Source organism: Grampus griseus, assembly GCF_964374135.1.
Source record: "Grampus griseus genome assembly, chromosome: 8".
Classification (NCBI taxonomy): domain Eukaryota; kingdom Metazoa; phylum Chordata; class Mammalia; order Artiodactyla; family Delphinidae; genus Grampus; species Grampus griseus.
The window spans coordinates 98,601,379-98,669,836 of NC_139002.1; the positions used below are offsets into that span (position 1 = coordinate 98,601,379).

Here is a 68,458-nt window from a genome sequence, read left to right on the forward strand (position 1 = left end):
TCATTACCTCATGCCTAGAATATAGAAGAAAATAGCAATAACCTCCTCTCTGGTTTTCCTCCATTCACTCTCTCTCTCCCTCCCACTCACGGGCCCCCGTTGGCCAGATTCAGCTGACCAGCATTTGCATTATGTCATTCTGTTACTCAGGAACTTACAATGGCTCCCTGTTGCCTACAGGTTAAAGATAAAACACCTTAGCAAAGCATCAAAGATCCTTTAGAGTCTGGTCCCAACTGCCTTTCTAGCTTTCTCTCTCGTGGCCTCCTCCCAAACCTTCACTCCAGCTAGGAAGATTGTATCATGCTGGCCATCAGTTACCATGTACTTGAAACCCACAAACCTACTTTGAACCCTCCCCCAAATTCCTCAATCTCCCCCAGACTAGGAGCCCTCTCCGCCTGTCCTCAGATGACAGACTCCAGAGCCCTTTCCCAAGGCCAAAACTGCATCTCCGGGACCTTATCCATGGGGTTCTTTTCCTGTCCTTCAAAGCTTCGGTAGAGGCTCAGGCTAGGGCTCCCTCATAGGAGATAGCTGCCCTCCACTGGCCACCTCGGGTATCACAGCCAGGCTGAGTTACCCTAAACTGAGAGTGAGTATCTGTCTGCCTGGGGAGAGGAAGAGAAGGACGCCAGATGACAAGGTTTATAAGCCCTGAAACCTCTAAGGTTCTTACACTCAGAGTGGGGGGAGGGTTCTCAGCCCTGCTTTCTCAGCTGCTGGCTTCTGACTTTAGCTCCCTAATCCATGAGAGAAGCCCCCTCCTGTGAAATACGGACTCGGGGGCTCCCAGGACACTGCTGAAGGGAAATTTGCCCACCAGGATCTGAGAGGCCACCAGGCCAGGGACAGTCCAGGTGGCAGACCCAAGGTCCAACTGGGGTCAGGTTTCTAAATGAATTTTTAATGCTTCCAGCCAGACTTGTCAGATGTTCCGAAACCCGAGCATCTCCTTTCATCTCTGTACATGATGCCCTTCCCCACCCCCACTGCCCCGGGGGGGGGGGTAGGGCAGGGAGGGGAGGCCTGGGTCAGCTACCCAGCAGCCTCTTGAGAAATGATTTGGGGGAAATAGAAGGGTGAATGACCTATCTATTTTCCCACTTACTGTGTGACCTTGAGCAAGTCACTTAACCTCTCTGAACATCCCTTTTTTGTTTTGCATGTATAACCTGGGGGCAATAGCGCCTGCCTAAATTGAGCTGTTGTGGGGAGTAAGTGCAATAGCCCGTGGAAAGGTGGCCTATATGTTTGCTGTCACCCTTATCTTTCCTCAAGCCCTGCCTCCCTCCTGTTTTCTTCCTACCCCAGAGATAGGTGCTTTGCCTCTTTCTTTTGGAGGTGGGGACTTTGGCTCTCCCCTTACTCCCTAAGATCCAAACTGCCTACCCCAAGATTCTTTGGCCTTAGAAACTTCAGATGAGGTGGGGGAAGGGAAGTGAGAGAGGAAGATGGAAAGAGCAGCTGAGGCAGACGGGAGGGAAGAAGGTAGCAGAGAGAGGAAGGGTAAGACCCTGCTCAGAGAGAGGACAGCCAGGTGAGCCTCACTCTTTCTTTCTCTTTCTTTCTCCTTCCTCCGACCCCCCTTCCTCCCTTCCTTCCCTCCTTTCTGGCACCTTCTCCATCCCCTGGTACTCTCACACCGGAAGCAGAGATGGCCATACAGAGCAGAGGTGAGGTCAGGAGCATGGAGGAGGGGTGGGGGGGCCGTTGATGAAGACTTGTCCAGTCTTTCCAGCCCACCAATTTCCTGCACAATGTTTCTGAAAATGAAGGTCTTTTACATCCGATTTAGGTGGGAAACTGCTAAGATGCAGATTCCTGAGCCCCTGAAGCAGATCTCTAAGGGAGCCCTGGAATCTGCATTTTAACACGTAGGGGTGGGTTATGAAGCTCTCTAAAGGCTGAGAGACACCACCTCAAAGGTGGGGTGGTCCTTGGGGGGCAGAGGGGAGAAAGCAAAGGAAGAAAAGTTAGATTCCCTCCCCTCCCCCACTCACTTGGTGGAAGTTACAGACAATACTCTTGCAAGGAGAGAGTGATGCCAGGGATGGGGAAAAAGGATGGAGACAGATGGGGGCGGGGGGATGCAGTGAATGTGACACCCAGGGTAAGCAGCCACAAGCGGAAACAGCCACTTGCACGTTGCCCCCACCTTCGTGGCGATCTGAGACCCTGAACTTCTGGTCCCGGGATGTGGAGACTCTGGAAGAGTCCCCTGTTTCTGGGGCGTAGGGTCAAGGAGGAGCCCTCATCTTCGGAGACCAGTGGCCCTCCCCGGAGGTCCCACGCAGCGATAAACAGATACACATCTACCCATCACTCCCCCGGCCGGAGCCCTCCTGCCCTCCCCTCGGGTCCAGCGTCCGTCAGACCTTCTTCTCCCTCCATCGGCCCTCCCCAGCCCGCGTCCCAGCTCATCTGCATAAAGTTCCAATTAACACGTTTTCCCTCAGCTATTTACGATCCCTGAACTCGCTCCCGGCTCGGGAGCCCGCTTCCCGCCGCCCCCTCGCCCCTCGGAGTGTGGCCCCATTAATCCTTGCGACCCGGGCTGCTCCCTGCGGTCTGGACCCCGCCGGCTTGGTCCGCGCCGGGAGTCTAGGGGGTGAGGGGCGCGACCCAGGGGGACAGCGAGGTCTGCCGCAGGCCAGAGGCCGGGGCTCTCTGGGAAAAAAGGCAGGCGCTTGCCCGCCCCTCTTTCTGGGAAGAGATGGGGAGGGGGGCTTCTCCTGGGAGACTCGGGGCGTCGAAATTCCTCGTTCCTCATCCTGCGGCCCCCGCACCCCTCCTCCTCCCCGCCACGTACCCTCTCCCCTCCCCAGCCATCTGTTCCACTCGGCAGCGCCGCGGCAAACACGGCTGCAGCTCGCTTCCGCCCCTGCCCAGCCCCCTCCCCAAGCTCCCCACCCCGGGAACGGGGAGGGAGGAGACACCCCTCCCCCAGGAGGCCGAGATCTCTGCCTGCATCTCCCACCCGGTCCCACGCCCCAGCTGGGCAGGGGCAGAGTCGAGACCCCCTCCTTCAGCCTCGAGGGTCAGTGGGGCAGGGGATAACGCTTGAAAGGATGTTCGGCGAAGGAGGGCAGAGCAAGCCAGGGTAGGGGTCTGGAGATCGAGACCCAGGAAAGGGCAGACTAGTGGGTAAGGGGTGTATGTGGAGGGGTGTCGAGGTTCCCTTCCTGGCTCGCCGCCGGCTCCCACCCTCCCACCCCGTCCCAGCCGCAGCCACGCAGCGCCGCCTGCTGGGCACATCGAGCACCCGGCGCACACGCCTTGCTTCCTCCGCCCGCCCCACTTCTGTTCATCGCTTCTGATCAACTTCCAACAGACTGTAGGGAAACTCAAGGTCTGGGACAGAGAGTGTAGTGAGACCAGGGTAAGGCCTCTGGGAGCCCGTCCAACCCGTTGGTGGCTGCTGTCCAGTTCTGGTTTCTATTTTGCGAAAAGGGCACAGTGTTGCAAGCCAGGAGTCTGGGCTCAGAGCAGCCATGTATCTGCTGTGCAACTTTTGTCAAGTGTCCAGACCCCTCTGGTCATCTATAAAATGGGTGGGTCAGTCTGTTTTATCAACTCCTAAAGACAGTTTAAGACAAAGGGAGGGCTTATTTGTAATACTGTCTTCCAGGGCTAAAATTTGGGGGTTCTCCAAGGGTTTTTTTGGTGTGTGTGTGGCGGGGGGGGGGGGGAAGATAAGGCTTTTGTGGTTACTCTCAGCCCTGAGAGGGCAGCAGAAAGTTGAGCTCAGAATCTTGGGACCTCCTTTCTGCCGCTGATTGCCTTGGCAGACCTGTGGTTAGGACTCAGCGGTTAGAATGCCCAGGTTCCAAGCTCAGCTCCACCACCTACCTACTAGCTGTGTGCCCTTGGGTCTCGCGCCTTAATCTGTCTGAGCTTTCCTCAATCTATGAAACAACCCGAAGACACCGACTTCTACAGTTAGGATGAAATGAGATACCTGTGTAGCTAGGACAGGCAGATCCTCAACAAATCTTAGTGGTCCCTCCCTGCCCCATCCCTCCATTCTGTGACTTTAAGGTTTATGTCCCAGGACAGAAAGAGATGTAGGAGTGGGATAAATAAGGTACAGCTTCCTGGAAGGTCCCTTGTCCTCAAAGACAGTGTCTTCCCTTGATGCAGGTAATTTTAAAGCCTCATTTATTGCTAAAAGTAAATATGAAAATAGCATAAAATGAAGCTCAAAATTTGCGTGAAGTTTTATGATAAAACACTATAAAGAATGTTACTTGTGACAGACCTCCCTCCAGGGATCCCTGGATAGGAAAGTTTGAGAGGCATTCCTTAGCATTCTCTCCAAAGCATCCTGCCCTTATCCCCTGTAAGGAGAAAGGCCAACCTCCCGGATGTACCCCAAACCCTGAGAAGTGGCGGGCAGGAGCAGAGGGCAGGATCTGGACTCCCTCCAGACACTAAGGGCAGGGTATGGTTGAGAACAGGGAGGTGAGCCAGACAGCCACAGGTGGACAGGCCGGCACTTCCGGTGTCCTACTTAACGCCCAGCTGAGCCTGGCTGAGGACGAGGGATGGGGTGTGGGAAGACACCCCCTTCCCCCAAGACACAGGCAGGTACACACCAGCCAGCCTCTCACTTCCCTTTTTATTTCCTCTAAGATCTGCAAGCAGCAGCAGCAGCAGGGAGGGAACCCACCCTCCAGCCTCGGGAAGGGGCTTACCGCCCACGCGGCAGCATTCAGGACACAGCCAGCACCTCAGGCCCCTCTCCTCTGAGGGGCAGGGATTTTCATACCCACATGCACACACACATGCCTGCACACTCTGGACACTGCACGGCTGAGATCTTAGGGGTCACCTGTTCACTGATCCTACAAGCCCCCAGGAGGCAGCAGCAGGCAGACCCCTAGGCCCAGAGAAAGGGCAGGGCTGCACCCTGGTCTCCTCCAATCCCAGGAGCAAGAAGGTCTGATCCTAGCACGGGGGACATCTTCAGTCAACGGAGCACTGCTCTGGGGATTTTTTTTTCCTTTTTATCAAGTCTCTACAAAAATAGAACTTCTCCTGGTATTTATAGGTCCCCGGCGCCTGGCTCTGTGCGGAGGTTACAAGTAGAAAAGCCACGAGGCATTCCCTTTGGCTGCTCAGGCCTTGACTGCCTGTCACCCAGGCCCCTCAGAGGCCTAGGCAGTCACCTCAGGGCTGCCAAGCACCTTCAGGGGGCCCTCCCAGTGGGTGACGTACTCCCGCTGGAGCCGGGTGCGATAGTAGAAGAGGTAGCAAGGTAGCAGGAATCCCAGCAGTGAGAACAGCAGGAGGCCCAGATTCACCTTTAGGGCAAAGAGAGAGAGAGAGAGAAAAGCGGGTCAAGTGGGTACCTGTTCACCCTCATGACCCTCAGGGATCCTCCTTAGCCTCCCACAGGGAGGAGAAGGCAGCCATTTTTAGTCCAGGTCCTGGGCCAGAATGACAGACAGAGCCAGTACTTGCTGCGTGCACTCACTCTCCACCAGCATCTCACTGAATGTTTGGCGGCCTTATAAAGGGTCAGAGCCTGGTTTGAACCCCAGCTAATGCTGGTGCCCAAATGATCTGGTGCCGTCTGGGCAGCCTGGGCTGGGAACCTCGACCTTTGAGGGCGTTGGCAATGGGATCCCATTGGGAGTGGTGCTCCCAGGCGGTTAACAGCACTGGGGTGCATCCTGGGATAGAAGGCCTGGGTCCGAGCCCACCTCCTGTGGGCCCGGATGCAGCGCACATCCCACCCTGCATTACTCACGGTGTGGCAAGTCACCCTAATTCGATGCACCTCCTTCTCTGGGCCATTGTGGCAACGTGCAGTACAAAACACACGGTGCGCTTGGCACCAGGTGAGCCCTTGGGAGGTGGCAGCTGTCATTTCGTCATCATTGTGGCGGGATCATTGCGGGGAGTGGGTGGGCCCTCGAGGCAGATATCAGCTTTAGGGAGGTGAGGTCAGTTCGATGTAAGGAAAAGCCTTTCCAACCAGACCCACAGCTGCCTCCTTGTACAGGACCGGCACCCCATCGCCGCGGGCGTTTGACTAAGAGGGTCTGGAGGAACCCCTTTCTAGGGGCTCTGGAGAGAAGATCCCTGCATCGGGTGGAACTGGACTGGATCAGGACTGGGTCACTGTACAAATCACCTGGGAGCTGCCTGGGCCCAGGCCGAGAGATGCTGATTCAGTAGGCTGGGGAATCTGTGGGCGGGTGTGATGGACAGCCAGCTTGGGGGCCCCCTGATTAGAGACCTCCAAGGTGCCTCCTGGCTGAGATAAGAGCGAGGGATCCCATCACATACAAGAGCCCCCATCCTCAACTCCTTGGGTGTACCCAGGAAGGGGGATCCTGTTGCCCCCATGCCACCCCCCCACCCCGACTTCTCACCCAGAAGGGCTCTCCTTTCAAGGGTCCCACCATGGCCATGAAAAGCGGCTGCTGGAGCAGGGCAAACACAGCACTGATGAGGGACTGCAGGCCCGTCAGTGTCCCGAAGTGGTTGGACGGGTACCTGTCAATGAGAGGAGGGAGGGCGCATCGTGAGGGTCGTGGTCCTCTCCAGCCCCACCCTTTGTCCCGTCCCTCCCTAGATATCACTCTTTGTTAGCCAGGCAGGGCAGAGCTTAAGAGTTCAGGTTCTCTGCACGTGCCCTGGCCTCGAGGGTGTAGGCTGTGACTTCACGGCTACTGAGCTGGGTTCTGACACCTACTGTCTGTGTGATAACAGCAAGTTACTCAACCTCTCTGAGCCTTACTTTCTTCCCTAAAAACAGGGACAGCACTAACCTCACTGGGCTGTTTGTTTATTCTTTTAACACATATTTATTGAGCTCCTGTGACGCCAGGTACTGTTCTAGGTGGATGGAGATACGGCAATGAACCTAACAGATACGGAGGTGGCATTCTGGCGACGGGTGGGGGCTGGGGGGCGGCACGCAGGTGGTCGTCACACAGCAAGCAAGAGAAATGCACCGTTGGGACTTCCCTGGCGGGCCAGTGGTTAGGGCTCTGTGCTTCAACTGCAGGGGGCACGGGTTCGATCCCTGATCTGGGAACTAAGATCCCACATGCCGGGTGTGGCCAAAAAAACAAAACAAAACAAAAACGCACAGTGTGTTAGAAAGTGGTAAGTGCTATGGAGAGAAGCTCAGCAGAGAGAGGGGGGTGAGGGTATCTAGGGGGTTGCGACTGTAGACAGGATGGCCCGCAGAGGCCACTGAGACAAGGACAGCTGGAGAAAGGCCTGGAGAAGGTGAGACGGCTGGGAGCCTTGTGGATATCTGGAGGAAGCACGTGCCAGGAAGACGGGACAGCAAGTCCAAGGGCCCTGAGGAGGGAACACACATAGGGTTTCTGTGGCATGAGGCAGCCATGTGGGAAAAGCAGGTGAGCGAGGTGGGGAGGTGAAGGAAGAGGTCCCTGGCCGGGCGGTGGGGGGGGGGGACCCTGTAGGGCCTTTTAAGCCATAATGAAGCCTTTGGCTTCTTCTCTACGTGAGATAAGACGGGCAGTTGTGGAGTGACGTGAAGAGACTTATGTCCTAACAGGTGTCTCCAGCTCCTGTGTTAAAAATACGGAGGGAAAGCAAGGGCGGACGCAGGGACGGTCAGGAGGCAGCGGCAGCGGCAATAATCCCAGCCAGGGGGTGGCACCGCTGGAGATGCTCGGAAGGGCTGGGTTTGGAGGCTGTGGAATGCGGAGCGGGCAGGCTCGCTGGTGGACTGGATGTGGGCTGTGAGGAATGAGGGCGTGGAAGCAAGGACGACTCCAAGGTCCGGCTGGGGCTGCCCTCTGAGGTCTGAATGAGGGCGTGGGGTCAGCATGTCACGCCATGCCCACGATGGAGTCATAAGCGCTCCAGGACCGTTACAGTTTTGTCACCGCTCTTTTACTCCATCACACACTGGGGAGACCCTCAGCCGTGGAAACCAGGAGAAAAAGGGAACAGGGAACAGGGCCGGGGGGTGGGGCAGGGGAGGGGGTTGTTCGACATGAAGCAGGGAAGTCAGGAGGCAAGCGAGACTGCCCTCTGGAGGTTTCGACAGGGCTGGCACGGGGAGAGAGGCCACTCCAGGGGCCGCTCCCGAGAGCAGACACAGGACCCAAGTGTCATGCAGCCAAGGACCTCAGCTGCCCCTAAGGGAAGACGTTCTGACAGTGGGGTTATCCCACAGTGCGGCAGGCTGCCTTTGAGGAAGGGAGCTCCCTGCCACTAGGAAGCCTGGGCAAGGGCAGCGAGGCAGGCAGCCTCCAGAGCCTCACCAGCCCCGACACAGCAGCAGCCCGGGGAGGCTGCGGAAGGGCGCGCTCAGGGGAGCCCGGGAGCCCAGCTGACTCACACTGCCGCGTAGAGGCCTCCACAGGCCGAGTGGTAGAAGCCTCGGACCATGGTGTGCAGGACAAAGGTCAAAAACTGAAACCAAAAAGAGAGCGGGGAGAGCTGAGAGCTGCGTGGACACAGGAGGGAGGGCGGCCTGCACGCGCCTGCCCCCTCCCAACCCAACCTCCTATAAACACTGCCTGGACGGCCCAGAAAACAGACCCAGAGGACGGGAGCCCTGCTTCCTGGAAAGCACCTGCCAGGTGACGCATGCCCGGGGCGGCACTCTGCAGGGCGGGGAGAGTGGGGAGGGTGGAAGGGACGGGAGCCCTGCTTCCTGGAAAGCACCTGCCGGGTGAAGCATGCCTGGGGCGGCACTCTGCAGGCGGGGAGAGCGGGGAGGGTGGAAGTCGGTACCTGGAGGTGTAAGCTGTCGATGAGGCACGTGATGCCGAAACCCACGAGCAGAAGGTTGGTCAGAGTGAAGGCGTTGATGGCATTGGTGAGCTTTTGGATCTTGCGGTAGCGTGGTCTGACGGACTTGGTGGCCACGCCGTCCCTGAGGAGAACAGGCCGTCACGGGCCGCTGCCCCGACCTCCTTGGCAGCCCTCCCCACCCCCTGGGTTCTCAGCCTGGTCCCTCCCCTTTCAGGGTAGCAGAAAAGGGAGAGAGTCATTCCTCCAGCCCTGTGTTTCTCAAAGCATGGCTCCCCCAGCATCATCCGGAGGTTTTCTTTAAAATGCAGATTCCAGGGCCTTGCCCCAAACATCAGAATCTCGGGTGGTGGGCCCTGGAATCTGCATTTGGAAAAACGATCTCCTATTTCATAAGCACATTGAAGTCTGAGAATCGAGGATGGGAAGGAAGGTGGAGAATGGGGAGCTCTCACACCATCTCTCATCAGAAGCCCCCCAACTAAAGTGTCCCTGCCCACCAGCCTAGACAAAAGTAGATGACACTCTAGGGACAGCCGCTTGGCCCCTGACTGCCCAGCAAGCCCCTCCCTGTAGCATAATCAAGGGCTCTGAGTCTGGCCCAAAGGAGAGGTCAGCAGGCTGAGACAGATGAAGACAGGCCGCCCCACTGGTCCAAGAGAAGGGCCCTGCTGATGGACCATGGCCGTCAGAACAGAGCGTAGAGGAGGAAGGCTGGGTACCAGGGCCAGGGTACCACTGGTGGGGAGGGAAGCCACATCCTTAGTGACTTCTCTCCTAGTCTCCCTCTCCCATCCTCTCAGGACAAACAGGACCGTTTGGATCAACACAAAAAGAACACAAGCAGTCAGAAGACCTTCGTGCGAGACCCAGTGGTGTGGGACTTCCCTGGTGGCGCAGTGGTTAAGAATCCGCCCGCCAATGCAGGGGACACGGGTTCGAGCCCTGGTCCGGGAGGATCCCACATGCTGTGGAGCATCTAAGCCCATGCGCCATAACTACTGAGCCTGCGCTCTAGAGCCCACGAGCCACAACTATTGAGCCCACATGCTGCAACTGCTGAAGCCCGCGCGCCTAGAGCCCGTGCTCCGCAACAAGAGAAGCCACCGCAATGAGAAGCCCGTGCACCAAGACGAAGAGTAGCCCCCGCTCTCCGCAACTAGAGAAAGCCCGCGCGCAGCAACGAAGACCCAATGCAGCCAAAAATAAATAAATAAATAAAATGTGGTGGGGAGAAAAAGACCCATTGGTGGTCTCCAGGCCACAGGACGGCCCCGATGACCCCCGCATCCTGCATTCACACCCTGGTACAGTCCCCTTCCACAAGGTTCCAGAGTTACTCTGTGTGCCTATAGAAGACAACCTCACTCATGTATGTCACTTCTGAGATGACGTCATGAAAGACCTTGTTGCTTCTGTCCTGGTGTCCCTCCCTCAGCTGTCTTGCTCTGGGGCCAGCCAGCTGCCGTGTCATGAGCAGACTATAGAGAGGCCCAGGTGGGGAGGAACCGAACCTCTCCAATGGGCGCACGAGTAAGCTTAGGAGTGACTGTCCAACCCGTCAGTACTTTAGATGACTGTGGCCCTGGCCAACAGCTTGACCACAGCCGTATGAGAGACCCTGCTATGGTCTGAATGTTTGTGTCCTCCACAAATTGTTATGTTGAAATCCTAATGCCCATGTGATGGTATTAAGAGATAGGGCCAGGAATTCCCTGGCGGTCCAGTGGTTAAGACTCCAAGCTTCCATTGCAGGGGGCCCGGGTTCGATCCCTGGTCAGGGAACTAAGATCCCACAAGCCGCGCAGCAGGGCCAAAAGAAAACAACAACAAAAATAGAGGTAGAGGTAGGGCCTCCGGGATTTGACTTGCGCCCTTATAAAGAGGCCCCACAGAGCTCCCTAGGTCCTATGTGAAGACACAACGAGAAGGCTTACACCCAGAAGAGGACCCTCTCCTCGCCATGCTGGCACCCCGATCTCAGACTTCCAGCCTCCAGAACTGTGAGAAATAAATTTCCATTGATTATAAGCTACCCTGTCTGTGGTATTTTGTTACACCAGTCTGAACAGACTCAGACAGACTCTGAGACAAAACCACGCAGCTAAGTCATCCCCAGAGTCCTGACTCTCAGAAACTATGAGATAATAAATGTTTGTTGTTTAAAGATGCCAAGTTTGGGGGTGATTTGTTATACAGCAATAGATGTCTAATACACCAACTCTATCTCTTTCTAACCGTAAGGCTTTAGAGCGTACCCTTTATAACAAAGGTTCTGGAACCTACTACTAAATGCTGTGTGATCTTGGGTAAGTTAGTCAACCTCTCTGTATCTCAGCTCCTCACCTGTGAAACGAGGATAATGATGTAGGTACCTACCTCCGGGAGCTGGTGCAGGACTCAATAGGACAATGCAAGTGCCTAGTGCACAGTCAGCATTTGACGTCAGCTCTACTTATTATCAAGCCAGCCAAGTCCCCTCTTAGTGTCAGTTTCCTCATCTGTAAAATGGGGATGTACCCCTTCTCTCCCAGGGCTCTTGGGAGAATGAAATAAGATGCTGGATGTGAAAGCACAAAGCTGTCACCACCCCTGGGCAGGTCACCTAGCAGTGGGGGTGTCCACGCAGTCCTTGATCCGCCAGTCCATGATGTAGCCAATGAAAGGGCAGGTGAGAAGGCACGACAGCTGCATGGCCCCAAAGACGGACGAGTAGAACTCAACTGGGCAGGGCAGGAAGAGAAGTGGGGTCAGGAGCTGACATGACAGATGCCAGCAGCCTAGTGGGCACTGTCACCCACGCCCAGCAGAGGAGAGAAAATGACAAAATCACCTTCTTTTCACCCCCACATTCTTAGATCCCCCAAACGCCCAGGGTGACAAGGGTGGGTCCAGGCTCCCCCGACAGCAGGCAGTGGCGGGGTGGGTGTGGGCAAGGACCCAAGCTTTTGTCCCCCTACCTGTCTCCGTCACCCTTTGTTTCAGGTCGTCCGTCTCTGTTGGGAGTGGAGGGGGAAAGCCAGGGTGAGAGGAGCTCAGCCAGGGTGACCCCCTGCCCTCCAGCCCCCGGGGGGCTCGGCTGCACCTCACCATGCTCCTGGCCGCCAGTCACGATGTACTCCAGCATCTTGTTCATCGCGGCCATGTAGAAAATGATCCGCAGCTGGGTCATGCCCATGGTGAGGAGGCTCCACAGGAAGATGGGGGAGCAGAGGCTCTTGCGCAAGGGCACAGACTCTGGGGAGACAGCAGGAGGCACCCCTGAGCCCCAGACCTTCCACTTGCCTCTGCGTGTCCCAGCGGGTGCGGTTCTAGCAGAGGCTCTGACGCTATGACTTCGGCGAGGGATCAGTTTCTTCAAAAACGAGGGTTCAGCTTTACTGGCCTCCGAGTTCTTGCCCAGCTCTATCACTATCTCACTAGAGCATTTTCTTTTCTTTTTTGGCCACGCTGCATGGCTTGTGGGACCTTAGCTCCCCAGCCAGGAATCGAACCCAGGCCCTCAGCAGTGAAAGTGTGGAGTCCTAACCATGGGACCACCAGGGAATTCCCTCACTAAAACATTTTCAGGGGACCTCCAGGTGTGCACCGTAGGCTCGGCGTGGTAATAATAACTCGACCTACTACTTATTAAGCACTTGCTGTGTGTTGCACACTTGACAGGTATTATCCCATGTAATCAAATTGTACAACAACCCTATCTGCAGCACATTCTACAGACGGGGAGACTGCAGCTCAGAACGCACAATGACTTGCCCGAGCTCATGGGGCTGGAAGGTGGGATGCAGGTGGGATGGACTCAGCTCACGCCTGTTAACAACTCTGCCATGGGAGGATCGGCAGTGGGGATCAGACTCATAACTTCACAGCATTTTCAGTTTGCAAAGAGCTTCCACGTCCCTGTCTTCATTCAATCCTCACAACTAACTTCCCTGTGAGGTGGGTGTTCTTACTGCTAGTTTAAGAGACAGGGAAGGGCTTCCCTGGTGGCGCAGTGGTGGAGAGTCTGCCTGCCGATGCAGGGGACACGGGTTCGTGCCCCGTTCCGGGGGGAATCCCACGTGCCGCGGAGCGGCTGGGCCCGTGAGCCATGGCCGCTGAGCCTGCGCGTCCGGAGCCTGTGCTCCGCAACGGGAGAGGCCAGAACAGTGAGAGGCCCGCGTACCGCAAAAAAAAAAAAGAGACAGGGAAAGTGAGAGCAGGGTTAAGTGATCTACCCAAGCCACATGGCCTGCAATTGGGAAGCAGGACTCAAACCCCCATCTCCTGACGCCCAGGCCCATCGTCCTTCCACTAGTCACAGAGCTGTCACCTTGCAAAGTGGCCCAGGCTGAAGGCAGGTGCAGCTCCTCCTGTAGCCAGCAGGAGGCGCCAAGCAACCAGGTGTCAGAGGACCTAGACTGGAGGCTGGCTCACCTACAGTATCTGATGCAAGAGACTTGAAGGTTGCAGGGAGCCCTGAGGAAACCAGCCCTCCCACAGGCCTGGACACCCTGCCTCATTCTGGAAGCTGCCCCTCCCTCATCCCAGAAATCCCACAGAGTACCCCTGAATCTGAGCTTCCCAGAGTTCCCTGGGACTTTGATTTGCCCCCATTCTAGAAACAGGGAGCAGGCCCACCTCTATGAGGGGGTGTGGTGAGAACTGAAGAGGAGAGGATGAGCACCTGGGCATGAGCTCGCTATGCACAAGGACCTACCCTCTCCATCCCCCACGGCCGGCACCTTGACCAGACACTCACTCTCAGCAGACTTTTCTGAGATGTCACGAACGTCCTGGGACGAGATGAAGATGTCTGCCCCCTCCTCCAGGCTGGGGGCCTTCTGGCTCAGCCGCTGGCCCACAGTGGTCACATAGGTGTAGAAGCGGTCACCTGTCACCTTGTGATCCAGGGCCAGCCCTCTGAGCTTGATCTTCTCCCTGCCAGTAGCCAGGCCACAGCACGTGGGAACCAGCCACACAGAGCCCCCCTTCAACAGCCTGCCTCTAGGGGGTGCCAAGCCCCCCTTTAACCAGCACTGACGGGCCCACTGACAAGCTCCCAAGGGCAGGGCTTGTGTCTGTGTGTCTCAGAGCCCGGCCCAGGGCCCAGCTCAGCACACGCTGAGTGAAGGATGGATGTGCCGTTTTCCACTCGGGCTGTAGCCACGGAGGCAGCATTGAGAACCCAAACTCCGGGGTGGGGAGGCGGAGGGAGGGATAAACTAGGAGGTCAGGATTAACATATACACACTACTATATACGAAACAGATAACCAACAAGGACCCACTGTGTAATACGGGGAGCTCTACTCAATATTTATAATAACCTATAAGGGAAAAGAATCTGAAAAAGTGTACCTATATATATATATATGAATCACTTTGCTGTACACCTGAAACTAACACAACATTATAAATCAACTATGCTTCAATAAATAAAAAAAAAAGAACTCAGACTGGAGTTCTGATTCCAGCCTTAGATTCCCCCCTCCCCCCTTCAGTGGTACGACCTTAGGAAGGTCACTTTGTTCCCTGTGCCTTTGCTATGAATGGAGTTAATAACACAACCCACGTCACAGAGCTGACTGAGAATGAGCACTGGGCACAGTGCCTGGCCCACAGGAGATGCTCCATCAGTATCAGCTATTTGACTGGCACCCTAGGTGCCTGGTTGTGGGGCATCACTCCAGCCCCCTGGGGAACTGACTGGGGGGGTAGGTAAAGTTGGCATTCAGGTTGCCCCACAAAGGGTGGGATTTCATTCCTCTGTTCCCCCCCTTTCTGGGTCCCCGTAGCACATGGCACTATTGCAACGGTCCCTCCTACTCTGATCCCATCCTCCAAACCTGGACAGAAGAAGACAGTCCCCACGTTTTGGCCACCTGCTTTATGCCTGATCTACTCAGAACACCTGCAGGTGGGTGGGATCAGGCCCACGGTTCAGATGAGAAAGCGGAACTTGGAAAGCTCAGATGATCGGCAAATCTTGGTTGCTCTGAGTCCACAGGTGCTTCTGTCCATCACACCACCACACCCCAGCCTCCAGATCTGCAGCGGGGAGTCACCCTCCCACCCCACACACCCCGGTCACTCACTTGTAGTTGACTTCCTCCGGCGAGGGAAAGGCTTCACTCGGCCAGTTGAAGGCACAGTTCAGAAAGATGAGGCAGGCCAGGCTTGACCAGGTAAACATGATGGTCATGAAGGACACGCCGGCATCATAGATCAGCTGTCGGGGGAGGGGACGGGCCATGGAGGAGGCTGCCCAGCCCCAGGCCCGCGTCCTCCAGCTGGAGGTAGAACCCAGGCCCCAGAGACCTTAGAGAAGGTCTCTTCTACCCCATTCCTTGTACCCAATTTGCAGACAAAGAAACCAAGACCAGAAGTTAAGAGTTGGATCTAGAAGCCCCACCATCCTCTTCCTTTCTCACCCCAGCCCCCCTCAAGAGGTGTGAAATAGTTCGCACACGGTGCCGAAGGGGACGGCCACAAGCTCAAAATGTCTTTGAAATCTCAATTATTATCTTAAAAAGACACACCAGTGTTGCCTTTGACTCCATACACGTTTGTTTTCACATGAAAGTCATTTCATTTTATGTACGAGAGAGGACGATGAAAGCGCCTAACCGTGTTTTTCCTGCCCCTTCTGGGCACCCTCCCTGGGGGAAAGACAAACCCAGTCTGAGAAGCCTTATCTCACCTTGCACAGGTGTGACAACTGAAAGGGGAGGGGCGTGTGCAAGCACTCTGCCCACAGCCTCCCAACCCCGGGACAAGCAGGTTCTCTATCAATTGGGATTCTGTGCCAACGTTGCAACTGCTCTAGAGAGGAAGCCAGGTATGTAGAAATGTCCTGCCTGCCACCCTCTGCCTGGGATGGCTGCTGTCTCCCCTCCACCCAGGCTCCAAGCTCCAGTGCTGCCTGGGAAAACTGCTCCTCCTGGGCCGCAGGCTTTGGGGCTCTTTCTTCCCCGGGAGCAGGACAGAACTTCAAAGGGCCACACCCGCCAAGATCTGGTTCCTCAAATCCCACTGCCTTAGTCAAGGGAACGGGGACCCCCAGCTCCAGGCCTGCTCCTACCTGAACAATTGTTGGTCACCCCCATCAGTGTGCTCTCCACCTCCTCTGGCGACAGATGCTGAGCGAGTGCCTTCTAAACCAATAAATTAACTGCCCAAGGCAGAATCTGAGGGGCATGGTGCGGCCCAGCTGGAAGGGTACTTTGATATCAGAGGGAGGAAAGAGGCCCCAAACTTGCCCAGAGCTAGAACTCAGGCCTTCCGGCTCTAGGTCCACCAGGCTGACCTGTCTAGGAGCTGGCCAGGCCTGAACTAGCTTGGTGACCTTGGACCCAAGTCATCCAGCTTCTTCAGGGCTGGGGAAGGAGACATGGCCTGAAAGGTGGGCTGAGGCCAAAGAGGCTAGGGCCTTGAAGGCATGTGAAGGGGTTGGACCTGATTCTGTAGGCGAAGCAGAGTGGGTGGATGAGCTAGTCCTCCAACTAAGGTCATTCTGGAAGTCACGTGAATGGCAGCTTAGAGAGGGAAAAGCTTGGAGGCAGGGAGATCAGCTGAGAAAGCACTGGCCCAGGAGCGAGGATGAAGGCCTGGACAGAGCAGCAGAGAAGTCAGACCCACTGGTCCACAGCAGCACCTGGGCTCTTCCCATGATGCTGCAGTGCTTTGCCCTGCCGTGGTGGGAACTGACCTCCGCCTGGCAGGAAGTAGGTCACTAGATATCCTATGTGCCCAGCCCCACCCAGGTCTTGCGTCAAGGCAGAAGGAAGGCCAAGCGACCTCACTGCCCACCAGCTGCCCACTCCCCAGGCAGCTCCGTACCTTGATTCCCGGGTACGTGATGGCAGAAGAGGCATAGGAGCCGATCATGAGGGCCATGAAAGTGGAGCGCAGGTTCCCAAACATGTTGGGCAGCTGAGAGAGGAGAGCAGTGTCAGTGAGCAGGGAGACCCTGACACCTGCCCAGGGCTCCCCTTTCTCCGCCCGAGCAAGCTTGGAAGCTTCTAGCCCAGTAGTCCTCAACGTGAGCTCCAGGAACACCAGCCCCAGAGTCGCAACAGAAAAGTTCTAAGGCAAAATCAGGGTCGGAAACTGGGCTGTGCTCCCCTCCCACACAAAGAAGTGCTCACAAAGAGAAGTTCTGTTTAACCCCATGGTTTCCCAAGTTACTTTTTTTTTTTTTGCGGTATGTGGGCCTCTCACTGCTGCGGCCTCTCCCGTTGCGGAGCACAGGCTCCGGACGCGCAGGCCCAGCGGCCGTGGCTCACGGGCCCAGCCGCTCCGTGGCATGTGGGATCTTCCCGGACCGGGGCACGAACCCATGTCCCCTGCATCGGCAGGCGGACTCTCAACCACTGCGCCACCAGGGAAGCCCCCAAGTTACTTATATATGGAACCCCTTAATCATGACTCGCCTCTTAATAACCCATGGGTTAGGTGTTTAAGAAACACTAACCTACAGCAACTCCTTTGACAGATGAGAACACTGAGGCCTGGAGCAGGAAAGGAACATACTCAAGCTCACAGAGCACGTTACTGACTTTCTCCCCTGTCCTGGCCATCCGAGTTCTATCCCAGAACCCAAGACTGTGACCATGGCTGGCTCTGTAACAGGATGGTGCCCCTTAACCTTCTCGGTGGCCCCAGAGGCCCCCAGTCCATGGTTTCTACTGAGCCAGGACAAGTAACAGGATGGCTAGGGAGGTGAGGGTGGGAGTAGGGGGGAAACAGGTCCAGGCCAGGTGTCCAGAAGAGGAGGCTCTCACCCACAGGGCAGACCCAGAATTCCTACCAGTAGAGAACTGACCGTGTGTTCTACTCACTGGCCTGAGCCGGGCCCTCAGGGGAGGGAAAAGCAAAGTCACCCAGCCCTTTGTGTGCTCCCACCTCTCCCTCCTCCCCCCAGTCCACAGATCCCACGGCTGGAAGCGTCTTAGATGCCATGCAAAGCTAAAACCCTCTCCACAGAGGGAAGAACGGGGCTCCAGAAGGGGATCACAAATAGCTCTGGAGGGGAAGGCGAATAAACACAGAGAACTGACCCATCAACCTCGAAGCGGCTATGAAAAACAGCTGCGGCCGCCCTGACCCCCTGGCACCCTGTCTGTGCGAGGCGGGCTGCAAGGACGCCATGGAGAAGCGCTAGGGCCGGGGGAGCGGCGGGGGCCTTGGCGCCCCTCACTACCCCCCGCCAGGGTCCGAGAGCGCTGTCTCCGCCCAGCACGGCCCAGGCCGGCCTGGCTGGACCGGCAGGGCGCTGGCCGTCCCGGCTCGGATCTGTCCTGGCCCTGGCCCGCGAGCACCTAGGCCCGGGGGCGGCACAGGAGCCGGGGGCGGGACCGGAGCCGGGTCCTGTCATTGGTTGGAGATTACGGTGGCGGAGCAGGGGGCGGGCTGCGGGCGGAGAGCCCCCTAGGCCCCAGGGCAGGGTTCAAGGTTAGGCCCCGGAGGGCAGGGGAGAGAAAGGCTTTAGGGCCTTGAGCCAGGGTGCGCAGCGTGGAGAAGGGGCTGCGGAGGGAGGCGGGGATGAAGCGATCCGCTTCCTTAGAAAGTTGTGAAATGTCCTGGGCTGGAATTAAAGGCAGTTGCTGGGCGAGGTGAAATTCAGCCAAAAAACACCCAGTTTGGCGGTCAGGCGGCCCTCCTCTGAGATAAACAGCCCGAGGCTGGGCGGCCAGGAACCCCTCCTCCCACCACACACGCTGAAGCCTTTAACCCTTCTGCACACTCACTCGCATACACACTTAGAGTAACACATGTAAGAGGTCAGGCCAAGTGAAAAAGCCCTTTTGTAGGTCAAGCACAGTCAAGTGTCGGCAGTATTACATGGTTCAACCTAACACACTCACAAATACAGCTACCTACCCATGGACAGCACCACATATACACGTGGCAAACAAACACACGCCCACTGTCTCAAGCTGCCCACCGCCCTTACTTTCGCATTACCCAGTTTTAGTCTTTCCAGCACTTACGACTAGGGATATCATTTATTAGTTTATTTGTTTTTAGGGTTGTCTGTTCCCCCAATTCCTGAATATAAGTTCCAGAAAGGTGAAGAAGTCAGTTCTTTCTGTGCTGTGGCCCCAGGACAGAGTTCAACAGATGTATGGGCTTGGGACACACACACACACACACACACACACACACACACACACACACACGTGCATTTGATCTGCGTCCACAGGCCCTTCTCCCACCCTCACCGTCACTCACTCCTGGGTGACCTGCTGCCGAGTTGGGACCTGTCATACTCACTGTGAGTGAAGAGAATGTTAGGCAGATGCCACCAAAACCATTCAGGGACAGGGACAGGAATATCAACGGAGACAGAACTGGGAAGTGGAGAGGGATGAATGAGGCACTGGGGAGCTGTGGGAGGCTAAAGGCAGGAGCTGGGGTAACACCCACCTTCATCCCACCCATTCTTTTCCTGTGGGGACGCGAGAGGCCAGACATCTCACCTTTGGTGTCCCAAGAGGCCAGGGCCATGAGGGTGCAGGATGCAGCGAAGCAGGCGCTGTGGAGATGCAGGGGAAGGGGGAGGGGCTGAACACTCTGTGCCTCCCCTCCCCCTGCCGCACCAGTCCTGCCCTGCAGCTCCCCAAAGCCCCTTCCAGTTCCCCACAGCCCAGCCACCTCACCTGCCAATCAGCCGCATGGGCCGGGGCCCGAAGCGGTCCATGAGGATCCCCAGCGGCAGGGTGGTGGCGCTGAGCACGAAGGAGCCGATGGTGAAGCCCAGGTTGAGCATCTCTTCCTGCTGGTTACAGCTCAGCCACGGGTGCTGCTCATCCTGGCTGGTGTTGGTGGTGTTCACAGCTGAGGAGGGGAAGGGAAAGGCAGCACGTGACCGCGGGAGCAGCTGGGCACAGGACAGAGGCCTGGGATCGGGGGTCCTGCACTCAAGTCGCATGCCTCTGCTTGGCTGCTAACTGGTGACTTTGGAATTATGCCTCCTCTGGTGGGGAAGGGGCTCCATAAGCGGCAGCAATCAGTGTCTGACCCAGGGGGAGTCATACACCCAACCTGAGGCCTCAACTAGCTCACATGGAATCACGGACATCGAAGTATTTACCAAACTGAAATATTCACTCAGTGTCCAGGCTTAAGGGGTTGAGGATCTCCAATAGGATCCAATAGGAAGCACCCTCGAATCCAGGACAACATCAGTGGGTGATGCTCAAATGATGTAACAAGAATTCCCTTAAAACTTAGAGGACGCTTCCCCATACATGACGTTCTGATAAAATAAGAGCTACTGTTTGTTGAGCATTTAACTGTGTGCTAGGCACGTTCTCAGCGGTCACTGTATTAACTCACGACAGCCCCAGGAGTCAGCTAATAAAGTGTCCCCACTCTCCAGGTAATGAAACTGAGGCGCAGAATTAGGACCACGGCACTGCCCTCCGGTGCTCCTCTGCAAGTCCCCCTCTGAGAAGACGCGTCCTCCAGGTGAAAGGCCAACTTGGAGTTGTGTCAAGTTAATGAAAAAGGCTGGCGGCGTGGGAAGGAGGCGGGTTTCATTTCACCCCATGCTCGGTGAGTCACGAGGTGGTGGCTCCCCTGCCTCCTACTTGTTACTTAGGCATCACTGCCAAGGGCAAAGTCAGGGTGCACCTGGAAGGTGGACAGACCAGGGTCTGAATTCCCACCACCATCCCTACTAGCTGTGCAACCTTGGACAAGTAACTTCCTCTCTTTGAGATTCAGGCCCCTTGCCTGTAAAAAGGAGCAGAGAATGCCTAACCCAGGCTCCTTAGGAGATTCAGTTGGAGAAGGGTCCTGGCCCAGAGAGGGTGTCCTGAAACAACTGATGAAGGGGTAGATGATGGCCCCCTGGGGGAGCCACGGTGTGGCGAGCCTCTTCTCTAGGTGCCGGGGAACTCACGGTGAGTAAGACAGGAAGCTCTCAGCTCTCCTGGGGCTTGTATTAGATAATAAACAAGGAAACAAATGGACACGGATATAGAGTCACAGGTGCTATGAAGAGAACAAAACAGGAAGATGTGATAGTGCTGAATGCTGGAAAGGGGAAGTATCTGCCCTCCGTGGTGACAGCAACCCCTGACTTCAGGTATCCAAAGGGCATGCAGACGGCAGAAAGCTGACATAAGGAAGAAGAGAATGAATTCTTTTCAAAGCATGAGTGCTGGCCAACCAGAGGAGAAAGCCCCTTGGGCAATGGGGTGCTCAGGTACCTGAAAGAAGGGGTTAGGGGTTTAAAGCACACAGCCTCTGGGGTTCAGGCTAGCCCCCCCCCCAATTTAGTGATCTTCATCGTCACTGTTCATTTCTCCACCAGGTTTGTCTGCACCTGTTCATTCAATCTACATACACTTAAGCGACATCTACTGTACGACAGGCACTGTGTCGGGACAGTGGGTAAAGCAGGAAGAAGCGCAATGCTAATTTAGACCGGAGGCTACAAACAGGTGACCAGCAATGAACCCCACCCATATTTTGCTTGGCTTGCAAATTTTAATTGGGTGCCAGTTTAAAATCAGGAGTTATCACCCAAAAATCCAGAAGTCTGGCTTCTCTTTAGTAAGTCAGAAGATCTGGCCATCGCTGGAGCCGAGGAGAGACCACTGCTTTCCACCAGGGCTTGCCCTCTCTAAGTCACCCACGTCCTCACCTCTTCATGAGCTCTCAGACATCTGCCATCTTCTATCTGCCCTGATTGGCCCTATTATTATTAGGTTTTCTATTGAAGTATATTTGACATGTAATATATTAGTTTCATGTGTACAACATAGTAATTTGATGTTTGTATACATTACAAAATGATCACGACAGTAGGTCTAGTTACCCACCAGATGTACTATTACTGACTGTATTCTCATATTGGACATTACCACCCAATTGTTATTAACTGCCCGGCCCCTGTTGGCATCTGAGTTTGCAGCCCCTGAATTAGACACGGTCCCTGCTCCTCAGTCTTTCACAATCAAACGACACTTTCCCTCACTAGCCCTCAACTAATTAATATCTACTTTGTGCCACGCTTTTCCATATAGTATATCATTTAATCTTCACAACCCTATGAAGTGAGTGTAATGATCCCCATTTTATAGACGATGAAGCCCCAAGAAGCAAGGTACGTCACAGTTACACAACTTCTTACAGGCAGGCCTAGATTCACACTCAAGACCCCCTCCAAAGCCAACACTTCCCCGTTCCCCCAATGGGCCCCTCTATCCTGAACAGGGCAGCTCTGTAAGTTTTCAAAGCCTGCGCTAGTGCTGGTGAGGAAATGTGTTCTTCTATTGGTGGAGAACTCCAGCCTGACCTTGGCGAATAACCCAAGGTCAATTAATGCATTCACTTCTCTGGTTTAAATTGATCAGCCTCTTGTGAGTTTGACTAATAAGAGCTAGTTCCTAAGGCCTGATGACTCTGAGTGGTTGGATAAAGCCAGACTTCTTTTTTTTTTGCAATGTACTTTTTTTTTTTTGCGGTATGCGGGCCTCTCACTGTTGTGGCCTCTCCCCTTGCGGAGCACAGGCTCCGGATGCGCAGGCTCAGCGGCCATGGCTCACGCGCCCAGCCGCTCCGCAGCATGTGGGATCTTCCCGGACCAGGGCACGAACCCGTGTCCCCTGCATCGGCAGGCGGACTCTCAACCACTGTGCCACCAGGGAAGCCCTGTACTTTTTATTTTTTATTAATTTTTATTGGAGTATAGTTGATTTACAATGTTGTGTTAGTTTTTGCTGTACAGCAAAGTGAATCAGTTATACATATACATATATCCACTGTTTTTTAGATTCTTTTCCCATATAGGTCATTACAGAGTATTGAGTAGAGTTCCCTGTGCTATACAGTAGGTCCTTATTAGTTACCTATTTTATTTTTTAATATTAATCATGTTTTTAATATTATGTTGAAATAATAATGTTTTGATATGTTGGATTAAATATGGTTTGAAAAATTATTACAACTGATTTTAATTACTTTTATTGTATTTACTTTTTCATATTTCTTCCCTTGTTTGTTTTTTGAGTCTATTTCCTTTTCTCCCCCTAAATTGAAAGAAAGAGTTAATATCAATAGCTCTTGCTACTTTTGTTTTCTTTTGCATTTAAAAAAATTTTTTTATTGGAGTATAGTTGATTTACAATGTCACATTAGTCCTTATTAGTTAAACTATATTTTATATATAGTAGTGTGTGTATGTCGATCCAAATTTCCCGATTTATCCCTCCCCCTCCCTTTCCCCCTTGGTAACCATAAGTTTGTTTTCTTCATCTGTGACTCTATTTCTGTTTTGTAAATAAGTTCATTTGTACCTTTTTATAGATGAAGCCAGACTTCTGAACCAAGAGGGAAGCCAAGCCAGCATGCAAAGACCTCTGTCCATGTCCATTACAACAGGAGAGGTCTCTGACACCTAACCTCTCCCATTTTATAGACAGGTGAAGCATGGGGTGCAACAGGGAAAACATACGCAGTAAGTTAGTGATGGAGGTGGGCTTAGAAGCGGGAGAAAATAGCGTTTCTCAAAGTGTGGTACGCACAGCATGTGCGCACTCAAGATGGGTTTAGAGGTACAGATGACCCTTGAACCTCAGGGGGTTAGGGGCCTCAACCCTTCCCCCGTGCTTTGGAAAATCCGCCTGTAATTTAGTCAGCCCTCCCTTTGTGGGGTCCCTCCGTATCTGCGTTTCTGCAGCTGCAGATTCAACCAGCCACGGAGCGTGTAGTCTTGTACTATTTACTGTTGGAAAAAATCCTAAGCAGTTCAAACCCGTGTTCAAGGGTCAACTGTACAGGTAATGGTTTTTGATGTTTCATAGTTATTAGTTATTTGAATGTGTATCAGACACACATATACATATATGTATGTATTAGAAATATATACGTATGATGTATGTGCGTATGTGTGTCTGAGTAACATCAAACTCAAGGTTCCAAGAGTATTACACATTTTTTTTAAACAGGATCTTTAGTTTAATTTAATTTAATTAATTAGTTAATTATTTTTTGGCCACACCGCACAGCTTTCAGGATCTTAGTTCCCCGACTAGGGAATGAACCCTCACCCCCTGCAGTGGAAGCGCAGAGTCCTAACCACTGGACCGCCAGGGAAGTCCCAAGAATATTACACTTTAAAATGAGGCTTTTTATTTTTTAAAAAGTGGATTGATTTAAAAGGAAGTATTAAGTAAATAATAGTACCTATGGCACACAGAAATGGTAAAATCATGAAGGTGAACTGCAAATGACTAGGTCTAGGAAACACGGGAGAGAGGATCATGGTTAAGCATTCTTCGTGTCCAAATTCTGGCTCCACTAGCTGTGCTGCTGAAACTCAGAGGCTCTGCTATCCCATCTGTGAAATGGGGATAGTGACTGCAGCCATGTAAAAGGTGGGCTCTCAGGACTGCTGCACACACACAGTACTCACAAAATGATCCCAGGTCTCTGAGCCCTTCCTCACCATCCCCCACCCTTGCCCCATCATTCATTCTCCTGCAGCTGACATAGCCACATTCACCACAACACCCGCAGAACTGGGCTCTGGCTACTTGTCTTGTCTGTGACGGGGCTCCCCCAGGGGAACTCTTAATCCTAAGGCCTCGGAGAAAGGTTCTGGGGCTGAATACTCACTCGGCTCCTTATTTATTAGCTGTGTGACCTTGGGGAAATTACTTAGCGTCTCTGAGCTTCAGCTTTCCCTTCTATAAAAGGAGTTGTTGTGAGGACTAAAGATCTAACTAGCAAATAGTCAATGCTTGATGAACTTTAGCTACTGTTTTATTATTTTGGCACTTATGCTGGATATGCAGTTGTGTGTGAGAAGCTCAATTGCCCCTGCCTACTTCTGAGAAACAGTCCTCTTTAGCTGTGATGCCCCAACAGGTGGGTCAACCATCTACCCCAGGGTGTACCTCAAAAGAGGGAGAGCAGAAACCTGAGAAGACAGAGGGTGTGGCCAGGGAACCCCAAAGGCAACACTAATGAGCACCTCAGTAATGAACTTGGGACTTCCCTGGTGGTCCAGCAGTTAAGATGCCACGCTTCCATTGTACGGGGCACAGGTTCAATCCCTGGTCATACAAAAATGAACTCCAAATGGATCAAAGGTTTAAATATAAGAGCTTAAACCTTAAAACTCTTAGAAGAAAACACAGGCGTAAATCTTTGTGACCTTAGATTAGGCAATGGTTTCTTAAACATGACACCAAAACACAAACGGCAAAAGAAAAGACAGCTTGGACTTCATCAATATTAAAAACTTTTATGCTCCAGACCTAGAAAACAAACTTACGGTTACCAAAGGGTAAAGGAGGGGAGGGATAAATTAGGAGTTTAAGATTAGCAGATACAAACTACTATAGATAAAACAGATAAACAACAGGGACCTACTGTATAGCACAGGGTACTATATTCAATATCCTGCAATGAACTATAATGGAAAAGAATATGAAAAAGAATATGTACATATATGTGTGTGTACATATATATACATATATATATATGAATCACTTTTCTGCACACCAGAAACTAACACATTGTAAATCAACTATACTTCAATTTTTAAAAAATAATCCAAAAAAAGAAAGAAACTTTTGTGCTCCAAAGGACACCATGAAGAATATGAAAAGAAACCCACGGTGGGAGAAAAATGTTGCAAAAACTATATCTGATAAGGGACTCGTATCTACAATACAAAGAACTCTTACAACTCAATAATAAAAATAACCCAATTTAAAAATGGGCAAAGGGGGCTTCCCTGGTGGCGCAGTGGTTGAGAGTCCGCCTGCCGATGCAGGGGACACGGGTTCGTGCCCCGGTCTGGGAAGATCCCACATGCCGCGGAGCGGCTGGGCCCGTGAGCCATGGCCGCTGAGCCTACGCGTCTGGAGCCTGTGCTCCGCAACGGGAGAGGCCACAACAGTGAGAGGCCCGCGTACCGCAAAAAAAAAAAAAAAAAAAAAAAAATGGGCAAAGGATCTGAATAGATATTTCTCCAAGGAAGAAATACCAATGGCCAATAAATACATGAAAAAGCTGCTCACCATCATTAGCCACTAGGGAAATGCAAATCAAAGCCACAAAAATGTAACACTTTATGTCCACGAGAAGGGCCGTAATAAAAAAGATAAACAATAACAAGTGTTGTCTAGACTGTGGAGAAACTGGAACCCTCCTACACTGCTGGTGGGAATGTAAAATGGCCCAGCCACTTTGGAAAACAGTCTAGCAGTTCCTCAAAATGTTAAACATAGACTTACCCTCTGGCCCAGCAATTCCATATGGAAGGAAAGCATATGTCCACACAGAACTTGAACATGAGTGTTCACAGGAGCATTACTCATAATAGCCAAAAAGTGGAAACAACCCACATGTCTATCAACTGTTGAGTGGATAAATAAAATGTGGTAGCAAAGGACTTGGAAAGGAACCAAGGCTTGATACGTTTGCCAACATGAATGAACCTTTAAAACATCATGCTAAGTGACAAAAAGCCAGTTATAAAAGATCACCTATTATAAGATGCCATTTATATGAAATGTTCAGAATAGGCAAATCTATTTTTGTCATGGGCAAACCTGTAACAGAAAGTAGAGGATTGGTTGCCTAGTGCTTGAGGGTAAAAGAACAGGTTGGGGGAGAGGTACTGCTAGTGCGACTTTTGGGGTAGAGAAAATGTCCTAAAATTGGTTGTGGTGATGGTGGTACAACTCTGAATAAACTAAAAACCATTAACTTGTATACTTTAAATGGGTGAATTGTAACATATGTGACTTGTATCTTAATCTAGCTCTTATCCATATTTTTAAAAAGGTGGAAGGGTGGGCAGCAAAAGGGAAGGAGCTTTGGGGATGATGGAAATATTCTAAATATTGACTGTGGTGACGGTTCCTGAGGTGTGTAAATTTGTCAAACCTCCTCAAAATGTGTGATGTAAGTTAATCTTCAATAAAGTTGATTAAAAAAACAGGTGGGGCTGCCCTGGTGGCGCAGTGGTTGAGAGTCCGCCTGCCGATGCAGGGGACACGGGTTCGTGCCCTGGTCTGGGGAGGATCCCACATGCCGCGGAGCGGCTGGGCCCGTGAGCCGTGGCCGCTGAGCCTGCGCGTCCGGTCCCAGACACTAGGAAGGGCGACTCCTTGCCTCCAGGCACCTGAAGACGGCAGGGATGTGGTTACTGCTCCCAAGGATTGTTAGAATTCTCACTCCTGCATCCACAGCCCCCGATTCAAAGCCAAGGTGACCAAAGTGGAAAACAGGGACCGTCCACAAGTGGGGGCCTGGAGGAAATGAGGCCATTAACTTTGTACAAATGGTTCCTTGAAAACCTGGGGGCTCAAGTGGCCTGGAAAAGGAGAAGCACACTGCCTCCCCCTCCCTTTACAATCAAATCCAGCTTGCAGGCTCTCCTTTGCCTCACTCAGCCTTACAATAGAAAGAAATCCCTCACCCAGCTAGTAGCTGCTGCACTTCTGGGAGTCGCCACCTTGCTCGAGACCTGAGGCTGCAAAGGGATCAGTCCCAGGATCTGGACGCCCGCAGGACACCTGGCGTTCAGTGAAAACTGGATTCGAAGAATGAGGTAGAGTGGGTCATTCTCTAGAGGAAGTTTGAAGAGGTCAAGAAGTGGGGCCGCCCAGTCCCCTGCGGAGCGCTCGGTCTTGAGCAGCCCGCCTTTCTGTCTCCTTTGCCGGCGACCACCTTCCCCCTCTGCTGCCCCTCCCGAGCCCCACCGGCCCCTTCTCGGGCATACCTGAACACATGCTGGAATAGAAGCCCTCGTTCTTGAGCATGATCAGCAGGGAGCTCCAGCCCAGGAGCACCGCGGAAAAGAAGAGGTTCTCCAGCACGGCCGTGCACGCCATCCACCAGCGCCTCCGGTACGCCTCCTCCAGCGTGGGGGCCATACTGGTCGCGAGCCTGCCCAGGAGCAGAGCACTGAGCGAAGGGCCCAGAGGACCGAGAGAAGCATCCTGTATCATGATGGCTCCCGAGACCCCTCGAGCCAGCCCGCGAGGGGGCCTTCACGGAGGCCCCATAGAGCCCTGGGCTTCCCAGCGGGTGCCGCCGAGCTGGCTCTGGGCGCACTGGCAGCGCCAGGGGCGCACGAGGCGCTGGGCTCCCGCCGTGTCGCTATCAGAGACAAGGAAGGTCCTGTCTGTGCGCAACAGCTTCTTGGCGCGCTGCCGGGCTCTTCCACCCTGGCCAAGGCACGCAGAGCCCTGCTCCCGGGGACCAATCCCGCACTTCCCCAAGTCCCCAAAGGTCAGCAAGGGTCAGGGCGCGCTCTGAAGCAACCGCTGGCCAGTATCCGGCCTCCCGCTCCAGGAAGGACCCCCAGAAGCAAGCAGGGGGAGGAAGGGGAAGTCTGATGTTAGCTCAAGGACACCCTCCCCTCTTCCTGTTGCCCCTATAAGACCACTCCTCTTCTCTGGGGCCGGGCTTCAACAAGCCCTCCCCCTTTCCGCACTAGGCGACCCAAGTCCCTACAGTCTCTCGGTCTAAGCCGACAGCTGCCACGTGGAAGGAGACCCAGGCAGGCCCTCCAGCGCCGCCGGCGCCACCCACTCACACGGGCACCCAGCTGCGAGCCGGGGAACATGCCCGCCCTCTCTCGCCCGGGGAGGGGGCTCGGGCACCCGCAGGAAGTCCGACGGCCGCTGACTTTATAAGAGCAGTGGCGGCGGAGGGGCTGGCGGGAGGGTGGGTTTACCGGAGAGAGAAGGAGCCCGAGCACCCACCCCCACCCCCTCCGCCTAGGCCACGGCCGCCGCCGCGGGAGGAGACGGGGCGCGGGCGGCGCGGGGGCGTAGAGCGGCCGGTGAGACCGAGAAAAGCAGGGAGGAGAGGGACAGGAAAGGCAAGAGAGAAAGGGCGCGAGGGAGCGGAGCAAAGCACGAATGCCTTCGCCGGAGGGCCTCAGTACTCTCATCTGTGAAATGGGGCTTTGCATTTAGGAGTTGCGGCAGGTCCGTTCGAACTCCGACAAGAGTGTTTCTCTAAACGGAGGCAGTGCGGCAAGAGAGGGCGCCGAGGGGCCAGACCAAAGGGGAAGGAGGGACGCGCTTGGAGAGGCGGGACCCACGGGCTCAGGTAGCGGGTCTTTCTTGGGGAGCCTGGAAGTGTCGGTGGGAGCCAGCCGAGTGACTCTCAGAGAACGTTCAGCCCGGGACCCGGACCCCAGCCGCACCCGCTGCTCACCTCTGATCCGGGGCAAACGCGCCTCCTGTAGCCGCCGACCGGTCGGGGAGCGGCGCGTGCACAATTTCGGCGTCCGGCGTCCGGCGGGCCCAGCTCGGAACCGCAGCGGCGCCCGGGGCTTCTCTGCGCGCCGGGTCTGGGCGGCCTCGGAGATTCTGCCGGACCGCCTGGTGTTCTCACCGCCTCGGTCCCATCGGAAGAAGTCGGGGAACGGGAACCCGGCGGGCGCCACCAATCCGCGAAATGAGGCTAGGACGAAGTGGATCGACGGAGTGAACAGTTGTAGTTACAACCGGCCGGGGCTGCACCCCGAGGTAGGGGCGGGGGCTCCCTTCCCTAACCCTCCCCCTAGGTCGAGTTTCACGGGCACGTGACTCGTCCTCTGGTCCCCAGATACTCTCCCCGGCACACGCCCCTGCACCTAAAATGTCCACCCTTACTCCCTCCCCCTCCCCTCCCCCTCGGCCCCCCAGACAGAATCGGGGCAGCGCCCTCTGTATCCTTGGTCAAAACAAAGAACAACTCAGCTGGAGCCGACTGACCGCGATGCAGGGCAGCCTTGGGTGGGGTTTTGAACTGTGCACTTGGGAGTAGAGTTTTCCGAGAGGCAGAATGACCCGGGTTTCTTTGTGGAATTAGATCGAGGTCTGAGAGTGGACTTGAAAACTGGCCTGGGTTATCCTGAGCAAGTTGCTTAACCTCTCTGAGCCTCGGTTCTCATAACAATAGTACCTACCTTACAGCAGTACCCACAATAGTACTGCCGAGAGGTGGGGGCTGGAATTGGGGGTTGTGAGGCAGGTAAAGTGCTCATCACAGCGCTTGGCACAAAGTAAGCATAATAAATGTTCACTGTTGTTGTTACTACTGTCATTATTATTATTTTAGAAGATGTGGTGATGGGATGCTTCCAGCCACTTACTGATTCCTGGTAAATCTCTCAACCTCCCAGAGCCTCAGTTTCCTCATCTGTAAAATAGAGGGTGAACTGTGGTGTGGATTAATGGGATGAGGTCAAGGGCAAATAAATACAGATGTGAGTTTATTAGTGTGTTGAGAGTGATATTCGTGATACTCACAAAGCTCTGTGGGCATGTGAGCAACTGCCCAGGAAGTTCCAGACCCCAGACAGGAGGGGCTCTCTGAACGGCTGAGCCACCTAGCCACGAGAGGAACTTACATTTGCCGAGTGGCTACTATATGCTGGGCACTTTCCAAACAAAAATTATCATTAAATCGTCCAAACATTACAGGCTCATCTAAACCTCCGAGCTTCTCACAGAGGGAGAAGACTGGAGGCTGGCAGCTGGAAAATGGTGGGCAGAAGCAGGATGCAAAGTCAGGTCTGTCTGGCTTTGAAAGTGTGGCCCTTTCCATTCCTCCAGGTCAGGAAGAAACAGCAAGAGCAAAGGCTTAGCAGCAGAAAATGCACATGGAGTTCTCTCTGGCAGGAGCACAGTGTCAGGCTCTGATGCTTTCACTTCTCAAAATGAATTACTGGCTCCCAGAACTTCCACATCAAGGTCAAACTCCTTAGTTTTGCACAAGGGGCCCTAGAATAAGGACCCCCATGCCCAAGGCGGTCATGGATGGATCCCTTTGAGAATGCAATAAAGTTTTATGAGTCCATTCCCTATGAAAATGCCTGTGTGAACATGAACACACACATATATTTACATTTAATTTCCAAGGGTTTTGTGGAACCCCTCTACAGACTCTAGGGGTCCATGGGCCCCCGTGGCTGAAATGCTTGCTGCTCCTTATCTCCAACCCACATTGTGATATTTTCCCCTTGTGAACCGTCAGCTCCGTGGGGGCAAGGGTCTGGTCTGCTGTGGTCACTGCTGTATCTCCAGCACCAAAAACAGCACCTGGCACCTAAGACGCATTCAGTAAATACCTGTGGAATGAAGTGTGAAGCCAGCTGGTTTCACACCTCCTGCCCTTTGCACCTGCTGTTCCTTCATTTCTTTTTTTTTTCCTACAAATTTATTTATTTATTTTTGGCTGCGTTGGGTCTTCGTTGCTGCACATGGGCTTTCTCTAGTTGTGGTGAGTGGGGGCTACTCTTCCTTGTGATGCGTGGGTTTCTCATTGCGGTGGCTTCTCTTGTTGCGGAGCACGGGCTCTAGGCACGTGGGCTTCAGTAGTTGTGGCACATGGGCTTAGTTCTAAGCTCCACAGCACGTGGGAATCTTCCCTGACCAGGGCTCGAACCCGTGTCCCCTGAATTGGCAGACGGATTCTTAACCACTGGGCCACCAGGGAAGTCCCTCCTTCTTCATTTCTAATGCACTCATCCTTCACAACTCACCTCAATTTCACCTTTTTCTGGAAGCTCTGATCTCTTAGGCTGGGTTAGGGGTCCTGCCCATGTACTCCCCCCAAACGCGATTCTGTCCTGAAATGAAGCCCTCACACTGATCTAGAATCATCAGTTTAGTTGCCTGCTCCCTCCCCATGAGCTATAAATCTCTGGGGGGCACCTTGGGAACCACATTGTAGGTGATTTGTATGTCTGCTACCCGTCCCAGGACCTGGCCTGTAACAGCCTGTGGTAAACATTTATGGAATAAGTGGAAGAGGGCAGTGGGAGAGGGAGCTGGAAAGGTAGGCTGTGGTCAGTTTGGAATGACCCCTGCCAGGCCAAGGATTTCCCATGTTGTGAGATAGGTGATGGGAATGCCTGGATTTTGTTTTCTTGTTTTATTTTGGTTTACTTTGTTTGTTTTTAAGGGAGGAGACAGATATGGTCGGGTTTGTGTGTTTAATGAATGGAAAGGAGAGGGACTTTAAAGCAGTTAAGAAGCTACTGTAATAGTTCAGATAATTTAAAAAAAAATAGAGGAAAGAAGAGACTTTTTTTTGGCCATACCACATGGCATGTGGGATCTTAGTTCCTCCACCAGGGATTGAACCTGCGCCCCCTGCATTGGAAGGGCAGAGTCTTAACCACTGGACCCCCAGGGAAGTCCCAGAAAAGAGACTTAAGACACACTTCCATATCAGAATCAATAGAACTTACCAACCCCTCCTCCTGTCCCCCCAAATAATCCCTTTTTAGACTTTGTTCCCTTGACACTACCCATAGCTTGAGCAGAACAGTGCTATCACATTGGATCTCTTGCAGGCCGGTGGCCGGAGTTGGCCTCACAGCTGAGTGAACAGGAGTACTGGCTCGTGAGTCACAGGCTGGGTCCCAGTCCTGGCTCTGCAGCTGATGAGTTGCGCAGTTTGCCCAAGGCACTCACACTCCGAGCCTTACTCTTCTAGTCTATCATGTGCTGGAAATAACAGTATCCAGTTCACAATGAAGAAATTATTTATTCAGACTAACAGATAGTCATGGTAAACCCTTGCGTGAGGAATGTAAATAAATAGTGCAGCCACTTTGGAAAAACGGTTCGGCTGATCCTCAAATAGTTAAACAGAGTCACCACATGACCCAGCAATTCCTCTCCCAGGTGTATACCCAAGAGAACTGAGAACACATGTGGACACAAAAACTTGGACACAGGGCTTCCCTCGCGGCGCAGTGGTTGAGAGTCCGCCTGCCGACGCAGGGGACACGGGTTCGTGCCCTGGTCCGGGAAGATCCCACATGCCGCGGAGCGGCTGGGCCCGTGAGCCATGGCCGCTGAGCCTGCGCGTCCGGAGCCTGTGCTCCGCAACGGGAGAGGCCACAACGGTGAGAGGCCCACGTACTGCAAAAAAAAAAAACAACTTGGACACAAATGTTAATAACATTGTTATTCATAATAGCCAAAAAGTGCAAACAACCCAATTGTCCGTTAACAAATGGATAAACAAAATGTGTATAGTGGGAATTCCCTGGTGGGCCAGTGGTTAGGACTCTGCGCTTTCCCTACTGAAGGCCCGGGTTCAATCCCTGGTTGGGGAACTAAGATCCCACAAGCCGCGAGGTGTGACCAAAAAAAAAAAAAAATGTGTATAGTAACAGTGAACGTATTATGGTTTGGCCATAAAAAGGAAGGAGGTACTGGTACATGCTACAACATGGATGAACCTTAAAAACGTTATGCTAAGTGAAAGCCAGATGCAAAAGATCCCATATTGTAGGGGTACACTCAGGAAATGCCCAGAATAGGCAGCTACGCTGAGACCGTAGATTAGTCGTTGCCAAAAACGAGGAGGGAGAGATGGGAAGTGACTGCTAATGAGTATGGGGTTCCTTCTTGGGGGTGGTGAAAATGTTACACTGTTAGATAGTGGTGATGACAGTACAACCCTGTGAATGTACTAAAATCCATTTAATTGTACACTTAAAAGGATGAATTTTATGATATGTGAATTGTATCAGTTAAAAAAAATTTTTAAACGCTTTCACATGCATCAGGCACTAGGGATTGAAGGATGAATAAGACTCAGACTCCATCCTCAGAGACATAAAGTCCAGTGGGGGAGAGGAGTAGATGAATCAAGTTATCACACAGTAAGTGTAATTACATCTAAAGGAAGCGCCGTTCAGTGGCCAAGAATCCACCCGCCGATGCAGGGGTTACAGGTTCGAGCCCTGGTCCAGAGAGATCCCACATGCTGCGGAGCACCTAAGCCTGTGCGCCACGACTACTGAGCCCACATGCCACAACTACTGAAGCCCACGCGCCTAGAACCCGTGCTCCGCAACAAGAGAAGCCACCGCAATGAGAAGCCCGCGCACCACGACGAAGAGGAGCCCCCGCTCGCCACAACCAGAGAAAGCCCACGCGCTGCAACGAAGACCCAATGCAGCCAAAAATAAATAAATAAATAAATTTATTTTTAAAAAATGAAGGAAGCGCCATGGAAGAGAAGTAACATATCATTGGGGAGGGGCATTGATCTAGACTGGAGGGCAGGGAGGAGTCCTTAAAGGTGTTGGTGCCACAGTCTGAAGACAGAAGACTTCCCATGTCTGAATCAGTAGGATTTATCAACCCCCAAGAGGAGGACACAGCATGCAGAGGTCCTACAACAGGAGGATGCCTGAGACATTCAGGGAACTGAAGGAGGGCCTGAATGGAAGAACACGTAGAATGAGGCGGGCTGTGGCATGAAGCTGCAGCTGGAAAAGTAGATACAGGCCAATTGTACTGTACCTTCTAAGATGATAAGAAGTGCTCAGTGGGACTTCCCTGGCAGTCCAGTGGTTAAGACGCCACACTTCCAATGCAGGGGGTGTGGGTTCCATCCCTGGTTGGGGAACTGAGATTGCACATGCCGCGCAGCGCAGCCCCCCAAAATTTTTTAATTTAAAAATTAAAATAAAAAGAAGTGCTCAATGATGACAGAAAATGACCTTCCTCCTTCCTCCCTAACTCGCTCTACCTCCGTTGCTGCCTGTGTCGGTAGAAGCACCACCTTGCACACAGTCGCTTAAGCTCAAAGCGAAGTTATCCAGACGCGGCTCCCAGCCTTACTTTCCACGTCCAACCTACCAGTGAGCTTGTGGCTCCTGCCTTTAAAGACTTCTCCTCTCCATCTTCTGCTGGCCCCCAAGCCTAGGTTTCATCAACTCCCGCCTGGACTCCTGCGACCCTTTCAGCCTGGCCTTCCCAATTCCACTCGTGCCAGTGAGTCCACCTTCCAGTCAGAATGATCCTGGCTTCAACCAGGCCTCTCCCCTTGGAAGTTTCCACGACTGTTGGGCAAACGTACAAACTCCCAACAATGCCCCCTAGTCCATCCGGGCCCTCCTGCTGCCCCCACCTCCCTCTGGCCTCTCTCTTCTCTATGCTTTCACTGTTGTGACCTGTTCTCATCCATTAAAACCCCGTGTTCTCCCACCTGGGCCTGGAACATTCCCCCACCCTGGCCTATCTAACTAATCCTTCAGATTTTGACTTAACGGGCACTTCCTACAGGAAGGCTCCTTGCCCGACTCCAGCAATAAACCCCTTTGCTATGTGACTCGTATAACATTCGAGTCACCCTTTGATAAAACTCATCACGACGTGTCTGTTTCCTCTGATAGACTGTATGGGCCAGAGGATAGGAACCTGAGCCCACCTTCCCCACCACTATCCTCCCACCACTTAACAAAGAAGCCACCACCCACCACTGCCCCCAACCTGGCAAATTCCTACCCATCCTTCAAATCTCACTCACCTACATCGCTTTCAGGGGGACAGCCTTCCCTGAGCACCCAGACTTGGGGGGGTCATCCGTTTACAGAGCCCCACACTTCCCTGGGCATCTCTTACAGCACTTATCGCAGCTGTAAAAGTGACTGATTTTAATATGTCTCCCCCCTTTGATTTTCTGTCTTGTTTCTCTTTGCCCCAGCATTTAAAAAAATGCTTGTCACAAGACTCCCCCCAGGTCAGCCCACAAGAATTCTTATGAAAATCCCTAAAACTGCATGCAAAATTCTGTGCATGAACAATTTTCTGAAGAACCAGTCTGTGGCTTTTGTTGGCGTTTCAAAGGGGCCCAAGATGTGAAAGGTTAAGAACCTTCTCCCAGGAGCTGAAGGGGCTGTCTTTCCTTCAAAACAGCCCTGCCAACCGACTTCTATGCAAAACCATTGCCCTAGAATATAAGTTCCAAGTGGGCAACAATCTTTATTTTGTTCATTGGTGTACCCCAAATGCCTGGAACGGTGCCTGGTCCCTTCCAGGTGTGGGTGTAGAATGACCAAACATAGTCTTTGATGACTGTAACAGTTGTGAGAACTGTGTAGTGGTTAACTATTGCTGCATAACAAATTACCCCAAAATGTAACGGCTTAAAACAACATTTATCACCTCAGTTTCTCTAGGCTGGGAGTCAGCATGCAGCTTAGTTGGGTCCTCTGCTTCAGGGTCTCTCACAGGGCTCTGAAGTGCCAGCCAGGGCTGTAGTCATCTGAAAGTCTGACTGGGGAAGGATCTGCTTCTGAGCTCACTCATGTGGTTGCCAGCAGGATTCAGTTCCTCACTGGCTGTGGGCTGGAGGCTGCCCTGAGTTCCCCACCACATGGGCCTCTTCAAAGGGCAGCTCACAACATGGAAGCTTGCTTCAACAGATCTTGCAAGGAGGAGGAGAGGAGGAGAAAGGGAGGAAGAGAGAGAGAGAGACAATAACAAGATGGCCGTTACAATCTTTTATGTCTTAACCTTGGAAGCAGCTTTCATCACCCTTGCTCTGTTCTGTTTGTTAGAAGCAAGTCTCTATTTAGGTCTAGTGCACACTCAAGGGAAGGAGATTATACTAGGAATGAATAGGAATGAACAGCAGTGGCAGGATCATTACATGTTTTCTCATATAGTGTCTGGCTCATCTGAAAACCCAAAGAGCAGAAGGTGCAGACCAAATGCCTACAGGTCAAGCAGATGGTGACGAGGGGAGAAATGAGAGGTGGGAGGTTTGGCGGACAGCTGAGCCTCTACCCATCCTCCAGCAGCAGACCACTGCCAAGCAGGAATGTAGGCTGACTTGTCAGATCTTCTAACTTTTCAAAAGAAGCCAAAGTCCTGATTTTTATGAGACACTTCCCGGTTTTTAAAATTGATAATCGCCGCAGAGCAACTAAGCCCGTGTGCCACAACTACTGAGCCTGTGCTCTAGAGCCTGTGCTCCACAACAAGAGAAGCCACTGCAATGAGAAGCCCGCGCACTGCAACGAAGAGTAGCCCCCGCTCACCGCAACTAGAGAAAGCCCACGCCCAGCAACGAAGACCCAACGCAGCCAAAAATAAATAAGTAAATACATAAATTTATGAAAATAAATAAAACTGATAATCTAGCAAACACACATGTGAGCAGTTTTTGACTCTTCTCGATGGCAGAAAAGGCCTAACCTATTCTACTACTCTATATGTTTGTTCCATCTCTCCTATGCCCACCCTCCCAACCGCCACACTCGTTCACTGAAGGCAGGGACCTAGTTAATTCACTTGCACACTTTCTACAGCTCTCTGCAGGCAGCAAGCCAACAGTAACTACTGCTGAAGAGAATATGTCATGGCTGACATCAGGGAGCGTGCCCCACCCACACCCGCGCTCCAGTCCTAGAGGGGCGGGTGAAAGTGGCCGCTCATGTCTGAATTAGCTGCAATCCTGGCTCTAGCACTTGCTTGATGTATGACCTTTAGCAAGTTACTAACTTTTCAGAGCCTCAATTTCTTCACCTATAACAATAATGGTACCTGCCTCAGAGTTATGAGTTTTAACTGAAATAATATACTTATTAGCACAATGTAGCAACTCGATAGCTATTCTCACTGGCATCATCCCCGTTTCCTCACCAGCTCCCTGGCATGTCTCCCCTGAATCCATTAAGCCATCATTACCACTATCCACCTGGCTGACAGCTAGAGGGCGCTTTAAAATGCAGATCTGTCATTTTCACTGCCAGGGTTTACATCCTTCAACAGTTTGCCGATGCCCTTTGGAGAAAATCCAAACTCTTTTAACTCAGCTCATCAGGCGCTTTGGAGCTGCGCCTGCGCAGCCCTCGGGCAGGTCTCATCTCTCACCACTACCTCCCTTCCCATTTGGCACTCCAGGCAGGCCAGAGCTTTGTTTCTTCACGGCTCCACACTTTCTGCCACTTCAAAGCTTTTGCAAGTGCTCTCTGTCGAGCTGGAACCTCTTCTCTCCATTCTCTACCACCCCTTCTAGATGTTCCAGCTATGTGCTCTGAAAATTCCTGACGTTCCTTGCTAAACCTGAGGGCAGGTACAATATCTGTTTTCCTCACCACTCTGCTCTTCCTAGTACAACGGCCGCAAGGAATACACCAATTACACACATTTGTAGAACTGGCCACAGCAGTGCTGATTCCCGTGGGCAGACAGCGCCACCTGTTGACGCAAGTTGGCACTTCAGTACCTAGAAAGGAGCCTTAGCTCTCTGCCCACGCTTAAGGTAGATGGACAAGTTTTGAAGTTTTCAGGGGGTCTATCTCGAGACTCCTTACATCAAAGTTAGCAATTTAAAAAAAAAAGAAAAAAAAGAGCTAACATTATTGAGTATTTAACGTGGGAGAATTAGGCACTTTCCTAAGTGCTTTAGTTATTAACACATTTAATCTTCACAACCACTCAATGAAGTAGGTACTTTTATCGCTTTATAGATAGGGTAACTGAGGCACAGAGTAGTCAAATGCCTCACCCAAGATCACACAGCCAGAAAATTTCATCCCAGGTGGTCTGACTTGAACCTGGATTTTTTTTTTTTTTTTGGCCACACTGCGCAGCTTGTAGGATCCTAGCTCCTGACCAGGAAATGAACCCAGGCCCTAGGCAGTGAAAGTGCAAAGTCCCAACCACTGGACCGCCAGGGAATTCCCTGAACCTGTACTTTTAAGCCTGAAACTCACTGCCTCTACCGTCTCCTTTCCTGTGAGCCCAATGACCTGGTGAGGTTACACCCCAGACACCTCCCTCTGCTGCGAAGGCACTGCTACCAGGGGCACTGGCGTCAACCAAAATTCCTTCTGCAGTGAACCCTACGTTTTGAGAACTGCACAGTTCTGCAAGAGCACCCTCAGGACAGGAAGTAGATGCGGGCTCTCCTCCACAAGCAGTCAACCCTGACCTCCGTTATTGCTCCTCGCCTGTGACCTCCAGCAAACCACCACCTCTCTGAGCTCCCTTTCCCTAACAGGGCCTTTGGCCTGCTGAGTGGATGAGACTGGATACCCCATGAAGAGTGAGGAGCGCAGTCCCTGACTGAGATTCAGGTGAACACTGAATGGCAGTGGTTATCACTCGGTCCCCTCCCTGGATCGCACACATCACACATGAAGCTGGGTCCCTTCACATGTTTCGATACTGCTGTTTAGAACCAAGAGGTTGTGGCTACTTCATGCTTAGGTTCCATCTACTTTCCACTCTCTCCTCTAAATCATTCCTTTATATCATTGAGGAAAATGCCTGCCTGCACTTGATTTTAAGTTGTTAGACATAAATAATATATACTAGGCACTTTCTATGGCCTAGTCATTATTCTAAATAGTTTGTTCATATTAACTCATTTAATCTTCACAACAGCCCTGATTCTCCCCACTTTACAGATGAGGAAGCTAGGCACAGTGAAATGACACGTTCAGGGTCACACAGCAAGTGGCTGACGTGGAAGGTAAACTTAAGCCGTGGTACCAGTCTATGCTTTTAAACACTACGTTAGACTCCCTCTGCTGGTAGAGGCTGTGTCTGCTGCCTTTACTCCCAAGTGCCAGGAACACTGCTTTGCACACTGTAGGTGTCAACAAACTTGTTTTAATATATAATATATATAAACACACAGTCACATGCCAGTGTGACAAACACCCCTTCTCCGACCGGGAAAGAGCGCCATCATACCCTGGGCTCCTGGAGACTTTCCAGAAAGAGCCTAGGCCTGGCAGTCTTCACAGATGACACTCAATGGGGGCACTTTTATTAGACAAGTGGGAAAGGACAGGGTGCACCTTACGGTGTACTGCCTGGGGCCTCATGCAGGCCCAGAACTCTGCTGCACCCTCTTCATCAGCTCTTCGTCCTGCATAGACAATTCTGTCAACTTTTTGCCCATCCGCTCATGGATATCCAGGTACTTGGAGACACACCGGTCCAGGCACACAGACTCGCCCTTGGACAGTTCTGCTTCCTTGTAGTGGGGAGGCACGCACTTCCGGTGGCAGGCACTGGTCATTCTAGAAAGAAGGAAGGGCAAGGTCAGGTCAGCAGCCTCCTGTGGCATACCAGGAACCCTCAGCCATTCCTGCCCTGCTATACTGATTTCACCTCCCCAAGAAGGCAGTGTAAATCCTCAGTTTGCACCTCAACTATCTTGGAAGATCCTTGAGAGCAGGAACCATTAGCCATGTTTATGACTAATCAAACAGGAACCATTAGCTGAGTACCAGCTATGTTCCAGACGTCGTGCTAAGTGCTTGACAGGGATTCTGTCATGCAGTTCTTACGATAATCCTAAGAGGTAGGCACAATCATTATCCCCCTTTTTACAGATAAGGAAATGAAGGCACAGAGAGCCTCAGGACCACATAAAGCTGGGCTATGGACCCAGGTAGCCTGACTTTACAGCCTACATTTAAAAATTATTCTGATAAATAGCCTCCAAGATAAAACAACGAATCTAGGGAGGATACCAGAGAGCTTAAGCCAATAAAAATAGGAATTATTTGTTGACTGCTTACTCGACTTGTGTTGGGCTTAACGCTAAGAGCTTGTCATATACTTTTACATTTCATATTGCTAATGTCTCTGTGAGGAAGGTACTATTATTAACTCCACTTTACAGATGGGGAAACCACTGGTCTAACCGTCCATGTAACTTGCCCAAGGCCATAGTAGTGGTGGTTGGTGCAGCTACGATTTGTTCCCAAATTTGCCAGATGGTTATGGGCACTAGTTAGGAGTCAGACTGAGTTACTGGTTCTGACATTGCTACTGACCAGCTGTGGACCCTGAGAGAGTTATTTAACCTCTAGAAACCTCAATGTCCTCACCTTTAAAAAAAAGATAATGCATATAAAATGCTCAGCATGTGTCTGAGATGGATTAAGAGTCTAAGAAATGTTGACTACTTAGCGGGCTACGTGTTATTTGCCACAAGGCAAATGCTCTACTCTTCCCGGAACACAACCAGAGCCTAGACGGGACCTTCTCTTCCTGCTCAGCTCCTACGTCGCCAATTCCATCCCAACCTAAATGCCCAGTTCCTTCTAGTGACCCCACACTGCGTCTGCATTAGCCCTTAAGCATGGGGCGGGAGTTGGGGGTGCTGGGAGGGTAAGCCCGGGCCTCAGGTTTCCCCGGAATGAGGAAAATAATCTTCAGAAGTTATCCACCTCTGCCTTGGCAAGAGTGACCTGGGATCATTCTCTAAGACAAGGCAGCGCAGAATCAGCCCTTACCTGTTGTACATATCAGCCATCATCTCAACCTCCAGCTCTGCCGCCAGCTGCTGGGCCCTAAGCGGGTCCATTTCAGCCCTGCACCGTGGAAGAGATCTCCCTCTGGCCTCCTAATCCTGGGGGCAGACATCATGGTCAGCACCCAGCCCCCCCATTCACCTTCCCATCGCAGGGGCTGGAGGATGTGGAGGAATCAGAGGGCATCAGACCAGCAGGGGCCACTGACCTCAGTGAATTCAAACGTCCCATTTCACAGATGTGGGAACTGAGGCCAAGAAGGGGAACACTGCCTAGCCCAAGGTCACAGAACATGTCAATGGCGGGTCTGGAAATCGAGCCCCAGAGCCCTGACTCCCAATCCCTCTAGGTCACCTCTATCCAGGAGAAGAAGGGGAGACCGGAACGGAGCATGAACCTGCGGGGTCCTAAGAATTCGATCACACGCGGGACTAAGGCGCCCGGGCCCCAGCCCAGGGTCTACACCTCTGAAATGGCGGCGCCATCATCAGGATCACCTTGAGGTCAGACGTCACTCACCACGGCCTGGGGCCTGCCACAACGGCCCCTATGTCCCCAACTTCGGGTAAACACTACAAACTCACCGGGCGCTCAGGTAGGATAGGGCGGACGCACCGGGGTCACTTCCGGGAGGGAAATCCCGCCTCTTCTCTGATCCGTACGCACTTCCGGAATGAAGTACCAACGAGGCGGCGCGGGAAAATCCGCTACCATAGAGAGGGAGCTGCTGGCCCGGCCTAAGCCGTCTCCCAAATGCTAGAGAGGACTCCAAAATACCATAGAGGCTTGAGCGGGGCGCAGAGCGCCTGCAGACTGGTTAGAATTCTTGTCTTTAGGGGTGTCACGGAGAGATTTGAGTTTATTGGTTCTGTGAGAGGGGCAGGACCACAGAACTCAGTGAACCTCGTCCTCACCTCCGGAGAGCCGAGGCCAGAGCGCCAATGAGGCGCGGAGTAGGAAGAATGCCGCCAAACTGCAGCTCTCAGTTTGTGATGTACTTAAGGTCACCTGGGACGCTTAAAATAATCCCGAAGCCCAGGGCTCACTTCGTACCAATTAAATCAGAATCCCTGGGAGTAGGACTCAGGCATCAGTACATTTTAAAACTCCCCAGGTGATTCCCATGTGCAGCCAAGTTTGAGGACCAATGCTCAGAGGCCCTTTGTGTGAACACAGCTGTGTGTAGGTCACTAAACTTTCTCTGGGGTTGCAGAGACAAGCGAGGCACGGTTTCTGCTTGCAGAAAGATGAGTCAAGTATACAATATGTTTTAGTCAGCTTCTGTTAGACGCCCTGGGCCCTAAAGAGATGAATAGGGCCACTGTGGCTGCCACCAGAACTGACCTAGTGTGTTTGGGTGAGGAAGACAGAGGGTACTTGTGAACTCTTCATCTTTTAAGACTTAATGTATTCCTCGGGTCTGCACGCCCCCCTCCCGCAACCCCCCCCAAGAAAAACCCACCTCAATCCCTGGATTTTTCAAGTGATTTCCCAGTAAACGAAATTTAGAAGATGCAAATTAATAATGCAGTGGTACACTGCCCATAGGAGAAGGTGGGCTAGACACTTTATACGGCTGGTCACCATATGCTTCCCTAAGGAAGTCCCAATTTTAAATATTGGCCTCATTACTGCTCTAAGGACTCAACCTTCTTTGTCAGACCCTGTGCCTTGATACTTTAAAATTTAGGTATAGCATTCAGATAGTAAAGTAGTAAAATACACAAGCTTACTTTTTAAATATATATTCATTTTTATAACTATCTCCCAGATCAAGATACAAAATATTTCCAGCACCTTAAAAAGTTATCTCATGTTCCTCCCCAGTCAATTCTCCCTCTTCTGCAGTGAACCACTATTCTGACTTCTATCACCATCAGTTAGTTCTGCCTACTCCTGAACTTCATGTAAATGAAATTATACATTGTTTTCTGTTTTGTGCCTCACCTCTTTAGCTCAATGTAGCATCCGTAAGATTTCATCCATATTGTCGTGTGTATCTCTTATTCATTCTTTTTTATGGCTGTCTAGTGTTTGATTGTATATATAAGCCACAGTTCATTTATCTATTCTCCTACTGATGGACTTTTGGGTTGTTTCCAGTTTGGGGCTATTATGATAATGCTGCCACGTATATTATTGTATATATGTTATCCTGGTTTTTACTTTTGAGAATCTAGTCAACATATTATGGAGTATTAAGAAATTGCATGGAAAAAGGAGATGGGTTCTTAAGAGAGGAATCTGCTTCCTAGATGGGATTTTTGTTAGGTTTTATGAAAGGTTACATACTGTATGATTCCATTTAAATCACATTCTCAAAATGACAATATTATAGAGGTGGGAGAAGAGGTTAATGGTTGCCTAGGGTTAGAGTTGGTGGGGGGAGGGAAGGAGGTGTGCCTAAGGGGATAGCACAAGGGAAATCTTTGTGTTGATGAAATTGGTTCTGTGCCCTGATTGTGGGAGAAGGTGTTTATTCAAATCTAAGCTGTCATAGAAGTATACATTGTACCAATGCCAGTTTCCTGGCTTTGATATTGCATATAGTTATGAAAGATTTAGCCTTCAGTGGATAAATCTTAAGTAAAATTTAACCTTCTGTACCCTCTCTGTACTATTTATGCAACTTCCTATAAACCTATAATTATTTCAAAATAAAGTTTTAAAAATCATTACAAAACAAACGAACAAACAAAAAGATAAAAATGATATTGTATTTAAAGCACCTAGTCCATGGCAGATGCTCAATAAAAATGAATCTTTTTGTTTTAGATTTTTATTTATTAGGGAAATTTTTTAAAGTACACGGAAGTGGAGAGCACAGTATATTGAACTTCCATATATTAATCACCCATCACCAAGATTTGACAGTTGTCAACATTTAGCCATATTTTCTTCATCTAATTGTACTGCTAACAGATGAAGTCTTTTTTCTACAATGACATTTTTTTCTTTGTTTTTCTTCTTTCTTTTCTTTTTTTTCTTTTTTTTTTTGGCTGCATTGGGTCCTCGCTGCGCGCGGGCTTCCTCTAGTTGTGGTGAGCACGGGCTACTGTTCGTTGCAGTGCGCCGGCTTCTCGTTGTGGTGGCTTCTCTCGTTGTGGAGCATGGGCTCTAGGAGCACAGGCTGCAGTAGCTGCAGCACGCGGGCTTGGTAGTCATGGTGCACAGGCTTAGTTGCTCCGTGGCATGTGGAATCTTCCCAGACCAGGGCTCGAACCCGTGTCCCCTGCATTGGCAGGCGGATTCTCAACCACTGCACTACCAGGGAAGCCCCCCACAATGCCCTTAAAATTACAGACATCTTATCACTAAATGCAGCTGGCAATCAACAATATTGCACTGTTCAACCATTGGTACCCAAACCTGGCTTTCAGATCATCCCAGGAACAGGCCCCCAAATTCCCGTTCCATATTTCTACTAACTAATTAAATTATTTATTTATTCGCTATCCATTTATCGAGCACTTCATATGACCCAGGCAATTTGCTAGGCCCTGGGCATACAGCCATGAACATGACAAAGTCCCTGCCCTCATGGAGCTTAGAGTCTAGAGAGAAAGTCAGGTAACAAGGAAATAAATAAGGTAACTTTGGATTCCAATCCATATTCCATAAGAAAATAAAATATGCAGAAGCGATGGAGAGGATCTCAAGGTCATGGGAGACCTCTCTGTGGAAATGAAATTTCAGCTGAGAGCAGAATGAGAAAGAACCAGACTTGCAAAGAGCGGAAGCAGAACGGTCCTGAGTATGGAAAGGAATCGACCCATCGGAGGGATACGAAGGAGGCCAGTGTTGCTGAAGCAGTGGGGAGGGGGAGGGGGAGGGGGAGTCACAAGCCCCTCACACATTCTCCAAAAGTAGTACCTTTCTTAGATCACAGGACACCTACAGGAGGTAAAGGTGTTTCGTCTTTCTGAGCAAAATCTCGATTCAGCACAAAAATCTGTTGAGAGCCTCCTGTGTACCCGTCGCCTCAGCTCCAAATAGAACTCGGCTTTGTATTTCCTAGACTCTCAGCGCAGCGACCCATCAGCTTGGGCCATCACTCTTCTCTCTCTCCCCAGCCGCTCCCCGTCCAGTGGGAGCCCTGAGAGACATCGCCACCTCCGCAGCTGGCCCCTTCACCCCTCCTTAGCCCACCCTTCCGCAGCTGCTTTAGTCTGAGGAAGGGTAAAAGGGACCATTTAAAGGAACGTGGTGGGGGGGATGCAGAGAAGGCCTAGCCTGGGCTCTGGATGGGCAGGGGAGGCCAGACAGCTGGTGACCATGCTCCAAATGGGCCTGCAGGTTGTCTGGGCAGTTGCCAGGGCCAGGCGAGTACATCGGGAAGGGAGATGATCGCAGGACGTGTGCTGCCCGGCGTCAGGCGGGAGGCACTGGCTGTGATTGAAAGGTGCCACCTGCCAGATCTCCACGGGAAATCCGAGCCTCCCAGTCCAGGGAAGAGTGTTGTACCAACAGGGCAGTAAACAATGATTGTCTGTAGCCCCAGGATCTTGCGGGGCGGGGGGGGGGGGGAGGCGGGGGGGGGGCCGGGGGAGGGGAAGGGGGAGGGGAAGCGGGGACTGAAGAGCTGGGGGCTAGAAGCCACAGGGGCTTGAAGACAGCCCGGGAGTGCAGCCGCTCAGCTGGAGGAAGGAGACGACTGCAAGCCCCCAGGGAGAGGCCCGACAGGTAGGAGAGGCCCTGGGCCCCTTTCAAGGCACCCCCTCCATCTGCCAACTCCTCTCCCATCTTCCAAGGACCTGAGGAGCCTCCAAGCAGGGCCCCACAGTTGGAGAAACCCAGGCTCCTTCCTAAGTCTCTCCATCACTATGTCCACTCTTTTTCAATGCCAGAGTTCAGGGACTCAGCCCTGCGGTGCTGGGCAACTTGAGGTCACCCACCGAGCAGCCTGCAGGTGGCCATCCATGTGGACCTGACGGGCACAGAGGGCCTTGGGAGACTTACCAGTCTTGTGGCTCGCAGGCTTCAGTAGTTGTGGCTCACAGGCTTAGTTGCTCTGCGGCATGTGGGATCTTCCCGGACCAGGACTCGAAACCATGTCCCTGACATTGGCAGGCGGCTTCTTAACCACTGCGCCACCAGGGAAGTCCCCTCACTTACTTTTTATCTAAGTGTGTTGGAACCAAGCAACTTCTCTGCTCAGATGTGGGATGTACTGTATTTGCAGGATGATTAATTCTGTTTAATTCAATTCAGGAAACTTTTTTTGGGGGGGGGGCGGTTCGCGGGCCTCTCAGTGTTGTGGCCTCTCCCGTTGCGGAGCACAGGCTCCGGACGCGCAGGCTCAGCGGCCATGGCTCACGGGCCCAGCCGCTCCGCGGCATGTGGAATCTTCCCGGACCGGGGCACGAACCCGTGTCCCCCGCATCGGCAGGCGGACTCTCAACCACTGTGCCACCAGGGAAGCCCTACTCCCACATTTTGAGGTATAAAAACGGCTCATCGGAACTTCACTCCACACTCCCAATGCAGGGGGCACGGGTTCGATTTCGGGTCGGGGAACTAAGATCCCACGTGCTGCACGGCGCAGCCAAAAAAATTTTTAAAATAAATAAATGAAAAGGGCTGGGCTTCCCTGGTGGCGCAGTGGTTGAGAGTCCGCCTGCCGATGCGGGGGACACGGGTTCGTGCCCCGGTCTGGGAAGATCCCACATGCCCCGGAGCAGCTGGGCCCGTGAGCCATGGCCGCTGAGCCTGCGCGTCCGGAGCCTGTGCTCCGCAACGGGAGAGGCCACAACGCTGAGAGGCCCGCGTACCGCAAAAAAAAAAAAAAGGGCTCATCATCTCATTGGTGTTCAGTTCTGTTTGCCTTGTCTTTTACCAACTAAATGCCCTCATGGCTGAGTCAGGACCTTAATCTGGCACAGGGCTGGGCAGAGGCCAGCCTACACCATACAAGCTGATGTATACTGAGTGCTCCTTCCAGGCCAGGCACGCCCCAAAATACTTCCTGTGCATTGGCTTCCTTAACCCTCCACTCTCCCTGTGAGGTGAGACCTATTTTTATCTCCAGAAATCAAAATACAGGGAGGCTAAGTAGCTTGTTCAAGGTCACAGTGGGAGAAGAAGTGGGAGCTGGGATCCCATCATAGGAAGCTCCGGAATCAATGACTTTCACCGCTCCTCCACACCGCCTTCCGAACAAGAGTGCAAGGCAGGGGAGGGTGGTGTGGATCGTTTAGACCGGCCCTTGACATAGTTTCTTCCGCTAAAGGTGGCATCGCTCAAGAGGGCAATAGATGGACCTCAGGGAAAATAAAGCGAAAAGAAAAGGAAGCAAGAAAAAAAAATCCACGGCCACATAAGTTTGGAGAAAAGCGAGTGAAATAGAGCTAAGCAAAATTAAGGTTCCTTTACCATGGGGTGTCTGGAATCTATTTAAGTGCTAATGAAGTTGTAAGACTCTAAAAGGGTCAAGAGTAGCCTGTTTCTGGAACCAAAGAAACACCTCCCCCGCCAACGCAGCCTTTAATAAGGTCTTAGGAGACCCCAGTTTTCCACAGAACACAGTTTGCAAACCTGATCTAGACCAATCCTGTCATTGTATTGGAAACCGAGGCTCTCTCCAGAGAGGCAAAGAGACATGCTCAGGTCTCAGACCAGGAGGTGGGGGTCGAGGCATGCTCCTAGCTCCCTGCAGATGTGCATTCCATCTCCCAGGCTCATTGGTTTCCCTCTAACTTTAATAGATTCCCGGAGCTGCTGAACCACGAAGGGGCTCTGGTGGGAGGGGTGGAATTGGAGGGCAGCATGAGCATCTTTGAAAATCCCAGCCGACTTCCTAGGAAACGGTGGGAGACCAAAGCCAGGGACACCAGGACTTCGATCTGGGGGCAGTAAGACCTGAATGGGTGGCAGAAACAGAGCCCTGTCCCTCATATGCCTGTCTTCTTGCCTCTGTCCCAATTACTCAGGTACCCTGGGTACTGTATCCAGAACGATGGCCCTGCAGAGGGCAGGAGGTATTTTTAGCCAGTGACAAGGAGTGTGTACTTCTTTTACTGCCTGAGTCATGCCCTGAACACGTTATTTGGGGATTATTTTCTCTGTAAACAGACCCCCCCCCCAAGAACGGCAGAAGGCTGAAGGAGCTGACCCTGTCCGCGCCACACCCACACCCCCTCCCCCAGCTGTTTTTGTTTTTGTTTTGCGGTACGCGGGCCTCTCACCGCTGTGGCCTCTCCCGTTGCGGAGCACAGGCTCCGGACGCGCAGGCTCAGCGGCCATGGCTCACGGGCCCAGCCGCTCCGCGGCATGTGGGATCTTCCCGGACCGGGGCACGAACCCGCGTCCCCTGCATCGGCAGGCGGACTCTCAACCACTGCGTCACCAGGGAAGCCCCCCCCCCCCCAGCTGTTTTTGTAGATCGGACAGTACAATCATCCCTTGATGTCTGTGGGGGATTAGTCCCAGCTTCCCTTGCGGATATGAAAATCTGCGGATGCTCAAGTGCCTCATATGAAATGTTGTATTTGCATAGAACCTTACAATCCTCTCTAATACTTTAAATCATCTCTAGATTACTCATAATACCCAGTACAATGAAAATGTCATGTGAACAGTTGTTAATAACAATGTAAATGCTATGTAAATAGTTGAAGTGGCAGCAAACTCAAGTTTGCCTTTTGGAATTTTCTGGAATTTTTTCTTCAACTTTTTTCCATCCAAGGTTGGTTGAATCCACAGAACCCACGGAAAAGGAAGGCTGACTGTATGTACAGTACTTGAATAGGAAACCTCATGATAAAGTTGGAGGATCAGATCTCCCTGCAGAGGTTAGTTAGGGAGAGTATCTTCTGTTCTTCACCAAAAGAAACTCTTCCATGCCCAGGCCCAGCTCTTCAGAGAACCACACACACAGGCGGGCCGTGCTGGCAGAGACCCAGCGACCAAGCTGGCCCAGGGTTTCCCAAATTTCAGGCATTTTAACACCACCTCCATGATTTAGGTATTTTGTATCCTGTATTCCGCTTTCCTGAACGTCTTCCTTTGAATTAACTTACTTTAGTTCAATAAATGTATTCATAAAATAAACTTTACATCACTATTGGAAATGGAAACTCGATATCACTGGCCAGAAACAGAAAGTAACTGTAAAAATAAATACAATTGAATCAAAACAGTATTATTAGGGACTTCCCTGGTGGTCCATTGGGTAAGACTCCGAGCTTCCAAGGCAGGGGGCCTGGGTTCGATCCCTGGTCAGGGAACTAGATCCTGCATGCATGCCGCAACTAAAAGTTCCCATATGCCTCAACGAAGACCCGGTGCAGCCAAAATAAATAAAGTAAACACTCAAAACAAAACAAAAAACAGTATTATTAAGTTCTATCTAGAGACTTCTGTCTGCTTTGGGCTCTGAGCATGAGGGCAGCTATCTCCATCAAAAGGGGAGAATAGGGGCTTCCCTGGTGGCGCAGTGGTTGAGAGTCCGCCTGCCGATGCAGGGGACGCGGGTTCGTGCTCTGGTCCGGGAAGATCCCACATGCCGCGGAGCGGCTGGGCCCGTGAGCCATGGCCGCTGAGCCTGCGCGTCCGGAGCCTGTGCTCCGCAACGGGAGAGGCCACATCAGTGAGAGGCCCGCGTACCGCAAAAAAAAAAAAAAAAAGGGGGAAAATAGCAAGTGCTCCATGGGGGTCTAGGAGGCTAGTCAGACTCTAACCACCTCACTGGCTTATTCAAAAAGAGGCCAAATCATTGACAAGGCATCACAGAACCCAGTGTTCCTTAAAGCCCAAGTCACAACCTGCAGAGGGCCTTTAGGTGAACGTCACCCAACATCAGGTAAACGTGGCTGGCCCAGCACCCCATTGTGGGGGACGTGGTGCTCTACCGCTTCATTTAGCCGAAGGGAAAGTGGATACTTGTGTCACATGTCCGAGCAGTGGGGGACCCAGGACTGAATCGCACGTCTCCAGACTCCAGGGCCTTCACCGGCAGAAAGGGGGCATGACCAGGCCTGCTTGTCTTCTCTTTTCAGAGATGGAGCAGAAGGAAGGGAAGCCCTCTGAGGACGGAACCCCTGTGTCCCCAACCACGGAGGTCCCGGAGACAGTGGGAGGGGGAGCCTCTGCTGAGGAGGAGGCCACAGGCCCAGCTGAGAGGACCATCACAGAGGGGCCTCCAGACGGAGCAGGAAAGCGGGAGAGGGCACCAGCTGAGGATAGCATTACAGCTGAATTCCAGGGGGAATCCAAAGGGGAGGCTGAACTTCAAAAGGAGGACAGCGGGAAGAAAGAGACCACCGTGGCTCCTCAGGAGATGGCTGATTGGAAAGAAGAGACCAACTCCGAACCCAAGGAGACGGAGGGAAAAGAGGAGATCACGTTGGCCTCTGAGAAGCAGCAGGCTGATGAGAAAGAGGCCAAGCCTGGGTCTAGGGAGAAAGCCAATGTGAATGATGAGGTGCAGGCTGCTGGGAAGGAGGAGGCCAAGGCTGGAGACAGGGAGGCTGCTGGGAATGAGGAGGCCAAGGCTGGAGACAGGGAGGCTGCTGGGAAGGAGGAGGCCAAGGTTGGAGGCAGGGAGGCCAAGGCTGGAGGCAGGGAGGCCAAAGGAAAGGAGGAGGCCAAGGCTGGAGACAGGGAGGCTGCTGGGAAGGAGGAGGCCAAGGCTGGAGACAGGGAGGCTGCTGGGAAGGAGGAAGCCAAGGCTGGAGACAGGGAGGCTGCTGGGAAGGAGGAGGCCAAGGTTGGAGGCAGGGAGGCCAAAGGGAAGGAGGAGGCCAACGCTGGAGACCGGGAGGCTTCTGGGAAGGACGAGACCAAGGCTGGAGACAGGGAGGCTGCTGGGAAGGAGGAGGCCAAGGCTGGAGACAGGGAGGCTGCTGGGAAGGAGGAGGCCAAGGTTGGAGGCAGGGAGGCCAAAGGGAAGGAGGAGGCCAAGGCTGGAGACAGGGAGGCTGCTGGGAAGGAGGAGGCCAAGGCTGGAGACAGGGAGGCTGCTGGGAAGGAGGAAGCCATGGCTGGAGGCAGGGAGGCTGCTGGGAAGGAGGAGGCCAAGGCTGGAGACAGGGAGGCTGCTGGGAAGGAGGAAGCCATGGCTGGAGGCAGGGAAGCTGCTGGGAAGGAGGAGGCCAAGGCTGGAGACAGGGAGGCTGCTGGGAAGGAGGAGGCCAAGGTTGGAGGCAGGGAGGCTGCTGGGAAGCAGGAGGCCACAGTGGCCTCTCAGGAGGTGAGCAACAAGACGGAGGAGCCCAAGGCTGAAACCCAAGAGAAAGCCAGTGCCCCAGAGGCCAAGTCGGACTCTCAGAAGACTGCCGTGGAAGATGAGGCCAAGCCTAAACCACAGGAGGAGGAGGTGAAGGAGGAGGTGGTGAGTGAGGAAGAGGAGAGGAGAGGAGGGAGGAGGCCCCACGATTCTCCGGAGCCCCCTGCCCAGCCCTCCCCCAAGCAAGCCCCTCCCCTGCTTTATTCCTTTGGGACAATCCAGTCTTCCACCCACTGATATCAAGAGCCTGGGGTGGGGGATGCAGCACTGTGGCTCCAGGCTGCCTTCCAGATCTTTCTGAAGCGCTCACAGAGCCTCAGGCAGGTGCGGGCCCACACAGCCCATGTTCATTCCAGGAGCCAGGCTGTCCTGATGAAGAGCAGGACCAGGGCGCGGAGAAAGGGGCAGAGGAAGGGGCAGGAGCGCTTCCCCGGTCCGCCGAGGAATGGCCCGAGAGCCCCACGGAGGAGGGCAGCGGCCTCAGCCCAGGTGAGTGAGAGCCCAGGAGCCCGCGGACACCGCAGGGGCCTCCCTGAGGGAGCACGCGGGCCGCGCACCACGGGTCACCCCAGCCTGCCTCCCTCCCGTTCCTTTCCCCTAGATGGGCTGAGTCCAGACACCGCAGCTTCCGGAGAGACCAGTCCTTCAGCCAGGTAATGTCAGACTCTGGAGCCCCAGCTCCAACCCCTGCTACTAGTTGCTTCCTTTTTTTTTTTTTTTTTTATTTTTTGCGGTACGCGGGGCTCTCACTGTTGTGGCCTCTCCCGTTGTGGAGCACAGGCTCCGGACACGCAGGCTCAGCGGCCATGGCTCACAGGCCCAGCCGCTCTGCGGCACGTGGGATCTTCCCGGACCGGGGCGCGAACCCGTGTCCCCTGCATCGGCAGGCGGACTCTCAACCACTGCGCCACCAGGGAAGCCCCCGCTTGCTTCCTTTAAAGGCTGCCATCCCCTGGGCCTGGGCCTCCCCAGTGCTGGTCTCAAGATATGCCAGGAATTATGGTTTTCAGCCCTCTAGCCCAGGGCAGAGCCCAGGAGACAAAAGGAGCCGGAGTGTGGGAGCAAAGGGGCCGTGGAGCACACCTGGTCCGTCTCTCACTCACTGCTGAAGCCTCCTGGTCTTGCTTGCCTCCGCGGTGTCAGCCTCACCCATAAGCGAGTGAGCAGAAAGCCTGAGCTTGGACAATGACACTGCCACTTACCAGCTGTGTGACCTTGGCCGCATCACTGCCCCTTTCCTCCCCTGTGAAGTGGGCACAGTCACGGTACCTACCTCGTAGGACTTCTGTGAGGCTCAAACGACATCTGTGTGTAAAGCCCTCAGCCCAGCGCCTGGTGCCTGGCTGGTGCTGGATAACATGATAGCCTTACTCTCGCCAGGGCACAACTTTCGTCATTAAAGAGTCTTCCTTTATTTCGAGCTGAAGCTCACCTCCGCGTCACCTTCTTAGGGAAAAGTACCCGATTGAACGTTCGTGGAGCGTGGGTTACATTCCCCCTCCCACGCAGGCCTTAGAACCACCCTGTCAGGTATCTATTCTTGCCCCATTTTACAGATGAGGAAGCTGAGGCTCAGAGGAGTGACACGACAGTCCCAAGATCACACAGCAACTAAGAGGCAAAGGCAGGATCCAGCCCCAGGTCAGACCTCAGATGTGCCCTAGCTTTATCCACACATGCCACCAGACCACGTGCTCACCAAAGTGAGACTGAGCGTCACTATTTCTTCCCAGCCCCTCCCGGTGCTGGGCCCAGAGGAAACATGGCGAGAGTGGGGACCACAGCTTCGTATGCCTCTTGAGACTGCAGGGGCCGCGCTCAGCCGGCCTCCTCCCTCTTCAGTGGCTGGTCCCAGTCCCTCTCACCCTTCTCCGAACTTTTCCATGCAGTGAATCTTCACCCAGCGACGTGTCCCAGAGCCCCACGGAGCCCCCTCCCTCACAGGAGAAGAAGAAAGACAAGGCACCAGAGCGCAGGGTGTCAGCCCCTGCCCGGCCCCGGGGGCCCCGTGCCCAGAACCGCAAAGCCATCGTAGACAAGTTTGGGGGGTAAGATGCGGGCGAGGAGCGGTGGGGCTGGGTTGGTTGGACAGTCGGTGGGCGGGAGTCCTGAGGGGCAATAGGAACAGCCCGAGCCCCGGCAGGAGGACTGACATCTGGGGCTGGGGCTCCTCCCTGATGGGACCCTCCCACCTCTCTGGCCTGACCTTCTCTGTCCCTCGCGCACAGGGCAGCCTCGGGCCCCACGGCCCTGTTCCGGAACACCAAGGCCGCGGGGGCAGCCATCGGCGGCGTTAAGAACATGCTCTTGGAGTGGTGTCGGGCCATGACGAGGAGCTACGAGGTGCATGGTGGGCAAGGGACCCTTCCCCAGGGCGGCAGTGCAAAGCCCAGAGGGGGGCAGGTCCGGAGGGGGCAAAGTCCAGGTCCTCTGGCTGAGGCTCACCGAGGCCTCTGGGCCCCACTTGCCCGCAGCATGTGGACATCCAGAACTTCTCCTCAAGCTGGAGCAGTGGCATGGCCTTCTGCGCCCTCGTCCACAAGTTCTTCCCCGATGCCTTTGACTACGCTGCACTGGACCCCACCAAGCGCCGGCACAACTTCTCCCTGGCCTTCTCCACAGCCGAGTAAGCCATGCCAGGGGATGCAGAGGCGGGTGGGAGCTCGGCTCACCTACACAGAATCGAGGGCGGGATTCACAGGGGTCGGGTAGTGCGGTGGTCAGGTGGAGGCTGTCACCACACATTCATGAATTCAACAGATATTTCTTTACGATTTATTTATTTATTTTTGGCTGCATCGGGTCTTAGTTGCGGCATGCGGGATCTTCACTGAGGTACGCGGGATCTTTTGTTGCAGCGCACGGGCTTCTCTCTAGTTGTGCATGCAGGTTTTCTCTTCTCTAGTTGTGGCGTGTGGGCTCTGTAGTTGTGGCGCGCGGGTTCCAGAGCACGCGGGCTCGGTAGTTTGTGGCACGTGGGCTCTCTAGCTGAGGCGCGCGAGCTCAGTAGTTGTGGCGCGTGGGCTTAGTTGCCCCACGGCCTGTGGGATCTTAGTTCCCTGACCAGGGATCGAACCTGCGTCCCCTGCATTGGAAGGCGGACTCTTTACCACTGAACCACCAGGGAAGTCCCCAACAGATATTTTTTGATTGCTGGGAACTGTTTTAGGACATAGCAGTGAGTGAAACTTACAAAATCCCTGCGTGCCTATGACACATTCTAAAGGGAGAGACAGATCATAAACACACACACATGTGAAATATGATGTAAGGGAACAGGTGCCGTGAAGAAAATGCAGGCAGGGTAAGGGGTAGAGGAGGGGCAGGCAGGGTGGTTGCTGGGATTTAGGGCCAGATTCTGACTCTGCCATTTGTTAGCTGTGTGATCTTGGACAGGCTCCTTCACCTCTCTGAGCCTCCATATTCTGACCTTTAAAATGGGCATGACATTTCCTCTTTGGCAGGGCTATGGTGAGAATTAAGTAAGTAATTAAGTAAAGTCCCTATAAACAGTGCCTAACCCATGGCAAACACTTCAAAAAAAAAATCTTAGCTCCTATGTTATAATGAATGATATCACAGTTGTTATGATAATTATTATTCAGTGTGGGACCTGGAGGGCATTTATTGCTGGGGTTCACACAGCTGGGTGCCAGGGTGGTGGAGGGATGGAGACAGGGGTGGACTAGACAGGCAGGAGGGGTGTGAGGATCAGTGTGGCCCAAGGAAGAACCTAAGAGACCAAAGACATGGCTGCCAGGTGGCGGGGGAGGAGGGGGCACTCCCCCCACCGAAGCACCAAAACCAGACTCAGACAAAGGCCTCCATCTCCGCCCACCGGAGAGACCTGACCTGATGGCCTTGGGGCTCCCAAGGAGCTCGCGCCTGGAGCGCCCGTCCTTTCCCACCTGGGAGGGGCTTCTGAGCCGCCTGGTAGAGATAGGACTATGCATAGGGAGTGGTCCACGAGGACAGCTCTGAGACCGGGAATGCATTTCCCGCTGAGTGCGTTTCTAAAGCCCGGGGGCAGGGAATAAGTCACTGGGGATGTTAGCAGCACCTTGGTCCAGGAGGCTGAGCCCTTTGGTCTAGTCCAGGCCTGGCCGCCAGCCTGCAGGGAAGCCTGGGCAGCAACCTTCCCCTTTCGGGGCCTGCGTGTCCCCATCGGCAAGACGAGATGGACGAGATGGCCGGTATTGATCTGTGCTTTTCAGATGCTTTTTCCCCCCTGACAGATTCCTCAAGCAAAATATTAAATGAATGCCCAACATATTAGACAGATTTTAGGGAGGCCTTTTGAGGTTGGGAGGGGTTCTTGGAGCACTCCAGCTCTGCTTCCCAAGATGGTCCCTGAAGCATGTCTATAGGGCCCTAGGGCACCAGGGATGCCGTTTGAAATCCACCAGACTTGGTGCTACAGAAGATCCCTTCCAGTTGGTCCCGCCAAGGGATGGGGGGAGTGCCCTGGGGTGGCGGGTTGAGGGCATCCGGAGCACCATGTCCTGCTCTGGGCTCAGAAGCACCTTTTTTTTTTTGGCGGTACGTGGGCCTCTCACCGTTGTGGCCTCTCCCGTTGTGGAGCACAGGCTCCGGACGCGCAGGCTCAGCAGCCATGGCTCACGGGCCCAGCCGCTCCGCGGCATGTGGGATCCTCCCGGACCGGGGCACGAACCCGTGTCCCCTGCATCGGCAGGCGGACTCTCAACCACTGTGCCACCGGGGAAGCCCCAGAAGCACCTTTAATGGTGATGAACCAGGATTGGAAAGTGAAACTCCTAGTCGGGGCAGAGCTCTTGGTGAACATCAGAAGGCCACGTGGCTTGGCCCTGACCAGGTGTCCCCGGCCTGTGGGGCAGGGTCGTGGTCCTCCTGCAGCTGCCTTGCCTTGGCTGCCAGCCTGCAGAGCCACAGAAAGGCAGAAGGAATAATCAGGTGATGGTGACGGGCTGAGAGGAGGCATCAGGCAGCAGGGAAAAGGGAAGGATGTGCAGGGGATGCGTGGGGATGGAGGCTGGAGGGAGAAGAGGTGGGGGGGTGCCTCCTTCTTCCTAGCCCTTCTTTTTTTTTTTTTGGCTACGCCATGAGGCATGCGGGATCTTAGTTTCCTGACCAGTGATGACCAGAGATCGAACCCGTGCCCCCTGCAGCGGAAGCTCAGAGTCCCAACCACTGGACCTCCAAGGAAGTCCCCCTTCCTAGCTCTTTGACCTCGGCAGCTGACTTAACCTCTTTTAGGGCCTGGGGTGCAGATGAAGCGTGCAAAGTAAGGGGGCCCCTGCCGCAGCGGGCTCCCTTCTAGAAGTTGCCTCTGATTCCCACGGAACGGTCAACGCTGGGGCCCCCAGGCGGCTTGATCGGCTGTGCTGCTCGAGGAGCCCGACCCCGTTCCCCAGGCCCAGTGGGAGTGAAGCTTTTGCCTCTCCTGCATGGGAACAGCACCCCGACCCACATCCAGGAGCCAAGATCACTGCATCGGTTGCAGGGAGCTTGTCCCCTTCTTTGAAATCCTCCAGTCTGTGCTCCTGCCTCCCGCTCCCAGGCCAGCCCGGCTTGGGTTTCGGTCCAGCTGCCTCAGCTCTAAGAGAGGATTTCCGCTGGGACCCTGGTTTCTCCTACGCCAGCACCCATGGCGGTTTGGCAGGCTGGGACTGCTGAGACCCGGCTACAGGGCAGGGATGCCAGAGGCATCAGGCAGGCCTGCGGTGGAGTCCCAGCTGTGTCACTCACTTTGACGTTGGGCAAATCACCAAAATGCTCCGAGTCTCCAGCTCCTCTTCTGCTGGTTGAACACAGAGGAGTGGAGTAAATGAGACCATTCAAGGGAAAGCACTGGGGAGTTCCCTGGTGGCCTAGTGGTTAGGATTCCAGGCTTTCACTGCCGTGGCCTGGGTTCAATCCCTGGTTGGGGAACTGAGATCCTGTAAGATGTGTGGCGCAACCAAAATAAAAGGGGGGAAGGGAAGCACTTGATAAAACTCCTGGCACATGGCAGCAAGGTCCCAACAGCGGTTAGATCAGAAGATCGGCTTTAGCAAAGCCAGGAGTAGCACGTGGCCCCAAAGAGCAGCTGGGAATTTAGAAAGAGAGGACTTGCTGCTAAGTTCTATGCGGTCACTCAAACACATTAAGCACTCCTGCCTCAGGACCTTTGCCCATGCTGTTTCCTCTGCCTGGAATCCTCTTCCCGCAGATATGTACTCTCTTTTTAAATTTTGTTTAATAAATTTGTTTTATTTATTTATTTTTGGCTGTGTTGGGTCTCCGTTGCTGTGCACGGGCTTTGTCTAGTTGTGGCGAGCGGGGGCTACTCCTTGCTGTGGTGCACGGGCCTCTCACTGCGGTGGCTTCTCTTGTTGCGGAGCACGGGCTCTAGGTGCGTGGGCTTCAGTAGTTGTGGTGCACGGGCTTAGCTGCTCCGCGGCACATGGGATCTTAGTTCCACGACCAGGGATTGAATCTGTGCCCCCTGCACTGGAAGTGCAGAGTCTTAACCACTGGACCGCCAGGGATGTCCCCAATTTACACTCTTTAAGAGAACTTTCCTGGGCTCCCTATTAAAATTCTCCTTGGAGAATTCCCTGGCGGTCCAGTGGTTAGGACTCCGTATTTTCACCGCCAAGGACCCAGGTTCAATCCCTGGTCGGGGAACTAAAACCCCACAAGCTGCGAGGCGCTGGCACAAAATAAATAAATAAATAGATGAAAAATAAAAAAATAAAGCCATTACTAACATAATATTTTTTTAAAAAATCCCCTTGAACACAGAACATACCCTGTCCCCCTTCCCTGCCTTATTTTTCTCCACAGCACCTCTCATCATCTCATGTACCATCGATTTCTGTTTGATTACTGTCTACTGCAGTGAGAATGTCAGTGACATGAGAGTGGGGAATTTTTATTTTGTTCGGTGCTGAATTCCCTGGAAAAGTACCTAGCACATAGTACCCCCCAATACATACACGGAAACTGGTTGAAGCTGGAGTTGTTGCAGCTACAAGGCAACACTCTGGCTAGTGTTGGTGTTCTGTCTTTTAAACTCTCCCTGAGGACAGGTATATGAGCACGTGGGAGGGGTGGGCTAACGCAGAACTATAGACCAGAAGGTTCCGCTCCTACGTGAAGGCACACAGTGCAATGAAAACCGGGGCTTAGGAATCAGACCCCGCTGAGTTTGAGTCTTGACTCTGTTGGGCCTCAGTTATCTAATCTGTACAATGGGATGGTTGCCCTAGATGACCTCCCAGCTCTGCCACACACAGTTCTGTGGGTTTCATCCTCGCCGGGCTGTCCCCTTAGGCCCCGCATCCTTCACCGTTGGCTCTCTGCTCCACCCCTCCTCACCCCTCCCCAACCTGCCCCTCAGGAAACTGGCCGACTGTGCCCAGCTGCTGGAAGTGGATGACATGGTGCGGCTGGCAGTGCCCGACTCCAAGTGCGTCTACACCTACATCCAGGAGCTGTACCGCAGCCTCGTGCAGAAGGGACTGGTGAAGACCAAGAAGAAATGAGGGGCTGACCAACCCTGTGGGCAGAGGCGGGCAGGGAGCCCAGCTGACCAGCCGTGGCCCAGAGGCTCACTCCTGCTCATGGTGGCAGCAGTGCTGGGGCTCAGACAAGGGCAGATGGTACCAGTCTTAACTACATGAAAAGTTCTTTTGTCAAATCCAGTCTAGCCCCTTAGTGCTCCCTCCCTAACCCAGCAGGAACATCTCTCACTTGGATAATAAACCCCTGCCGCCAGGGTTCCTCATCTGACATGATTTTCTCAACAACCATGAAAGGCATTTGGGAAAGGAGAGTGGGCTGGGTCCTACCACTAACCAGCTGTGTGTCCCTGGGCCAGTGAGTGAACCTCTCTGAGCTTCAGTTTACCGTCTGCATGGGGATGATAGGAGCTCAAAATCATGCAGGTGCTGTGAGCGTTAAATGAGATCATGAAAAGGACAAACAGCCTGGCCCGGGGCCTGTCACGTAAGTGTTCTTTAAGTGGTGGCCCAAAGTAACAACACATCTTACATTTCCAGCCATGGGTGGCACTTTCCCAATTCTCTTCCCTTTTTCCACACTTCTCCCAGATTAGGGAATTCCAGGGCAGGGACTAGAGTAGAAGATTCTCTACAAATCTCACCCCAACTAGGCTAGTGGGGCCTGGAGTGATTCCCCTGACTCAAAGATACCCCATATTCTGTCTCTTAAAAGCCAGTGGTCTTCTAGGAGCTTAGAACCACTGCACCCAGAAAGCTCCTCCTTTGTGCTAAGTTAATCCCTCCAACCCTGGCCAGAGTTTTGGCTTGTTTTTGTCTCTCTGCGGCTCACTAGAGATGAACCCTGGAGCTGAGTATAACTTCCCGCTAACAATCTTGTCTGGCTTTATCAGCCATTTGGAGCATGTGCGCTGATGAGAACAGTTCATGAAAAACACAAAAACAAAACCCAACCAGCTTGGCACTGCAGCTGGAGGGGTGGCCTCTGCCCTGATCAGCAGAGTGGACCTGGCAACCCACTGAAGCGCTCTGTGCCTCGGCTGCCTCCTCTATAAAAATGGGGATGTTATCCTTGTGGACGCGTCGACGACCGCTCAGGCCAAGGGTGGTCTAGTCCTCATGGCCAGCGAGCCCTCAGCTGATGGAGAGCAGGGCCACACCTTTAGCTAGGCTGCAGCTAAATCCCCAGCCTCCTCTTCTCCCGATTAACCACCCGTCCCCTCAGTGAACACTCAGTTGGACTCCACGGTCCATCTGTGGCTTTAATAGCTGGGCAAACACATGGTCTCCGTGGCTCCCGTGGACTGGAAGCTGGAGGGGAAACACCTCCCCGCCTAAAGGCTGGTCCCTAGGAACCAGCAACCTAATGGGATAGCAAGTGGTTTAAAAACCGTGGAGTTAGGGGACCTCCCCAGCGGTCCAGTGGTTAAGACCCCGCGCTTCCACTGCAGGGGGTGTGGGTGCGATCCCTGGTTGTGTGGCCAAAAAAAAAAATTAAAAGGAAAACAACAACAACAAAAAACCCCATGTAGTCAGATTTCTGGGACGGAGATTAGTTTCTTCACTTTATGATTCATCAGTGGAAGAGAAAAGGTTTTGCATCTATACATGTCTATCAGCGGTCTGGCTGTTTTCCATCACTCAATCAACAAAACACTCAACCGTAAGTAGGAGTCCCTCCTCCCTGTGCCCTGCCTCCCTCCCATACTCCCCCCTGCCCCTCTGCCCTCCCCGCACCCCCCATGCCTGGGCCCTCAGCGGATTCTGGTTGGCTGCTGGGCTCATTTCCTGCGAGCCGGCCTGCCAGGCAGCCTGAGTCTCTAAGGATCGGGCTTCCCACATCAGAGCGCTGGAGAGCTGGCCTGCGACCCTGCAAACCTGAATGCCCCTGGCTCTGGGGCAGAGAAAGGAAGTGGGGAAAGCACACCTGAGGCCAGCGGATCCCCGTACCACACACATAACTGCGGCCCCACCACCACCACACACACACACGCACACGCGCACACACACACACAAATGACTAACAATCTAAGAAGGAAAACTTGGAAGAAATGAGCAGGAAATGGACCACAAAGGGGCTCTGGCCCCTAGCCCATGACATGTGTCCGTCCATCACACAGAAAGCATCCAGTGCAGAGATGGGCCAGAGGCAGAGTTAGGAGGGTCGGTCCACTCCAAACTGGAGGGTGAACTCTTCGGCCCTCCTGTTGAATAGCTCCGGGTCCTGTGTCAGCTGGTCGGCAAGCTCCAAGCGAAGGGGCTGCCCCAGCTCTGGTTTATTCACCAGCATGTTGAGGGCCTCCAAAACTGGGGAGAGAGGTCAGATCAGGACGTCAGGATGGAAGGAAAAAAATCCTGGGAAGGAAGCGATGGCTGCCCGCTCCCAGATCCCCTGAAACGTCACACTCACTCCTTGGGAGATCCCCCCAGGAGGTTCCATGTCTTAGGATGACGCTACAACCAAATGAAATGCCTCTTACCACATTCACTGATGATGCCCAAAGCCATAACCAGTTACATCAGTGCTTTTCAAACTATGTTTCACGGTGTCACAGAAGCTACCCATCATGGGGGTTGGTGAGATAAACAGGGTTTCTGGGTTCTATTCCCTTTTCGAGAAGAAGCACTTTGCTTTTCTCTGTTGTGTTATTAGGATTCTAAAACAACTTTTACTTGGGAAAAAGGATTCTGAGGCTTAAGACTGGAAACCACTGCTGCCCCGTGGCTGGAAATCTTTCACGGGCGACTTTGGAATCCTGGTGAAGGCAGTGGCCCACCTCCCCAGGCACGTGCACATACGCGTACACACAGACGTGTGGTTCTGGGTCCAGAGCACTTCACCGACCTCCTGAAGCTCATCCAAGGACCAGTCCTCCCCATCCCCGCCCCCAGGATTCTTGTTTCCAGGGTTAAGAACTCCCGAGCTGGTCCAGAGGCAGGATTGATCGCACACTGATTACGTCCATAGGCTCTAGAGCCATAGTGCGCACTATGGTAGCCACCAGCCACAGGGAGTTATCTCAATTTAAATTAATGGAAATTCACTACAGTTAGGAATGCAGTTCATAGTCACATCAGCCACATTTCTAGTGCTCGAAAGCTACACGTGGCTAGTGACCATGGCATTGGACAGGGCAGCTACAGAAGGATTCCATCACCGCAGAAAGTTCTGCTGGACGGTGCTGTTCCAGAGGCACCCAAGCAGGCTCCGAATCCCAGCTCTGCCACCTGCCAGCTCAGGCAAGCGCTTCTCCTCTCATGCGCCTCGGTGTCCTAACTATTAAATGGAGCTAACGAGAGCACTGTTTCAGGGGGCTTCTGAGGGGGTTAAATGAAGTTGGTGGGTTAAAAATGGCTGGTGTCCCTGAGTTAGAAAGTTCAAGTTCTCAGTGGTGCAGGGACATGTCTCAGACCAGGTCCTCAATGGCTACCCAACTCCATCTTTGTGTGCCTGAACTATGTTTACTCCATTATAATTTCAATTTGTCATCAATGGATAGATACCAAAAACGTAATATGGAATAAAAAAGTGAATTTTTATACTGGAGAGGGTGTGGAGAAAAGGGAACCCTCCTACACTGTTGGCGGGGAATGTAAATTGGTGCAGCCACTATGGAGAACAGTAGGGAGGTTCTTTAAAAACTAAAAATAGAGCTACCATATGGTCCTGCAATCCTACTCCTGGGCATATATCCAGAGAAAACTCTAATTCAAAAAGATACATGCACCCCAATGTTCCAAGCAGCACTATTTACAATAGTCATGGAAGCAGTCTGAATGTCCATCGACATATGAATGGTTAAAGAAGATGTGGTGCATATATACAATGGAATATTACTCAGCCATAAAAAAGAATGAAACAATGTCATTTTCAGCAACATGGATGGATCTGGAGATTATCGTACTAAGTAATGTAAGTCAAACAGAGAAAGACAAATATAGGATATCACTTGTATGTGGAATCTAAAATACGATACAAATGAACTTATTTACAAAACAGAGACAGACTTAGGGACATAGAAAACAAACTTATGGTTACCATGGGGAAAAGGGGGGCAGGAGGGATAAATTAGGAGTTTGGGATTAACATATACACATTACTATATATAAAACAGATAAACAGCTAGGTCCTACTGTATAGCACAGGGAACTATATTCAATATCTTGTAATAAACTATAATGGAAAAGAATATGAAAAAGAATATATGTACATAAGTATAACTGAACACATGTGCATAAGTATAACTAACACAACATTGCAAATCAACTACACTTCAAATAAAAAAGTGAACTTCTGGGACTTCCCTGGTGGTCCAGTGACAAAGAATCCACCTTACAATGCAGGGGATGCAAGTTCGATCCCTGGTCAGGGAACTAAGATCCCACATGCCACAGGGCAACTAAGCCTGCGGCCACAACTACTGAGCTTGCAAGCCTCAACTAGAGAGCCTGTGTCCGCGAACTACACAGCCCACGCGCTCTGGAACCCACGTGCCACAACTAAAGAAGAGAAAACCCACACGCCATAACTAGAGAGGAGCCCACGCACCACAACGAAGAGCCCGCGCACCGCAAGGAAAGATCCCGTGTGCCGCAACAAAGATCCCACGAGCCGCAACTAAGAGCCGATGCAGCCAAAAATAAATTAAATGAATAATAAATAAATCTTAAAAAGAAAAAAAGTGGGGCTTCCCTGGTGGTGCAGTGATTAAGAATCGGCCTGCCAATGCAGGGGACACGGATTCCATCCCTGGTCCGGGAAGACCCCACATGCCGCAGAGCAACTAGGCCCGTGCACCACAACTACTGAGCCTGCGCTCTAGAGCCCGCGAGCCACAACTACTGGAACCCACGTGCCACAACTACTGAAGCGCGCGTGCCTAGAGCCCGTGCTCTGCCACAAGAGAAGCCACTGCAATGAGAAGTCCGTGCACCACAATGAAGAGTAGCCCCCGCTTGCCGCAACTAGAGAAAGCCCACGTGCAGCAACGAAGACCCAACGCAGCCAAAAATAAATAAATAAATTTGTTTTAGAAAAAGAAAAAAGTGAACTTTTAAAAAATGGCATGTGGGAATTCCCTGGCAGACCAGTGGTTAGGACTCCGAGCTTCCGAGCTTCCACTGGGCTGGGGGCCCAGGTTCAATCCCTGGTCGGGGAACTAAGATCCCGCAAGCTACAAAACACAGCCAAAAAAAAAAAAAAAGGTATGTGAAGCTCTTAGCACAGTGCCCAAGTGCCTAATTAAGTGATGTATGTTATCATTGTTAGGCCAGTCCCCTCAGCTGTCATTTAGGGCACTGAGCCCTGGAAAGGAAGACTTCACCAGGGTCCCCAGACAGGGCATGCGGCCTTCTTATCCCAAGCCCTTCCCTCTATAGCCCAGCTGCTTCTCTCTCCCCTGACCCAGAGCAACGCTGCTCTCTCCCACCTGCCCAGGTATGAGAACAGAGGCAGGAGCAGGTCAGCCAGCCCAGGATCTCAGGACACACCCCTTCTATCTGATGACAGGCTCAGCTGAGACTCACAATTTTTTTTTTTTTTTTTTTTTTGCGGTACGTGGGCCTCTCACTGTTGTGGCCTCTCCCGTTGCAGAGCACAGGCTCCGGACGCGCAGGCTCAGCGGCCACGGCTCACGGGCCCAGCCGCTCCGCGGCATGTGGGATCCTCCTGGACCGGGGCATGAACCCATGTCCCCTGCATCGGCAGGCGGACTCTCAACCACTGTGCCACCAGGGAAGCCCAACTCACAATTTTTATCTCCTTTCTTCTGGGCTTTTCTAAGTGAAAATCGGTCCCATGACCCCCTCCCCCATCCAGTCCAGGTCCCTCCCTCTAGGCAGGGCCCAGGCCCACCTTGGCAGGTCTTGGTGAAAGGCTTCCAGTTCTCCTTGCTGATGAGGGGCAGGCACACCCGCCCGTTGCTGTCCACGTTGGGGTGGTAGATCCTGGTTGTGAATGTCACTGTCGGAGGCTTGAATGGATACTCCTCAGGGAAGCTGATGCGCAGGTTGAAGGCCTTGAGGTTGTAGGGAGGTTTCTCCTGTGCAGGAGAGGGATCAAGCTCTGTGCCGAGGCACCGCTGCTCATTTCCTTCTAGGACCTGCATCTGGTTTCCCCCTCTCTCCGCCCCCACCCCAGGGTCCCAGGCATCCTCTGCTCCACTCCTAGGAAGAATCATGAATGGCGACATGCCGCAACACAAGCAAACTCTGAAGGCATTGTGCTAAGTGAAATAAGCTAGAGCCAAAAAAAAACACACAAATATTGTATGATTCCACTTATGTGATGTACCTAGAATAGTCAAATTCATAGACATAAACTAGAAAATTAGTTACCAGATGCTGGAGGGAAGGAGGGACGGGGAGTCAGTGCTTAACAGACACAGAATTTCAGTTCTAGAGATGGATGGTGGTGATCGCTGCACAATAATGTGAGTGTACTTCGTGTCATTGAACTCAGAACATAAAAATGATGAGGATGGTACATACTGTTATGTGTATTTTGCCATGTTAAAAGAAGAAAAAAAAAGAACTCGGAGTTGGAGTGACCAGTTGCCAGGAGCCAGTAGAAGACGCTCTAGACTTCCAGCAACAAGAAGGCTTTCCTGGGCATCTACTCTGTGCCACCCCGTGCTAAGGGCTCCGCACACGTTAGCCCATACAGCACAGTGTAGGGGTTACGTGGACTTTGGAGCCCCTCTGCCTGAGTGTGACTCTTGGCTCTGCCCCTTCCTAGCTGTGTAACCTCAGGCAAGTAACTCAACCTCTCTGTGCTTTTCCATACGGAACAAATAACAGACTTCTTCATAGGGTTTATGTAAGAATTAAATGAGCTAATTTATGTTGAGAGCTTAGAATAGGGCCTGGCACATGGCAAGCACTATGTACATGTCAGCTATTAGGATAAGTATTATGAAAACTCCTGAGTATTAGCATCTCCACTTCCAGATGAGGAAACTCAAGTGTAATGTATATAAGTAACTTGCCCAGGGCCACAGTGACAGTGCTAGGATGGGATCTCAGCACTGTCAACTTGACTTCTCCACACATGGGCAGTACTCTACAACCCTAGTGGGGCGGAACCTCAGGACTTGGGTGACCCCCGCATAGAGCACAGGGGCCTTCAGGCTGGTTCCAAAGCTCCAAAACCTTCCAGAACCTTCGTGATAGAGAAGACAGGGCAAAGACAGTCCGAATGACACAGGTATGCAAGCGTAGACTCAAGGTTTTAAGAGAGCTCCTCTTCCTCAGCAGAAGGCAGAAAGGAAGCCGTAGGGGTCCTGGGTGTGTCTGAGATAAGAGCTGGGGCAAATGCTGGGCAGATAAAGAAAATGCCTTAGCTTTCATGTTCTCGATAATAAGAAGAGGCTGGGACCTGGGAAGTAGACACAAAGCCACGGGTGAGGCCTCAGAAAAGGACGAGAGAGCGTCTGTGTGTCCTTCTGCAGGGGTTGCAGGCTGGGCTGCCCGGGTCTTATCAGAGGAAGGAGGTGGCGGAGCCATGAAGCTGAGAGCCCTGGGTCCTGGGAACCCATCCTGGCTCCGCCTCGAGCTTGCTGTGTGGCTTTGAGCAGCTCTGGGGCTCAGTTTCCTCATCTATGAAAATGAGGAAGTTGGACCAGACAGAGGGCTTCACACTGCACCTTAGGGTCAGCTGAGAAAGCCCTACTTCTTCCGAAGTCCTGAGTTAAATAAAGCATTTTGTTATTCTTCCAGCCCAGAGCAGGTGTGGTGGACTGTTTCAACCCAGCAGCCCACAGGACATGACAGAGGGTCAAGGGTTGCCCTGACTCAAGCCGTTCTCCATTGTTCTGGGCTACAGGTCAGTTGAAAGAGAAGATGGCACAGGGACTTCCCTGGTGGTCCAGTGGGTAAGACTCTGCGCTCCCAATGCAGGGGGTCTGGGTTCGATCCCTGGTCCGGGAACTAGATCCCGCATGCATGCCGCAATAAGAAGCCCGCATACCGCAACGAAGATCCTGTGTGCCGCAACTAAGACCCAGCCCAGCCAAAATAAATAAATAAATAAATTTAAAAATATAAAAAATAAAGGAAAATGGCACAACCCAAGCCACTGCCTTGTCAGTAAGAAGTTCAAATCCTAAATAATCAAATGAATTGTTCCCATTAAATTCCAAAGAGCTAATAAAAAGCTCAATTGTTTCCATTTTTATTTCCTAGTATCCAAAGGTATATAGATGAACTTCTCAAAGAAAATATCTGTGGTCACTAATAATTAGATGATACAATAGACATCTTGCACTTTGATAGGTCCTTTGGAATATTACTTTCAAAGGGAGATTCTATCGAGATGATCTTTAATAATAAACAGAGAAAAAGCAGAATAGTAGAGATGAGTTATCTGTGTTGTCATATGTAACAATAATTTTCTGAAATACAATTTTTAAAAGAGAACAAAACACATTTTAGGTCTAAGGCAGCAAATTCTACCAACTGTGGGAAACAGGAACTTCATCCCTATCCTTCGACAAAGACCCAACAGATCTCTTCTTCTTTTTCTTTTTTTTTTTTAATGCCCTTTGTCTACTGAAGCTTCCATGGTGGGCGTGGTAGCTACTGGCTTGCAGAAGGGGTCCCTTACTAAATCCAAAAGGCTTTTAGCCTCTTCATCAGTTGGCCTGAACCTCAGAAGCAATCAATCCAGAGAGAGACCCCCTCTGCCAATGATAACCTCCAGTGAAAAACAGGATTCAGGGGGCTTCCCTGGTGGCGCAGTGGTGGAGAGTCCACCTGCCGATGCAGGGGACACGGGTTTGTGCCCCGGTCCGGGAAGATCCCACGTGCCGCGGAGCGGCTGGGCCCGTGAGCCATGGCTGCTGAGCCTGCGCGTCCGGAACCTGTGCTCCGCAACGGGAGGGGCCCCAACAGTGTGAGGCCCACATACCACAAAAACAAAACAAAACAAAACAAAACAGGATTCGAAGGCAGGGAAGATTCTTGCCCAGTCCTAACCCTCCCTGCCCAGGCTCCTGGCGTAAGTGACCCCGGTCCCCCGCCATGGTCCTGTGGATACTCACAGGCAGGAGGAGAGCGTGCCACACCAGCACGTTGGCATCATCGCTGAACAGGTTCCGCAGGTACCTGGGGAGCTCCTTCTGAAGGTCCTCCAGCTCCTGCAGGGGGACAGAGCACGGGCAGTTGGCCTAGTCGCCCCTACTTCAGCCCCCTCCCCCCTGCCCCCCAGCACACTGTCCAAGTCCCAAACAGGACCGCCCAGGGGACAGAAGATGGCAGAGTCATAGCCCCCATTCACTGAGCACTTGGTACATGTCAGGCACCGTGCTCAGGGCTTTGAGTGAATCACCCAAGTTTAGCCTCACCCCAGCTCCATAAGTACCAGGTGGAGGGAGCACGCACATCACTGCTTCCAGATATTACAACTTGGGAGTAAACTCTCTTAGGAGCCTTTTCTCCTGAAACCGACGTACTTAATGTCTGTCCTCTTGTCCTCTTCCTAGAGAGTCACGAGGTCCTCCCTCCCTTCCGTAGCACCCAGTATGACGATGTGCCTTTACAGTGTTCAGGGCAGAACAGGCAGCAAAGACATCACCCTGTGCCTGTCAAACTGCTCCAGACCAGGCCTGGGGAGGGGAAATGACTCAGGCAGACCATAGCAGAGGAGAACTGTACACACCAAGCAGAGAAACAAGAGGACAAGCAGTGTCACTCTCCCAGAAAGGTGACCCAGTCACTGGACATCACTGAGCTCCCCCAACAGCCCTCTCCTCAATAGCACCCTCTACTGACACTTGACTAAGACATGGCCCAGCCCTCGAGAACTTCATTGGAGTAATGGAAGAAACACGGATGTGATTATGTGACTAACGTGTGGACACATAATAGGGAAGGAGAGGAGAGGGGAGCAGGAAAGCTTCACGCAGGGTGACACTGTGAGCTGGGTCATGCGGAATGAATAAGAGTCTATCTACCATGC

The 68,458-nt window shown here is 52.6% G+C and overlaps 4 protein-coding genes across 14 annotated transcripts in view; 1 reads left to right on the forward strand and 3 right to left on the reverse strand.

Annotated features, from left to right (window-relative positions):
- Positions 1–4,260: 4,260 nt before the first annotated feature.
- Positions 4,261–29,195, reverse strand: SLC43A1 (solute carrier family 43 member 1). 3 transcript variants are annotated; one of them, XM_082659254.1, is made up of 15 exons: positions 28,932–29,195; positions 27,484–27,650; positions 19,394–19,571; positions 19,214–19,269; positions 19,008–19,084; positions 16,572–16,664; positions 14,828–14,961; positions 13,493–13,671; positions 11,842–11,988; positions 11,712–11,747; positions 11,357–11,474; positions 8,734–8,875; positions 8,336–8,409; positions 6,384–6,507; positions 4,261–5,306 (listed from the first exon to the last, which is right to left on the reverse strand). In XM_082659254.1, the coding sequence occupies exons 2-15, from the start codon at positions 27,635–27,637 to the stop codon at positions 5,160–5,162; spliced, it is 1,659 nt and encodes a 552-aa protein (XP_082515380.1). In that variant the 5' UTR covers positions 27,638–27,650; positions 28,932–29,195; the 3' UTR covers positions 4,261–5,159. The 3 variants fall into 3 exon arrangements, with proteins under 3 accessions (XP_082515380.1, XP_082515379.1, XP_082515381.1); XM_082659253.1 differs by lacking the exon at positions 28,932–29,195 and having other exon boundaries at positions 27,484–27,739; XM_082659255.1 differs by lacking the exons at positions 8,336–8,409; positions 28,932–29,195 and having other exon boundaries at positions 27,484–27,743.
- Positions 29,196–39,126: 9,931 nt separating this feature from the next.
- Positions 39,127–41,448, reverse strand: TIMM10 (translocase of inner mitochondrial membrane 10). 5 transcript variants are annotated; one of them, XM_082659591.1, is made up of 3 exons: positions 41,379–41,448; positions 40,777–40,892; positions 39,127–39,552 (listed from the first exon to the last, which is right to left on the reverse strand). In XM_082659591.1, the coding sequence occupies exons 2-3, from the start codon at positions 40,845–40,847 to the stop codon at positions 39,351–39,353; spliced, it is 273 nt and encodes a 90-aa protein (XP_082515717.1). In that variant the 5' UTR covers positions 40,848–40,892; positions 41,379–41,448; the 3' UTR covers positions 39,127–39,350. The 5 variants fall into 5 exon arrangements, with proteins under 5 accessions (XP_082515717.1, XP_082515719.1, XP_082515718.1 ...); XM_082659593.1 differs by having other exon boundaries at positions 41,292–41,405; XM_082659592.1 differs by having other exon boundaries at positions 41,314–41,394.
- Positions 41,449–45,340: 3,892 nt separating this feature from the next.
- SMTNL1 (smoothelin like 1) lies at positions 45,341–59,048 on the forward strand. 5 transcript variants are annotated; one of them, XM_082661327.1, is made up of 9 exons: positions 45,341–45,477; positions 49,791–50,323; positions 50,384–51,124; positions 51,376–51,508; positions 51,621–51,672; positions 52,909–53,067; positions 53,248–53,362; positions 53,494–53,645; positions 58,383–59,048. In XM_082661327.1, exons 2-9 carry the CDS (start codon positions 49,793–49,795, stop codon positions 58,525–58,527), a joined length of 2,028 nt encoding a protein of 675 aa, XP_082517453.1. In that variant the 5' UTR covers positions 45,341–45,477; positions 49,791–49,792; the 3' UTR covers positions 58,528–59,048. The 5 variants fall into 5 exon arrangements, with proteins under 5 accessions (XP_082517453.1, XP_082517455.1, XP_082517452.1 ...); XM_082661329.1 differs by lacking the exon at positions 58,383–59,048 and adding exons at positions 53,829–53,854; positions 56,255–57,260 and having other exon boundaries at positions 49,791–51,124; XM_082661326.1 differs by having other exon boundaries at positions 49,791–51,124.
- Positions 59,049–59,198: 150 nt separating this feature from the next.
- The window catches only part of UBE2L6 (ubiquitin conjugating enzyme E2 L6), a 12,450-nt gene continuing 3,190 nt past the window's right edge, over positions 59,199–68,458 (reverse strand). Inside the window, exons 2-4 of the mRNA XM_082661332.1 lie at positions 67,542–67,637; positions 64,358–64,544; positions 59,199–60,810 (exon numbers count right to left, since the gene is read on the reverse strand). Of these exons, the coding sequence (XP_082517458.1) occupies positions 60,659–60,810; positions 64,358–64,544; positions 67,542–67,637 (435 nt within the window). The 3' untranslated portion in view covers positions 59,199–60,658. The remainder of the gene's footprint in view (positions 60,811–64,357; positions 64,545–67,541; positions 67,638–68,458) is intronic.

Excerpts from the sequence above, each read along its gene's own strand:
- SLC43A1 (XM_082659253.1), bottom strand. The coding sequence starts at position 27,712 with ATGATACAGGATGCTTCTCTCGGTCCTCTGGGCCCTTCGCTCAGTGCT. Across the intron at positions 19,572-27,483 it reads CTATTCCAGCATGTGTTCAG|CTGTGAACACCACCAACACC; the intron begins GTATGCCCGAGA and ends TCCCCTCCTCAG. Across the intron at positions 11,475-11,711 it reads ACAAAGGGTGACGGAGACAG|TTGAGTTCTACTCGTCCGTC; the intron begins GTAGGGGGACAA and ends TGCCCTGCCCAG.
- SMTNL1 (XM_082661326.1), top strand. The coding sequence starts at position 49,793 with ATGGAGCAGAAGGAAGGGAAGCCCTCTGAGGACGGAACCCCTGTGTCC. Across the intron at positions 53,068-53,247 it reads ATCGTAGACAAGTTTGGGGG|GGCAGCCTCGGGCCCCACGG; the intron begins GTAAGATGCGGG and ends CCTCGCGCACAG. Across the intron at positions 53,646-58,382 it reads CTGGCCTTCTCCACAGCCGA|GAAACTGGCCGACTGTGCCC; the intron begins GTAAGCCATGCC and ends CCTGCCCCTCAG.
- TIMM10 (XM_082659591.1), bottom strand. The coding sequence starts at position 40,847 with ATGGACCCGCTTAGGGCCCAGCAGCTGGCGGCAGAGCTGGAGGTTGAG. Across the intron at positions 39,553-40,776 it reads ATGGCTGATATGTACAACAG|AATGACCAGTGCCTGCCACC; the intron begins GTAAGGGCTGAT and ends CCTTCTTTCTAG.